Genomic DNA, 72,089 nt, shown 5'->3' with positions numbered 1-72,089 from the left:
GAAGAGGATGAAGGAGGAGGAGAGGGAAGAGGAAGAAGGAGGAGGAGAGGGAAGAGGAAGAAGGAGGAGGAGAGGGAAGAGGAAGAAGGAGGGAGGAGAGAGGGAAGAGGAAGAAGGAGGAGGAGAGGGAAGAGGATGAAGGAGGAGGAGAGGGAAGAGGAAGAAGGAGGAGGAGAGGGAAGAGGAAGAAGGAGGAGGAGAGGGAGAGGAAGAAGGAGGAGGAGAGGGGAAGAGGGAAGAAGGAGGAGGAGAGGGAAGAGGGAAGAAGGAGGAGGGAGAGGAAGAGAAGAAGGAGGAGGGAGGAAGAGGAAGGAGAGAGGGGAGAGGAAGAAGGAGGAGGAGAGGGAAGAGGAAGAAGGAGGAGGAGAGGAAGAGGATGAAGGAGGAGGAGAGGGAAGAGGAAGAAGTGTTAGGTTAAGTTATGTTAGGGTTAGATTACGTTATGTTAGGTTAGGTTATGTTAGGTTAGGTTAATTTTCACATCTCCAGCTGGTAAACATATCAGTTAATTATGAACCTTGACAGTTTTAACCATAATAATAATAATATATAATAATAATAAATAATAATAATAATAATAATAATAATAATAATAATAATAATAATAATAATAATAATAATAATAATAATAATTCTCGTCCAGTAATTCACAAACTTTTAACTACAAGAATTTCCAAAATAATTTTACCCTGGATTCATAAAAAATAAATAAATAAAATCGTAAGGCCTCGACCAGCTTCGTGTGTGGGATGTGTCTAATTTTTATTCGCCGACCTACACCTGGGGATTTGAAGCTTTAATGAACACTGTGACGACGAGCAGGAGGAAATAAAGACGAATGGAGAGGGTAAAATATGTGTGTGTGTGTGTGTGTGTGTGTGTGTGTGTGTGGATAGGAAAAAAATATGTGTATATGTGTGTACCCTTTTCTTCTCCTCCATCTCTAACTCCTCCCTCCTTTTCTTTTTCCCCACCTTCCTCCCTCAAGACCACCTGAGGGGAATACTTGCTCCCTCGGCCTCTCCTCGTTCCTCCCTCCAGGACTCCCTCCCGTCCTCTTCTCCAGCTGTCCTCCTTTCTCCCTTCTTCCTCTCCACCTTCCCTTCCTTCCTCTCCTTCACCCTCCCTCCCTACCTTCCTTCTCTCCCTTCGCCCATCCGTCCTTTCGTCCCTTCCTCCATCCTCCCTTCTCCTTCTTCTTCCCTCCCTCCTCCGTCCTTCTTCTCCCTCTGCCTCCTCCTCCTTCCTTCTCTCCCTAACCTCCCTCCCTCTCTCCCTACTTCCTTCCCTCCCTTCCTAGCCTTCTCCTCCTTCCCTTCCTCCTTCCTTCCTTCTCTCCCTCCATCTTGTTTACCAACTCGCATTTTGTTTAATATTTTTACTTGAGATAAACTTTAGGGAAGAGAATATCTTCGTCTTTGTTGATAAATAAGGAAATATTTCTTAGGAGTAAACTTGTGTGCGTGTGTTTAATGCTAAGTTATTAATATACCACTAACAATAACGCTACACTCGCCTAACACAGCACTTAATTATTCACAAGATATTAATAAGTAGTTTAAAAATCATATGCAAATTTTTATTTAGAAATAATTGAACAAGTATTTTATAGGTACAGGTGTAGGTACAGGTGTAGGTACAGGTACAGGTGTTGGTACAGGTACAGGTGTGGGTACAGGTATAGGTGGTACAGGTACAGGTACAGGTGTAGGTACAGGTGCAGATTAAGAGAGGGAAGGAGGAAGGAAGGGAAGAGGTTTAGAGAGGGAGGAGCGGGAGTGGGGCGGAGAAAAAAATGTGGAAAGAGGGAAAAAAGAGGAGTGAGAGGGAGAAAGGAGGGGTTTAGGGAGGGAGGGAGGGGCAAAGAAGGAGGGAAGAGTTGAGGGAAGGATAGAGGGAGAGAGAGGAAGGAGTGAGGAGTGAGGTACTTTTCCTGGACATTCTTAAAGAGGAGGACTTCCTTGTGTCAGTCGGAGGTAATGGTGGAGTTAACCTCGTCCTGGTGAGGGAGGGAGCGTAGGAGGAAGAGAGGGGCAAGGGAGGAATCGGGGGGCAAGAGGAATCGAGAGGCAAGGGAGGGAGGGAGGTAGAAAGGGAGGGATGGGGTGTGTGACAGTGAGGAAAGGAAGGAGAGAGGGGGGGAGGAAAGGAGAGGGGGGAGGGAAGGAGAGAGGGGTTAGGGGAGGCTAAGGAGAGAGGGGAGGGGGAGAGGTAAGGAGAGAGGGGTAGGGAAGGAGAGAGGGGAGGGAAGGAGAGGGGTTAGAGGGCTGGAGAGGGGGGGGGGGGGGGGGTGGGGGGGGAGGGGGGGGGTAGGAGAGAGGGGAGGGGGAGAAGGAGAGGGAGGGAAGGAGGACAAACAACAGTGGGTGGAACACTTGTAAACAAACTATCAACAATAACAAACATATAAACAAAATCTCACAAGGAAAACAACCCGTACTCCATCAATCTTGAGCTGAGAGTTGTAGGTGAATCACAGCGCCTCCCATAGCAGTTATTGTCTTGAGCTGAGAGTTGTAGGTGAATCACAGCGCCTCCCATGCAGTTATTGTCTTGAGCTGAGAGTTGTAGGTGAATCAGCGCCTCCCACAGCAGTTATTGTCTTGAGCTGAGAGGTGAATCCGCACAGTTTGTCTTGAGCTGAGAGTTGTAGGTGAATCATGCGCCTCCTACAGCAGTTATTGTCTTGAGCTGAGGAGTTGTAGGAATCACAGCGCCTCCCACAGCAGCGCTGTCTTGAGCTGAGAGTTAGCAACCCAGTAGCGCCTCCCACAGCAGTTATTGTCTAGAGCTGAGAGTTGTAGGTGAATCACAGCGCCTCCCACAGCAGCGATTGTCTAAGCTGAGAGTTGTAGGTGAATCACAGCGCCTCCACAGCAGTTATTGGTTCCTGAGCTGAGTGCCAGGTGAATCACAGCGCCTCCCACAGCAGTTATTGTCTTGAGCTGAGAGTTGTAGGTGAATCACAGCGCCTCCCACAGCAGTTATCGTCTTGAGCTGAGAGTTGTAGGTGAATCACAGCGCCTCCCACAGCAGTTATTGTCTTGAGCTGAGAGTTGTAGGTGAATCACAGCGCCTCCCACAGCAGTTATCGTCTTGAGCTGAGAGTTGTAGGTGAATCACAGCGCCTCTTACAGCCTCCCACAATGTAGTTGATCTTGTCTTCTGATAACATAATTACGACTGTGGGTAAAGTAATTATCCTGGCTGAGTGGTCCATAACGTCATATTATGCTCCAACCGGGCCCTTCTGCTCTGTTATCCACGTTCAGTGGCATGAAATGTTAGATTACGCGCCGGTCGGGGTCTACCCTTACAATTATCCAGACTGAGTGGCCCGTAATGGTGTATTATGCGCTGGGAGGGTCCTCGTGCCATGTTCTCCCGGTTGAATGGCCCAAAATGTCAGATAATGCGTCGGCAAGGGCCTTTTCCTCATTTATGCCAACTGAGTGTCCTATTGTTATATTATGCTCCAGTTGGGGGCCTTCTTGCCCTATCCGTGCGGATTGGCCGAAACTTGTAAAGCTTGTTCCAGTCAGGGTCATCTGCAAGATTATCCTAACTGAGTGGCTCAAAACAATCGCTTATGCTCTAGAAGGGGCCTCATGTATGATTATTCTAGCTGAGTGGCCCAAAAAGTTAGATTGTGTGCCGGCCGGGAGAACATGCATGGTTATCCCGACTGAGTGGCCCAAAAAGTTAGATTATGCACCTGTCGGGGGCTCCTGCATGATTATCTTAGCTGAGTTATCCAAAGCGATAAATTATACGCCGGTGGGATCTCCTGCACACATTTATCCAGGCTGAGTGGCCCAGAACAGATTATGCGCCGGATGGGGCCTCCTGCGCGATTATCATGCCTGAGTGGCCCATAATGTCATGTTATGCGCCGGCCGGGGCCTCGTGCATGGTGGTAACCTTCCCCAAAATTACTGCCGTGTCGGTGCTTGTCAGCCGCTGTCAGCACACATGGGAGGGGAGGGTGGTAAAAGGTGTAAGAGAAAGGGATAGGAGAGGTGAAGAGTGCAAGGGGAAGTGGAAGGATAAGGAAACAGAGAGAGAAGAGAGATCGTGTGAAAGGAGGATGAATGATAAAGAAGCAGAGAGAGAGAGAGAGAGAGAGAGTTGGTTTCCAATTTGTCAGAGTACGTGGGGTTGGCAGATTGCTTCTTAAATAAAAAAGTAATATAATGTATAAAATATATATATATATATATATATATATATATATATATATATATATATATATATATATATATATATATATATATATATATATATATATATATATATATATATATATATATATATATATATAATTTTAGAGATATTTTGTCTCATAATTTACATATTTAGTACATATTTTCGTCCGTAAGTTAAATAATAGTACATATGTTTTATGTTTTGGATTCATGTACTACTGTGTGTGTGTGTGTGTGTGTGTTGGTCGGTCTTGGGTAGTATTTGTATCCTATTGATATTCTGAATCATCTCTGTACCTGTATTTACACTGTACTTGGACCTGCATCAGTACCTTTAGTTTTACCTGTACCTGTAATAATACCTTAACCTGTACCTACACTTGTACCTGTATATTTAACTTTACATGTCCCAACACCTGTACTTGTAATAATACCTTTACCTGTACCTACACCTGTACCTGTATATTTACCTTTACATGCCGAATTAATAACTGAAAATAGCCGTCACACACCTCACTGCCTCTCGTTAGTGAGAAAAAAAAACTGATATTCCCGTAGAGTTTTAACCCACACCTCACACATTAATATCCGGCGTATAAACGAGTGCCAGTGGAGGCAGAAGGTAGAAAAAAAAACACATTCGCCTGGCGTAGAGTACACACACATATCAAAAACACAGTCACTTTTAAAGATATGTTTATTGATGTACTGTATATGATTTTGGACACACACACACACACACACACACACACACACACACACACACACACACACACACACACACACACACACACACACACACACACACACACACACACACACACACACACACACACACACACACACACACACAGCACACACGAGCCAACATTTGTTATTCATATAGTCCATTAATACATTGGTATTTAAGTGAATAATAAGAAAAGTATGCAATATCTCTATATTTAGTATAGTCTGACTGTATAGATAGATAGATAGATAGATAGATAGAGAGAGAGAGAGAGAGAGAGAGAGAGAGAGAGAGAGAGAGAGAGAGAGAGAGAGAGAGAGAGAGAGAGAGTATTCATATAAGAGACAGTGAAAAAGGGAGAAAGAGACCAAATGGCAGACGAAAAGAGAGTGAGAGAAAGATAATATCCAAGTATAGAGAGGTGGTAATTAGAGCATTTGTTACGTCTCTCTCTCTCTCTCTCTCTCTCTCTCTCGTTCATTATTTCTCACTATTTACACTCTATCTTCTCCCCCTTCTACTCTTATTCATTCTTTGTTCGTACTTCCTTATCCGTGTGAGGGAGGGGAAGAGGGTGGGAGGGAGGGCGATGATGTGAGGGAAACGAGAGGGAAGTAGACAATAATGCTGATGAGGAGGAAGAGAGGGAGAGGGGGGATAGGAATAGAGAGAGAGAGAGGGAGAGAGAGAATTAGGAAGTGTTGGAGGTAATATTGGAGGGAGTTTTGAAGGGAGTTTTGGAGGGAATGTTGGAGGTAGTGTTGGAGGTGTGTTGGAGGGAGTGTTGGAGGAAGTGTTGGAGGTATAGATGCAAGATTTAAAGGAGATGGAAGAGATAGAATAGGGCGTCGCCTCTGTAAATGTCATCTCTCTCTCTCTCTCTCTCTCTCTCTCTCTCTCTCTCTCTCTCTCTCTCTCTCTCTCTCTCTCTCTCTCTCTCGTGGATAGGTCGATGGAAACACACACAGGTCAAAAAGTCCCCAGCCTTATTAGGCGTCGACAAAACCTAACCTAACCTATCCTATCCTAACCTATCCTAACCTAACCTAACCCCATGCAACGTAAGGGTTTTTATTCATCAGGTCCAATAAACTTGAGGTTGATAAACATGACGTGATCCGGAAAATAATAAATTAACTTATAGTGTTTCAAAAATCCACTGAACTCTGGATTAATTTAATAAGGTCTGGGAATTTAAGTGTAGTGGTTAAGTGTCCTTTATTCACGCCAGCAGTTAAGTCATGTTTAAGTGGGATGGTTATGGGGACCTTGAAGTTAATAGAATAAAGACGACAGCGGTTAGTTAGTTGTGAGAGTGAGTGCCTGGAGGTATATGAGAGAACACGTGTATCCTCTCTCATGGCGTCTGTGATACTGAGGATGTAGTGGATAATGGCTGCCAATATAAGGGTAGAAGATATCGTACTGGACAATGAATTAAGTTTATACAGTAAGTTGATAACACGGATCTATATAACTCGATATTACGAAATTTATTCTTCGTTTTGTTATTGTTGATAGTTTATGTATCAAAATTGGGTATATCCTTCACGTTATGAAAATATTAAATAGAAATTACTGACAGCGAGGAATGAACAAGTCTCTGCTAAGGTTTAATATCAGGCGTGAACTAAGAGACAGATATCACATAACAGTAGAGAAGAACAGTTGGAATATGAAAGTGTGGAGAGGGAAGAAAGTGGTGTGGAGAGGGAAGAAAGTGGTGTGGAGAGGGAAGAAAGGCATGTGGAGAGGGAAGAAATTGTGTGTGTGTGTGTGTGTCAGTGTGTTTGTGTGTGTGTGTGTGTGTGTGTGTGTGTGTGTGTGTGTGTAGTCTCACCCCTCAAGCATACGATCACCAACCATACTTCTTAACACAATACACACCCATCAACATAACAACTCAATTAGGTCAAAATTACCCAAATGTGAATACTAATTACACAGCCATCACCGTGTACTAATAGCATAACAATGACATATAACTACCTAACTCACTCTAACTACACTATAATCTCAATCATTAAGGTCAACACACAGGTACACTTACGACACTGTTACTAATTAGTATACCTGTATATTATTCCCACACCTACAGCGATAGGTAACATAATTCCAATCATTTCTCAAAATAAACTAGAGATCCACCTCAAGTTCCAAACCATCCCAGGAGACAGAATTAGCCAATAGAAACGTCCTCCTGATCTTGTTGATGTTTATGAATGGCTGTTCAAGCGCTTGGGAGGACATTTTCCACGAACGCTCATGGTAAAAGCAATCATATTAATAGCAAGGTCTCTCTCTCTCTCTCTTGAACGCGACCTGATGATGCATGTGTTGTATGTGTCAAGGTACGTTCATGGTGCCTGAGGTGATGAGAGACAGGCACTACTACTATTTTGAGCTAACATACAGGGCCTGGTTCCATGAGCTGGTATGGATGGTAAGCAGCGAGGATAACCCCCCCCCCCCCTCCTTATCCCCCTTCCCCCATCAGTGCCACAACCCAGCACTGGTGAGTTAGTTGAGGCGTATAGCGGGCGACCCTCACTTATTGTATAAAACATAAATATTTGACCTCGTATGACGTCATCTTGCGTTCTGTTACGTGTAAAGAAATATTACATTGGGTTACTTTTAGTTTGTTATATTCCTTCTCATATTATTCCTGCCTCTGTGTGTGTGTGTAATAATAATAATAATAATAATAATAATAATAATAATAATAATAATAATAAACCGTTAATTATTATTATTATTACACACCTCTCTGTATATTCTTATTGTTTCCCCGTTTTGGGAAGCCTAAACTTACAGGAACAAAAAAAAATAATCCTTCAGTTCGTAAGTCAGTCAATTAATGAATCATTAACCACCAACCAATCATTAAAAACGATAGTTAAGACCCAACTCATTAATTACCAACATTTACACACAGAACAAAATTGCCAAAACACTTTTATTTTCAGTTTCCATAAAAAAAATAGCAACTCAATTATGGACCAGATCAGCTGTTCTTGACACCCTTCATAAATTGAGTGTGTAGTGGTTCTCTCTGGTAGCCTGACACTTGCGAATGATGCACGCCTCATTGCAGCGCGAGGAAAACTGTGAGAGAGAGAGAGGGAGAGAGAGAGAGAGAGAGAGAGAGAGAGAGAGAGAGAGAGAGAGAGGATATTAAATGTTACAGAAAGTGAAAGGAGAGAGATGGATAGATAGATAGATAGATAGAGACTGAATGTTAATGAGAGAATGTGTGCTTGTGTGTGTGTCTGTGTGTGTGTCTGTGTGTGTGGAGAGAGAAAATAAAGTAGAGGAATTAATTGAAGGGAATAAATTGCGCGCTAAAACTCTGAAAAAGTGTCAGGAATTTTTATTGGTTCTTAATCGTTTTCCTGAGTCATTTTAACCCATTAACCGGATGTCCGTAACTTAACTTAATTTGACCTAGATTAACATAACTGCAGCTAACCTAGCCTAACCTAACTTAACTCAACTTAAGTTAACTTAACTTATTTTAATCTAACTTAATCTAGCCTAACTGCATCTAACCTGACCTAAATTACTGGACTTAACCTAACTTACCGTAACCTAACCTCACGCAGGCAGTGGCCAAGTTCAGGTCTGTGTGTGTGTGTGTGTGTGACTTTCTGGTTGTGTACATTCGTGTGTGTGTGTGACTTTCTGGTTGTGTACATTCGTGTGTGTGTGTGTGAGAGACAACGCCTGTGTGGTTAACTTTGTGAATATAAATTACCTTTGTGTGTGTGTGTGTGTGTGTGTGTGTGTGTTTGTACTGTTGGCGGCGAGTTAAGATCTGGTTACCTGTTAAGTTAGATTAGGTTAGGTTCGGTTAGGACAGGTGTATCAGGACTGAGGCCCATCTGACTTGTCACCTTTCTCTGCCTGAGTGTCGTTACTGGTTAGAGATAAACGCCAGGCAATGTTGATAGTTCGTGCTGGCGGTGTTTTTAACGACCCCGACCCGAAAAAAAAACAGTATAGCGGTGATTTGTAGTACAATTGAGAAATATGAAACTGTATTTTTAAAACCATTTAGCGCCACAAAACATTTATTTTTCCTTAATTGTTCATCAACTTTTCAAAAACTGGTGTTCAAACGTGCGGAAATATCACTATAGTTTTAACGAAGTCGCTGCCAGCGTTAGGTGTCGGGAATGAGACGCGGCCTCAACCAGGAATTATGAATGTACGAAAATCATACTAACAGTGTGTCCGGAAACGTGTATTTTGGTCAGTGGCTTCCGATATGATTACCGATAAGGAGTCATCGTTTCGTTATTAATTATTATCATTGCTTACCGCTTTTGTATAAGATTATTTTAATAATATTTATTTTTTTTCAACTCGGTGTTAAGCGAAGTTGTGTTTGTTTATGGGGGAGTGGGAGAAGGTGAAGTCAGGGAGCAAAGATTGAGACGTGTTGAGCGCGTACTACTCCAAGTTGGGGAGAGAGTAACTCACAACAACAAGGGGAAGTACACAGTCACGCACTACACACATACACACGCATACTCTCTGTACACACACACACACACCACATACATCTACACACACATGCACATGCACATACGCTCTGTACACACACACGCACACTACATACATCGCTGATTATATAATTTATTACTGCGCTTCAACAACCAAGGTCATTAACTACGCTATACCACACGTATCACCCTTGTAGACACTAACCACACAACCACACACCAGTATACACAGCCACAACACAGACACACAGACATCAGTGTTAGTATCAGATGTTAAACTAATAACATCTACAGGTAAAGTACTTGAGACTCAAGACGAAGGAAGAAGGAGAATCGACACTGTCCAGCCCTGTCCACCTGTACTACCTGTGGGGGGAGAGAAGGGCTGAGTGTGGAAATGGGTGAGGGGTGGGGGTGTGGGGTGGGTGGGTAGGTGGTGGGGGAGAGGGTGGTGACAGGGGTGTAAACGAGAGTGGGCGGTGAGGAGTGAATGTAAGTGGAGAGGGAAGTCTTTGGGAAGAGAGGTGAAGGTAGGTGAGAGGGAAGGATGGGGAGATAAGGAGAAGGAAGGAAGAGAAGGAGATGAAGGAGGAGGAAGAGGAGGGTGTTGTATCAGTGTTGGGTGTAGTAAACAAAACAAATAAAACACAAACAAATAAGCAAACACACATTCCCTGACAAAGAAAATAAACAAAAACACGTGTCCCTTGAGGCTAAGTTGAGACTAGGAGATATTCCCCTTATGTGTGATGTAGAGAGAGAGAGGAGGTGGGGAGACAGAGAGAATGAGAAAGAGAGAGAGAAACAGAGAGGAGAGAGTAATAATAATAATAATAATAATAATAATAATAATAATAATAATTATAATAATAATAATAATAATAATAATAATAATAATAATAATAATAATAATAATAATAATAATAATAATAATAATAATAATAATAATAATAATAATAATAATCATATTAAAGGTACAAAACAAAAAAATCCCTAATTTACATTCAGCAATTTCCCCCCAAAGATACCCCCCCCCCTTTCAAAAAATAAAAATCACAAAATTTCCCTAGACTTGAGTCCATATTTTCCCCACCACTTTTCCCCACCACTCACTCAGGACGGGACATCCACTCTGGCCAAATAATGGAAGCGAAATGAAGTCAAGACTCTCATGGTTTTATATCAAGGCGGAATTAGGATAACACGAGGAAGGAGATGGAGATTCCTACCATATTCCTAGATATTCCAGTGTGTGTTCAGATTTCCACAGGTTAGGAATTTTATTGCTCAAGGAAGTGGGTGGTAGATTGTCTTGTTGATGACGTCAGCTGGGGATATGTAGTTTGGGGCTGATGCAGTGTGTCTGTCTGTCTGTCTGTCTGTCTCTTTGTTTCTCCCTCTATGTCTCTCTCTGTATCAGTCTCTATGTCTCTTACGTTGATGGTGACATGAGTTAGTTCCCTCCCTCTCTCCTTCCCCCCTCTCTCCCCTCCCTCCCCCCTTCTCTCCCCTCCCTCCCCCCTTCTCTCTCTCCCCCACGAAGATCTCATCACTCTGGAACACCTCTCCTGTTGGCCTTCCTTCACCTGAAGTACCCAATATTCTGCTCCCCGCGTCTTCCTGCCACTGTCTACATGAACCGCTTGTCGTGGCTACATGTCTAAATAGTCTACTCCTACAGTGTTGTGTCTGGATGTGTCTACTGTCTGGGAATGGTGTCTGGATCTGTCTACTGTCTGGGGAATGGTGTCTGGATGTGTCTACTGTCTGGAGAATGGTGTCTGGATGTGTCTACTGTCTGGAGAATGGTGTCTGGATGTGTCTACTGTCTGGAACAAAGTTATTTATAAACAAGATATAAACATACAATATTTCGAATTGATTTTAGGAACATTCTTTAATATGTAGTTGTTATTGTTGTTGTTGTTGTTGTTGTTGTTGTTGTTGTTGTTGTTGTTGTTGTTGTTGTTTTGATGACCCTGTATAAGAGTATGTATGTATATTTTAATTTTTCGTCTTTACTTGAAGAAATAATCAATAAATAAAACAAACAATATAGTAAACAAAGTCTTGACCTCACCTGGTTGGTTTCTTCAGGTGTGAGAAGCAATTAGGTCGACTTGGAGGTTTTACTCAGGTATTTTTATCCAGGTAAAAGTCCATTGAAAAGACATTAACGCCGTCAACAGGTGGTGCGGCCATCACTGTTGAGCTAAACACCTGGCCGTGACCTGACTATTTGGTGTGATCATTCCTGTCATCATTCCTGACCTGTTGTTATCATTCCTGGCATCATTCCTGACCTCTCGTTATCATTCCTGACATCATTCCATTCACTCTTTCCACCATCTTCCATTCTTCATATTCTATTTACCATTCTCCTCATCGTTCTCACTCATTCCAGCCTTCGTTCCAACATTCATTCCAGCCTTCATTCCAGTCGTAAATATTGTCATCATTCCTAATTTGGTTTAATAAATTTTCCCAGACAATTTTCTTGTCGTCATACTCCACGTAGTTCCCGGCCCCATCTTACCAATTACCATTCCGTTCCAGATTCCATCGTTCCAGTCTTTGTTCCTATTCCCAAGACTTATTTATTCCAGACGGTACCAATACCCACAGTCCTTTTTAGTCTTATATCCATCCTCGCTTCTACTACCACCAGGAGCCATATTGTTTCACCTTCCTCACCACTATCACAACCACCACCACTATCCATACATCTCCACACCCTACTTCCACCCCTACCATCACCACCCATATTCCTCTACATCCCACTCGACCCTCTCCACCACCACCACCACCCACACTCGACCCTCTCCACCACCACCACCCACACTCGACCCTCTCCACCACCACCACCCACACTCCTCCATCTCCACCACTTCCAAAACTAACCCCCCTCCACCACCACTACCACCCCACCTCTTCCTCCACCCCTAATCTACCTACCACCACCACCCACGCTCCCCCTCCCCACCCCTCCCCCCACCCACCCACTCTGCATGACAGCCAACACCACTACAAGTTATAACACAATTTGGGTCGCTCTCTGGGTTGGGTTACAAAAGTTACCAGCTCCATCTACAACCATCAACTTACCTAGCTGACAGATGTACCTTCCTGTTTTGTTTATCTTTTGTAACTCTTGTTTGTGTTTGGTCATGATGACAACATTGATAACGGTGATGATAATGATGGTAGCAATAATGATAGTACTGCTACTACTACTACTGCTACTACTACTACTATTATTATTACTGTTGCTACTACTACTACTACTATTACTGCTACTACTACTACTAAAAATAATAATATAAATAACAGAGAGAGAGATGAGTGGAAACAACAACTAAAAAGAAATACTCGTAAACAAGAGTGGGGCATCAGAGAGAGAGGGACCTGAGTGGTAACCAAATGAAAGACACTCCCACTCCAAAAAAAAGAGTGGGAACGAGTGGTTAAACATGAGGCACCAAGCTCACAGAGAGGCACTTGTAGCACTCTTTACTGGCACTCAAACAGGCACTACTACTTCCGCCATACAGCATACACTTAAGTCACAACACATTCGACTTTATTTCTTTCAAGTTGTGCGGAGAGTAACAAAGGGGCGAGAGTTGAGGAAGCGTAGGTGGTCCTCGAGGTGGTGTTGGAGGACGATCTACTGTGTTCTGAGGGCTGGAGGAGGAGGAGGGGGTGCTGTGGTCTGAGGGCTGGAGGAGGAGGAGGAGGAGGGGGGGAAAGAAGAAGAAGAAGCGTTGGTGGAAAAAAAGAAGAGGAAAAGAGAGAGGAGGAGGAGGAGGAGGAGGGACTAAGATGAAAAAAAGAGGTGGAGAAGGAAGAAATGGAGGATGAAGAAGAGGAGGAGAAAGAGGAAAGAAGTGGGCATGTTTTTTCTTTTATTATGGTAATGGTGCAAGTGAAAGAGAGGTGCTTAGGGTGTTTTGGGGTCAAGTACACTGTTAGAGTAAAAATGTATGCGTGTGAGCTGGGCCAGGTTGTTATCTCATGGGCTCTACCCTCGCTCTCTTTTATCCCCCTAACCTCCATCTTCTACACACACTAATCTCCCGCACTATACACACACACACACACACACACACACACACACACACACACACACACACTTCATCCTTGACAGGTGCAAAATCTGGTAATGGTCGCCAATCCTTTTGTGACGTCACGATCTACCTGGATATACACGAACGATCCCCAAACACAAACAGAGGATCCAAACTTCGTATTATTTGTAACGTCTCGTAAAGTTTTGTTTTTCTAACCTAATTGTGGTGCCAAAATGGTACCACAATGGCACTGAAACTATACCGGAACAGTGTGTGTGTGTGTGTGTGTGTGTGTGTGTGTGTGTGTGTGTGTGTGTGTGTGTGCTTACATGTTACTTATAAAATAATCATTAATATTCATAAATTTTCTCATAAAACAACAAAATTATAATAAAGTTTCAATAAAGTAAAATAGTAACAATATTTATTGAGTAAAAAAGTTATATATTTTATAAAGTTTATACAGTTTCAACAATTTAATAATACTGCATTTATATATCTGCAGTAAACAATATCATTATGTCGCTATTATCACTATAAACAATAATATTATATTTGTGTATGTTGTGTAAAATTTGTGTAATACTTGTCCACACAGGCGACATTTAATTACAAGACTGTAATTAAAATCGTCGTTCATATTAATTGGTAATGTAGTGGAGTTATTTATACCAGGTGTGTGTGTGTGTGTGTGTGTGTGTGTGTGTGTGTGTGTGTGTGTGTGTGTGTGTGTGTGTGTGTTAAAATAATGATAATAATAATAAAAACAGATAAAAGAATAAATTATAGACAACTATGAACTAAATATTACCTCCTTTATGTAACAAGGAAGGACTATTGAACAAAATCTCTGGGTTCAACTTCAAACATAAATGAAAAATACTGAAGTGAATATGCCAGACAACTACGAATTATTGATGATGTTTACAGTGGTAGAATGAGTGTGTGTGCGTGTGTGTGTGTGTGTGTGTGTGTGCGTGGGCAGAGGGGGTTTGATGCGGTTGCGGTGCCGGGGAATTCATAGGCAAGGTATCTCAGGTGGCAGATGATGGGGGTGATCAGGAGCTTTGTCGTTAATGGATGGATGAGGTTACGCCAGTGTGGTATAACATGGATGGGGAATAATCTCGTACGTCTTATCTTACACAATCACAATATACATTTACAAAGGAACACAAAACACACATTAATTCTCACGGGATATATGTATATGTATATGTGTGCTTCTTTCAAACAATATATACAATAAGACACGATATATTGTGTTGTGTTATGTTATATTGTGTTATGTTATGTTATGTTGCGTTGTGTTATGTTATGTTGTGTTATGTTATATTGTGTTATGTTATGTTATGTTGCGTTGTGTTATGTTATGTTGTGTTATGTTATATTGTGTTATGTTGTGTTATGTTATATTGTGTTATGTTGTGTTATGTTATATTGTGTTATGTTGTGTTATGTTATATTGTGTTATGTTGTGTTATGTTATATTGTGTTATGTTGTGTTATTTTATATTGTGTTATGTTATGTTATATTGTGTTGTGTTATGTTATGTATGTAGGTGTGTCATTACCCCCCTTTAAACACCGTAAAAAACATAACACAAAATAGCTCACGCCCCCACAATAAAGGAAATGGGACGAACATTACCTGTAATTAAGAGCAGTAAAGCCTAATTACCTCGTAGTGAGCTAATTAAATGCCCTACCGCACATCCGGGCTTATTAAGGCTGGTTCTAATTGGCTCTTGGCACCAGGTAGTTGAGACATGCGACTGTTGTGGTGTTGTGTTTTATATAACCTTTGCGGGGTGACTTACAACTGTGTGATGGTCAGGGTGGGGTTAATTTGCCTACCTCCTCTCTCTTACATGGTGAGTATTAGGTGATATTAATTAGTTCATCTTTTATCTTATCAAGTGATACTAATTACTTCATCTATTACACCTTGTATCTTGATAGGTAACAGTAAATTTCCCTTATTTTATACCAGGTAAGTTAAAAGGTGACGTTTATTACCTCATCTCCAGGTAAATAACTCTAACCTGCTAAAACTAATTACCCCAACTCCAGGTAATTAATTAACAAAGTCAAATAGTACCTGTACCTGGCGGCGGGTTCTCACGGTTCACAATAACAGAGACTATATCATTTTACCCTCACTAAGTTTCACGAATAGGGTCCAAACAACATATTTTTCTCGTTATAGGCCATAAAAAGTTTTTATTTATTCTCGTGTTATATAAATGGATGAATATTTTTTACCGGGGCATATCAAGAATAGCATTGCAGGATTGTTTTTTTTTTATATGTCAACGGAAATATATTTTCAGACTGTCAGATTTAAAAACAGAATTTGAACGTCATATTATTTTTTTTTATTGGTACTGCGTGTAGGAAGTTATATTGAATAATGTATTATAGATATATATTTTGAAAGGTTCTAAAAGTGGTCAAAATAACCCCCCCAAAAAAGTATGGAATATAAAAAAAGTAAAATAAGAACAGTTAAAAAAGTCAAAATTTATAAAAAAGTACAAAATAAATTAACTAAAAAATTCAAAAAAAGTAAAAAACAAAACAAAAATAGTCCACAAAACTAAAATGAAAATATCCCCAAAAAGTCCCCCAAAAGTCTCAAAAATCCCCCAAAGGTCCCCTAAGATCACCCCCCAAAAAGTACTCCCCTAGAAAAGGTTGAAAATATTACCCCAAAGGAAAAAATATATATATTTCCATCGTTTTTCTCCCTGGACGCTTGCAAGACCTGACTCAGCATTTGCATTCACTTTGCATTTCAGTCTCTTCTTTTTTTCTTTCTTTCTTTTCTTTTTTTTCTTTTTTCTTTCATTTTTTCTTTTTTTCATTCTTTGTTCTTTATTTTTTTCTTTATTTTTATATATTTTTTCTTCTTTTTCTTTCATTTTTCTTTCTTTGTTTTCTTTTTTGTGCTTATTTGTCTTAGTGTGTTTTCTTGTTTATCTATATTTTTTTCTTCTTTGTTTATTAGTTTTTTGTTCGTTTTGTTATTTTTGTTTCTTTTGTTTTATTATTTTATTTATTTTTTTCACTTTTTTTACCTTTTTGCTTTATATTACAACCTTTTATTTATTTATTTATATTCGTTGACATTCATTACTTTTTTTTATCCTTCTCGCATTTTTAAAGAATTTTTTATATTTCTTTTTTACATATATTTTTTCTTTTGTTTTCGACTTTTTTTTCAATATATTTCTTAACTAATCCTCGTAAGAAAATAAAGTTGTGAAATATATCTGTATGAAAAATATCGTAAACAAAATAATTATTGATAAAAGCACCGGAATTTCACCTAATCTCTCTCTCTCTCTCTCTCTCTCTCTCTCTCTCTCTCTCTCTCTCTCTCTCCACATGACACCCCATTGTGGTCCTTAAAGCCACAGGTATCAAAGCCAGATGTTTATGTTAGTCAGTTCCTGTGTGTTTTATTTGTTATTTGTTTGTTTTTTTTCGTTTCTTTTTTACTTTTCTGTGTTTTATTTATGGTTTATTTTTGTGTTTTATCTGTTTTTAAGTGTTTTTAATTTTATGTTTTATTTGAGTGTTTTATATCTGATTTTTGTGTTTTATTTCTGTTTTGTCTGTGTTTTATGTTTTATTTATGTTTTATGTGTGAATATGTTCTAAGGGATTCAGGTGTTTTATGTCATATTAATTAGTCAGGTGTGTAAGTTAATGACTGAGGGTTAATTAGTCAGGTATGTGAATTAATTAGTCAAGGTTAATTAGTCAGGTGTGTAAATTAATGAGTTAAATGACTCAACGTACTCACACAAACTGACAAAAGACTCAACGTACTCACAGAAACTGACAAATGACTCTACGTACTCACACAAACTGACAAGTAACCCTACGTACTCACACAAACTGTACTCACACAAACTGACAAGTAACTCTACGTTTGCACTTAAATGCATAAACTTACACGCTGAATCTGGCCACTAAATCTCTCTCTCTCTCTCTCTTTCTGCCTCTGAAATAACCTTTTTTACCTCTTAACTCTGAAAAACGTTTAGTAAAAGATAGTTAAAACGGAGTAAAACACGACCAAAAATAAACCAGACTCGGGTTAGGTGGTTTATATATTACCTCCGTGCAGCAAAAGTTCTCTCATTTTTTGTTGATATTTCACGTTATTTTGAGGCAGAAATGTAAAGTAAACTGTTTTATGAGTGTGCCAGTGTCAGTCGAGGTGAGGGGGTCAGGGGGGGTGCCTGCTGAGGGGGTAGGGGTGGAGGGGGTGCCAAGGAGGGGGTGAGGTGGCAGAGGTGAGGTAGGGAGGGGGGGGTGCCAGGTGAAGGAGGTGGTGGGGTGTTAGGTGAGGGGGTGTGATAGTGCCAGGTGAGAGGGGTAGGTGGAGGGGAGGTAGTGCCAGGTGAAGGAGGTGGTGGGGTGAAGGGGTGTGATAGTGCCCGTTGAGGGGGTAGGTGGAGGGGGGGTAGTGCCAGGTGAAGGAGGTGGTGGGGTGTTAGGTGAAGGGGTGTGATAGTGCCAGGTGAGAGAAGAAGAAGAGGAGGAGGAGAAGGAGGAGTTTGAAGGTAGAGAGTAAAAGAAGAAAGAGAAGTGTTTGGAGGAGAAGAGAGGGAGGAGCGAGGAGGGGATGTTAGGAATACCTCACATTGCCTCCAACACTGTACCTCCAACACTCCAACATTCTACCTCCAAAACTCCCTCACGCTACCTCCAACACACAACCCTCTGCCTTAACACTACCTCCAGCCCCCTCCACCCTAAAAGTACTTCCCCCTCACACTCCCTCCAACACATTATCTCCAACACTCCAACATTCTGCCTCCAAAAGCACAGTTTATAGTTGAGAGAGAAATTGACCAAAGATTTCATTTGTAGTAAATCTTAGGGGAAGAGGTGGAGGAAAATTGAACATAGGGGAAGGGTTTAGTTATTATCACCAGTTGCTTCTTCCCTCCTTCGTTCCTTCCTTGTTGTTATTATTATTATTATTATTCCTGTTCTTTGTTCTTTGTTATCATGCCTGCTGACCCATTTGTCTTTTTTTTTTTTTTTTTTTTTTTGTTTGTATGAGTGTTTGTCTGTTTGTCTGTCTGTTTGTCTCGATTTGTCTATTTATCCATCTTTTTCTTATTCTCGTCCCTTTTCTTTCTCTCATTTTCAATCACTTCTTCCTCCTCCTCCTCCTCCTCCTCCTCCTCTTCTTCTTCTTCCTCCTCCTCCCTAAGACAAATCGAACTCTTCTACCAAGTCATTGTGAGGTAAACACACACTCAAGTTCACCATCACTCTGGTCTTGGTGATCGGGGTGAGGTACTGGTGCTGGTGCTGCCTTGTGAGTCACCATACACCATCATCACTAGTGACCTGGTGATGCTGGTGAGCTTTATGTGTCACTATCCGAGCTGTTATGGTGCCTTGTGAGTCACCATCCGAGGTCAGGTGAACGTAAGACCGGCACCAGGGAGGTTCGGTGAGGCACGGTGCTGTAGGTTGGTAAATGTTTTGTTTCTGTTTTGCTCCGTCAGTAAACAAGTAAGAAAATTAGTAAAGAATGACAGATAAAGCTGGGAGATAAGCTTAAAAATATAAACTTACCAATGCATATAGACATAAGACGTCACAGCTTATAACACAAAGCCGACCACTTCATCAACGACTAATGACTTCCACCTATTAATTAAGTTTTCACTAATGACGTCTCGGCTCAGATGACCTCTAATTACTTCCTGTGAGACTCTGTTGTCTTGAACTACTCTTACCGGAGCAATTAATTCCCTGCCAGACACAACGAGAGTGAGAACTTGCTTTCAAGGTGATGATGTGCGGGGGGAGGGGGAGAGAGGAGAAGGGAAATGGAGGGGGAAAGGGGTGAAGGGGAGGGTGGAGAGAGAGGAGGGGTAAAGGGAGAGGAAGGGAGGGACAGACGTGAAGGCGAGGAGAGAGGAGGGGGTGAAGGGGAAGAAAGGGTAGGGAGGAGCGGTAAAGGGGAGGTGGGGGGGGGGACTGAAGGCTGCATGTGTTATAGAAAATGGGGGTCGGCTACTGGTGGTTAAGTTGCTATAGAAAATACTGATTATTGAACTTGTCTGAGATCTGGTCATGAACTATCAACACACAGAGTTTCGTTAAAATCCATTGTTATCTGTTCCAGTTATCACGTTGACAAACTTTCAGACAAATGGACGGCTGCATGAACATATAAACGGAAAATCAGACATCCCTATATTCAGTACCCCACCTCTCTCTCTCTCTCTCTCTCTCTCTCTCTCTCTCTCTCCTGACAGTCTGAATCTCATCTCCCATTATCATCCCCACTGCGACATAACATCCTCCTGCCAATCCATCATAACTACCTTGTCCATGAGATAACTTAACAAAGGCCTCACAGATCGAAGTGTAATTCGGTGAGCAGTTTCATATCATCAACATCCAGGAACAGTTCGGTAATCGAGGTCTTCCGTGTTTATTACCGGAGTTATGACCACATCTCGAGTAAGAGGCGGCCATCAACCCTCACTGATTGTATGATGAGTCAGTAGAGGAAGGTGGGTGTTTTTGGATCACCTAATCTAACCTGAGTTAACCTAACCTAACCTAACGCTCGTCTATCCTAACTCAATATAAACTCAACTAACTTAACCTAACCTAAACTAGCCACCCTACCCTATCCTAACCTCACCAGCACTACCCTACCCTACCCTACCCTACCCTACCCTACCCTACCCTATCCCAGGTAGAGATAAGTTCATTAATCACCAGGTAAATTAAGCTACTGTGTCTAATCAACAGGTGATCCGATTACATCATTATACACACACAGGTAATAAACCATAAGACAGGTATTAAAATTAATCTAAAATAAAATTAACTGATTTATTAACAATAGCCGTAATAAAGAGATGAATTTACCTGTAAGTTATGGGATAAATATAATTGTTTTATTTATCACCAAATAATAGTTTAGAAGATTAGAAAAGACTTGATGTTTATTTTAGTAGTTAAGGTTTTATTACCATCCATAAACAGTAATGTAGTGTGTTGAATTAAATGTTTGTCAGTAAAATCGATGTAGGAATATATTACCTTGTGATTTATTTCTTAGTGTGAATAAACTCCAACAGCTGGACATTACGTTGGTGAAATGAATTATCTTATAAATAAATGAAAATAAAATCGAATGTAATCTGTTTTAACGTTAAGAACACTAATAAGTTCAGGAATGGTGATTAATTATGATCAAAGGTTAATTATTAGTAACGTTCATAATTAAATAGAACCGTAGTTAATGACAGTACTTAATTACTTAGATTAATTACGATCAAAAGTTAAATAACAACATTACAGAGGAAATTATAGACGTGGGTTAGGTTAGGTTAAGGACCGTCTTGTAGTGCCTTGACCTCAACTCCTTGATGACCTGTGACCTGACCTTACACCTTCCCTTACTAAACCAATCAAAAATCTCTCCCACCCTGACGCCACTATTACCCCGAGACTCTACCGTGACTGAAGGCGTCTCGTTAATAGGCAATTACTGAGGAAAATGATCGTAGGAATGTTTGAGAATATCAGTTAAGGGTCGTTAACCTCTTATCTTACCGGAGAGTTTTATTTAACCGGGTCACTTTCAGCCAAACTGCCTTCTTAAGCTCGAGACTAATTCACACCACCTGATGCCCTTCAGTGTAGTGTGACCTTGAACTTTGACCTTTTGGATATTAAGTTTATATCAAGTCAAGTTCTTCTGGTAGATTATAATGAGTAACTGTGTGTTATACAAGGACAGAACACAAGAACAACTACACACAGCACTGACCACTCTACTCACACACTCACCAGCAACACGTGACGGTAATAGTGTACAACAGGAACTCAAATCACCATCACTCACATACATTAACACAAACAACGCAACAGGTGATAACAAACACACTTGGCACTCGCTGGCACTCTGGGTAGTTTGGTGTCAGTGTCAGTGGCTCTGTTACTGGCACTACTGCTGGCTGTATGTAAACACTCTTTATATAAACTGGTGGATGAGAGAGGGGGGAGGGGACGGTATTCATTCAACGTGTTTGTGACATGTTTGGTCTATTGTTTGTGTTGCTATGGACAACCTCTCTCTCTCTCTCTCTCTCTCTCTCTCTCTCTCTCTCTCTCTCTCTCTCTCTCTCTCTCTCTCTCTCTCTCTCTCTCTGTTTGGTCAGGTGTATACAAGAGTAAGTGTGTGTCAGATGTGGAGGACTGTAATGGGACAGGTAATATGTGACCAGGTAGAGCAGGTGTTATTTAAATTAAGACGGAGAGGCGAGGGGCGACGCCAATTCAGGTATGACGCCAACTCAGCTATGACGTCAACTCAGGTATGACGCCAACTCAGGTATGACGTCAACTCAGGTATGACGTCAACTCAGGTATGACGTCAACTCAGGTATGACGTCAACTCAGGTATGACGTCAACTCAGGTATGACGTCAACTCAGGTATGACGTCAACTCAGGTATGACGTCAACTCAGGTAAGACGCCAATTCAGAGAAATTAGTGAAAAATAAATAAATGGAGTAACTTAAAGATTTTAACTTGATTGAAACGTGGAAGAAATTTGTTGAACGTGGGAATTTGTGGCATTTAAATGGGGGTTTTATATACGTGATAAAGGGCACACACACACACACACACACACTACGAGGTGAACCAGACAAAATTAAACTTACGATCGACTGAAAATCTTGGACGTAGAACTGAATTTACGACTCTTTCCATTCGATAAATTTTTCACCTTAATTTTTTGACCCCAGAAATACGATTTTTTTTTACTTAATTTCTGCCCTTCACCTGCCCTGAAGGACGATGGTTGAGCCCTGAGGTGACGGGAATGGCGCTGAAGGTGTTAGTTACTATGCTAGTGATAAAGTCAATCTCGTCGTGATCATAAAGAGTTTGTGTCTGGGTAAATCAGCGCCTGGTGAGGTTGCGTTCACGTAATGATTAGAGAGAGAGAGAGAGGCAGGTAGCTGTGGTCACCCTCTTAATGACCGTGATAGCGTGTGATGGAGGGAGGAGGAACAGCAGGAAACCTTGTTACACACACACACACACACACACACACAAACCTAACCTAACCCTAACGTAAAGTAAACTAACCTACCTTACCCTAACCTACCCTAAACTCTAACTTAACCTAACCTAACCTAACCTAAACCTCCATAATTGTAATAGCTTTAAAAAAAAAACTCCATAATGTGTTTTAGCTGCGTGACCCTGTACCCTGTGTCTTATTTCGTGTGGCACTGAGGAAAGCTCCCTGGTATTTTTTTTGTTTACATTTCTCCCCGTGAGTAAACGTTCGCGTGGGTGAATCCGGATCCTCGAGAACTCTTACGTGGATTTTTTGTATTTTTTGTCTTAACAGGGGGATGCGACAAGGTGGAGGGAGAGAGGATGGAGGAAGGGGGGGAAGGGGTGGAGATGAAGAGGGATGGAGAAGAAAAGAGGAGATGAAGCTTAGATTGCATATAAATAGTTAATTCTCAAGAGGTGGATTGCTTGTTTATTCTTCGTTGGCCTTGGAGTCGTTTACAGAAGGAAGATATAAACAGAAGAACTTTGAGGATATTAAGTTAACAGCTCACATTGGCCTCCATTATCGTTCTTAAACTTAGAGGGAAATATTACCGTTTTGGGAGCGAGAAAGTTTGTGAATCCAGCTATCGATTTTTATATTACATACATACGTGGTCTCTCTCTCTCTCTCTCTCTCTGCTTTCCCCCTGCTCCTCCTCTTCTCTTTCCCTCTCCTTTCCTTCCCCTTTCCATCTCCTCCCCTCCCTATCTCTCCTGCCCCCCCCTCCCCCACCCTCATTGCCTGGAGGAGACAAGAATCCTTCAAGTTACACCACTTTACACCCCACACACCCACACTTTGCACTTGCCCCACACACCCACCCTTCACACCCCACCCACCACCCCACACCCTTCCCCCACCCCTTCACACCCACACACACCCCACTTCCCCACACATCCACCCTTCACACCCCCACACACCCACCCTTCACACTCCCACACACCCACATTTCACACCCCCACACACCCACCCTTCACACCCCCACACACTTTACAGGGTGTAACAGAGACTAGTGTGAGACAGTTTACAGTTGGGTGTAGAGTCTCAAGTCTTAACCCTGATTCTCAGACATTCTTACGTTAATTTTTCTCGTAACTAAGGACGTAAGATATCAATTGTACCCACGGGAGAGTCTAGGGGTAAAATCGACGCCATATTTGATGTCACAGGGGGGAGGGTGTCTTTGTCTTGGAGGAAGTACAGGCGTTTGACATTATCTCACGGTTAAAAAAAGTTCGTAAGTTTTCTCTATACATTACTGTTAGTGTGAGAATGTATGTAGCTTTATTACTTATGGTGCAGTGCTAGGAGGCAATATGGCGCCGTAATTATCCCAAGACTATCGTGACCAGATACATTCTCATTTTCTCCGTTTGTGGGGAGATTACAATGGACGGATCTTTAAGAAATCAAAAAGTTGTTATTTTCTAAGACAATGTAATTATTGTGTTATGACTCGTGGTGAGTGAATTATCCCGTCTGAGTGGTCTATAACGTGAGATTATGCGCCAGCCAGGGCCTCCTGCACTGTTATCCTGGTTGAATGGCCCATAATGTCAGGTTATGCTTCGACCGGGGCCTCCTGCACAGTTATCCCGACTGACTAGTTCGTGTTGTTAGGTTATGCTGTGGTAGGGGCCTCCTGTACACATATCCCTACTGACTGCCTCCATAGCATTATCCAGTTTGGGCCACCTGCTCTGTTATCCCAACTGAGTGGCCCAGAACCTCAGCCTATTCGCTCGTAATACCCCCCCACCCTCCCACATGGTTATCCTTCTGTAGTGGCCCGGCCCCCAGCCTCCTGCATAACTATCCCGTCAGGTTATCCACCGGCTGGGGACTCCTACGTGATTATCCCTACTGACTGGCCCATAACGTCAACCTATATCCTGACTAGGGCTTCCTGAATGGTTATTCCTTATGAGTGGCCCATAATGCCTGGCTATGGCCTGGCTGGGGCCTCCTTCATGGTTACCCCGACTGATTGGCCCTGAAACACCAGACTATGCACCTGCCCGGGCCTCGTCTCAGTTATCCCACCTGAGTGGCCCATAACGTCAGGTAATGCACCGGCCGGGGCCTTCTGCACGGTGCTAACCTTCGCGGGAATTACTGACGCGTCGGTGCTTGTCAGGTCAACGTCAGCCGCTGTCAGCACACATGGGAGGGGAGGCCGTGAGTTAGGCGGGGGAGAAAAGAGGGGAGAAAAAGAAGAGGGAAGAAGAAAGAAGAGAGAGGAAGGGAAGAAGAAAGAAGTGAGAAGAAGGGAAGAAGAAAGAAGAAAGAGGAAGGGAAAAAGAAAGAGGAGAGAGAGACAAGGGATAAAACAGAAGCATGAGGAGGTGTTGAAGGTCCCTTACGTGCGAGGTCAAATCAAGGAGCATACATCTTGACAGATAAACAAAACTTACCTTCAAGTTCCATCCACACACACACACACACACACACACACACACACACCACTTCTCCCTCTCCTCCCTCACTTTCCAACATTACACATTACTCAACCCTTTCCCTCTCACACCCACACCTCTCATCCCTCTCACTATTCACCTAGCCATTATGTAATGTTAATCTTTAAAGCCACACCACTCGCCACCCCACACAACCATTCCTCATTCTCTCTCTCTCTCTCTCTCTCTCTCTCTCTCTCTCTCTCTCTCTCACCTGGCCACAGGAGGCTGGCCATTATCCCAAGTTAATCTTTGAAGCCACACCATCACCAAAGCTCACACCTGGTTATCAACTCTGCCACACCTCTTGTTATTTTGCCAAAGCTCACCTGCCTAAAACACTCCTCTACCTGGGTCTTTGATACTGTGCCTGCTGCATGTTTTACCTGCCACTCAATTAAACACCTGAGTTACTTAGGAGTGACTGAGTGACTTTGAAGCGTACTGGGTGATTCTATCTTGTCAGTGTGGTGGTTAGGTGAGGTGAGGTTAGGTTAGGTTAGGGGTTTGTGTGTGTTAGAAGTGTATTGTGTGGAGTTTAAACGAGTTGTTTCATAAGTGAAGGCATTAAAGATACAAACACACACACACACACACACACACACACACACACACACACACACACACACACACTCGCACACTCACTCACACACAATCGATCAAGAGTGTCACCTGCCGCTAAAGTCCTTCACCTCCCTTGATGGTATTCACAGGTACGCTGGCGGGAGGAACGTGACGTGTTTACACAATCAATCAAAGTTCTCGAGTGCTTGAAACCTTTGCCTCTAAGAACATGCACACACACACACACACACACACACTCACACACACACACACACACACACACAGTCAAGGCAGCCTCGTACCGTCTCTACATGCTACGACGACTTAAGTCACTTGGGACACCCACGCCAGGCGGGACGAGACGCTGATCTACAACGCCTTTATTCTCCCCAAACTTATGTATGCGTCACCAGCCTGGTCGTCTTCTCTCAACTCACCCAACAACGTCAGCTAGAGAAGGTACAGAAAAGGGCCTGCAGAATCATGCTCGGCGCAGAATACTCAGGCTACACCAACGCTCTCTCCACCCTGGAAATGCCATCCCTCAGTGACCTCCACCACCAAGCACTGGAAAGATTTGGCAGTGGACTACTGCACCACCCTCGTCATTGCCACCTCCTGCCACCTGCAGCCCCCCACCCACCTCGCACAGTCCGCCACTACAACAAAATTCAGCCCATAAGAGCTCGCACCTATAGATATAAGAACAGCACCATCCCATATTTTTTTTAAATAATAAACAACTCCTGATTTATGTACTGTACAGCCCTGTATATGTATTCACTGCATATTATATCATTATGTCTAAATCAAATGTAAGTCTGTATATTTTCAGCCACCGGCTGCAACTCTATTAATAAACCGTTTATTATTATTATTATTATTATTATTATTATTATTATTATTATTATTATTATTATTGCACACACACACACTCTTCCTTTCCTGGAACGTGTATGTTTGTAAGAGTTCTGTGATATATCTTTGTTATGGGTGGGTGGGTGGGTGGGTGGGTGGTTTGGAGAAGGGGTGATTGGGTGGGGAGGGTGGTTGGGATAGGTGGTTAGGAGGGGGTGGTTGAGGAAGGATAGAGGAGTCAATCATTAAATATATCAGGTACAGGGACTAATTAACTACCTGGAACACGTTTTCACTTTGACTTGTGGAATTGGTGACCAGTTAAAGGAAGGCTTAAGGATTGAATTATTTACGGGGAATAATTCGGATTACCTCGTGTCTGCTTCCCGGGTGTGTGTGTGGGAGACTGTTATTCACCGGTTACTGGGAAATACTGCTCTGGGCTTATTGAAACGGTAACGATTAAAGGACATCTATATTCACCAGTTACCGGGAAAGACTCGGTATACCCTGTTTGTGTATAGGAGCTTCCAGGTATGATGATGTTGGGAAATGGTTGATGGTTTACATGTTAACTGGCTGCACCCGTTGTTCAGCTCCTGGGATGTGACAGACAGGGATCGGTCAGGTCAGGTCAGGTCAGGTTAAGTTAGGTTAGGTCAGGTTAGGTTAGGTTAGGATCCAGGTGTGTGAGAGTTAACGAGGCACCACAAAAACAAGAACCCACCTGTCAGTAATTTCCACACCTTTATAACACCTGAGACGAGGAAAAAATTTGAGCAATAAAGTGTTTTACTGTGTTGGTGGTAGACCTGAAGTAGTCTCTCTCTCTCTCTCTCTCTGTCTCTCTCTCTCTCTCTCTCTGCAGGTAATTCCAGGTGTTATTATAGTCAGGTAGCAAGAAGTGACAGCTATTAATTCTAGTAATGGACTTGTGGAGGTTATTAATTGTGCCCAGTCTATTGGATTTTATCAGTGTATGTATGTATGTATGTATGTATGTATGTATGTATGTATGTATGTATGTATGGTATGTATGTATGTATGTATGTATGTATGTATGTCATTATATCACCTAACCTAACTTGTGGTCGAACATGAAAACTTCCTATAGGTTCGTGTTTACATTACTCCCAGCCAATGACTATCTCTCTTATACCTATTCAGTATTATGATTGGTTGTTTATATATCTCATTTATCTTCCAGAAATATTAACACTCAGAGCTCGGGAGGTAAGGTGTCAGGCGCCAGGGGTCAGGTGTCAGATGTTAGGAGTCAGGGTTCAGGTGTTAGGTTAGGTCAGGGGTCAGGGGTCAGGTCATATTTTTAATGGTATTTTTCTTCACACCAATCAAGCGTTGCATTACGTGCTAAAAGGTCGTAAGTCACGGAGTAATTTGGTCATAAGCTTTTGGATTTACTGAGGCTAAATGATATTAGTCCCTCTGTATCCCTGAAGTTTTAATAGGAAATTGTTCGGTTAGGTTAGCTTAGCTTAGGTTGGTTAGGTTAGGTTAGGTTAGGTCAGAGTCTCACGATATCACAGTTATACCGTCAAGTAGTATGGCCAGGTGTGGTGTGGCCATACCTTAGTGATGTGGCCATATCTTAGAGATATGGCCATACCTTCGTGGTCAGGTCAAAGGTCACAGAATTATTGGATCATAAGCTTTCAGTGTTGACAAAGTAAATGAAACAAGTTACAACATTTCTCTATAGGCATCACCACTGTGGCTTACTGGCGCCCTAGAGGTCAAGGGGGTCACAGTGGTAAGGGGGGGGGGCGTGGGTGATCTCTCTCTCTCTCTCTCTCTCTCTCTCTCTCTCTCTCTCCAGTAACCGTATAGTATACACCTGATAATAATTTAAGTAAAATACAATAGACAACAAAAGAAAACAATACAATACAATCCAGTTAGATACAACATGATACAGCGGGAACACACTTGACTACAATAAAATACAGCAAACAGTCTACCGAGCCTCATTTGCATACCTAAAAGGTCATTGTAATTTGATTTCACCGTCGCTGCCTAATTACCTGTGACAGCGTGAACACCTGGCGCTTGTTAACTGTTAAAACACAGGTGTGGGTCTCTCTCTCTCTCTCTCTCTCTCTCTCTCTCTCTCTCTCTCTCTCTCTCTCTCTCTCTCTCTCTCTCTCCACCATAAGACAACGCCAGTGCGGACCAAGTGTTCTCTTTCAGCCTACAATAATATGCTCATTTTGCCAACGCCAGACGAACAATCGCCTACCTCATGCCTGCGGTGGCGCTCATAAATGTTAAGAGTAGAAGATCCAGAGAGAGTCAGTGGAGAGTGAGGATGAGTGGAGAGTGTGAGGTGAGGAGGAAGGTGATGGAGGAGGGTAGGAGATGGAGGTGGGGGAAGGAGAGAAAGAGGCGGTGGAAGAGGAAGGGGAAGAGGGGGAGGAGGGGCAACCTGGTAATTTGATAAAACTTGATCAATTTGGGAAAAGATTTGTTGTGTTCGGCGCCGAGCTGAACCAAGACCCACCCTCCCCTCTCCCCCTCCCCCCTCCCTCCCTTCACCCCCTCACCCTCACCCCCCCTCACCCCTCTCCTCCCCTCACCCCTCACCCCCCTCACCCCTCTCCCTCCCCTCACCCCCCCTCACCCCTCTCTCACCCCCTCACCCCCCTCCTTACTATTACCCCTCCATTACCCCGACCCCTTCATTCCCCCTGACCCCTACCATTACCCTAACCCCCATCCCCTTAGCCCCCCCCTCCTACGACCCCTCATCGACTGTCATTCCTGATCTAAATTCCTAAAAATTCCAAGTGATTCCTGATTCCAGAAGATCCTAGTTACGGTAGAGTCTCACAGCAAACATGACGCCATTTTGGATTTTTCCCTTATTTGGTGTGTGTGTGTGTGTGTGTGTGTGTGTGTGTGTGTGTGTGTGTGTGTGTGTGTGTGTAATGGATTGCCACACACACACACACACTACCAGATAAGTTCATTAGCCACTTTGATACAACGAGCACCACTGTTCCAGATGTTGCTAACCTTATGGTCAGCCAGAGGGGTGCTGAGGGGGTGAATGGGGTGCTGAGTGGGTGAGTGGGGTGCTGAAGGGAGTGCTGAGGTGATGAGAGGGCTTGGGAAGGTGAGGAGGAATGAGTGGGATAAGGGTCGATGGTGTTTAGTGAGAGGTAAGAGGTAATGATTGTAATGAGAGGGAGAGTCAAGTGAGAGGTGGTAGTGAGAGGGGCGAGTGGGATATAAAGACAGATAAGAATCAATCAGGAAATACAACCATAGAGCTATCCAACGCATCTATGATTGAGGTCACATTACAAGACGGAGAGAAAGAGTTAAGTATCTCTCTCTCTCTCTCTCTCTCTCTCTCTCTCTCTCTCTCTCTCTCTCTCTCTCTCTCTCTCTCTTATATCAACAAGGTCAAGGGTAGATTTATCTTATCTACTCCTTATGGGGGAAATACACTTGAAGGATTTGTGTGTGTGTGTTAAGAGTTTCGTGACCAAAGACTCGAGGAGCTGAAGAGGTTGAGAGTCGAGTATTAAGGTCGAGTTGGACGTTGTGAGGGGGACGCTGATGACGCACGTTCACCTCAAGTATTAACACATCGAGACACAGATTTACACGTTCTTTCTTTTTTTCGTTCTTTCTTTTCTTTCTTTCTTTTCTTTCTTGTTTTTCTTTTCTTTCTTTCTTCTTTCTTAGTGATGTTTACGTTCACACATTCACACGTTCAATTATTCCCTCTTAAATCCTTACCTCTTAAACCCCCCTCTCCTTCTCTCTCTCCTTTCCCTCACCTTCTCCTTCCTTTCCCTCACCTTCTCTCCTCCCTCATACTCTCACCCCTCTCTCACTTCATCCCTTACCTCTCCCTCCCCTCTCTCCCTCTCTCTCCCCTCCTCTCTCTCTCTCTCTCTCTCTCCTCCCCTCTCTCTCTCTCTCTCTCCTTCCCCTCACCACATGACCTCAAAGTACGTACATAATATAATAAAAGAGGGGAGAGAAAGGTTAAGTAATGTTTATGAGAACACGTAAATGATGAGACAGGTTGAGGGAAGGAGGAGGGAGAAACAAGGAAAGGGGAGGAGGGAGGAGGTAGGAAGAAGGAGGGAGGGAGGAGGAGTAGGAAGGGGGAGGGAGGAGGGTTGGAAGAAGGGAGGGAGGGAGGAGGGTTGGAAGAAGGGAGGGAGGGAGGAGGGTTGGAAGAAGGGAGGGAGGGAGGAGGGTTGGAAGAAGGGAGGGAGGGAGGAGGATTGGAGGGAGGGAGATAGGGAGTTTAAAGAAGAAGGGAAGGAAGGAGGGAGTTAGGAGAGAGAGAAAGCCTCGGTGACATCTCTCGCTCTTTCCACGTCTTTTACAATTCACTTTCCCTCTCCCTCCCTTTCCTTGCCATCTTCCTTTAACTTTCCTTTCTCTCTAAAACTCCCTCTCCCCATCATTTCTCTTTCTCCCCCCTCTCCTTCCCTTTCCACTTTCCCTCCCCCTCTTTCCTCACTTTGCATCTCCCTTTCTTCTCTCTCTCTCTCTCCCAATTTTCACTCTCCCTCTCTCATCCACTTTCACTCTTCCTTTCCCCTCCTCTTTCACATTCACTTTCCCCCTCCCACCCCACTTTCCCTTCTCCCATTAAGAGGAAGAGGGGAGGTCAGGTCAGGTCAGGTCAGGTCAGGTGAGTGGCCGTAATGTGTCCATCCATTGCCACAAATACATACCTGGATAATCCAATTAGCCGACCAGCCGGATTCAACCTCACCTGTTTGGCGTTACTGTTGGGGAGGTATTGTTGGTGGTGTGGTGTTGTTGGTGGTGTGGTGGTGTTGGTGGTGTGGTGTTGTTGGTGGTGTGGTGGTGTTGGTGGTGTGGTGTTGTTGGTGGTGTGGTGGTGTTGTGGTGGTGTTGGTATGGTGTGGTGGTGTGGTGGTGTTGGTGGTGGCTGGTGGTGTTGGTGGTGTGGTGGTGTTGTTGGTGGTGTGGTGGTGTTGGTGGTGTGGTGGTGTTGGTGGTGTGGTGGTGTTGGTGGTGTGGTGTTGTTGGTGGTGTGGTGGTGTTGGTGGTGTGGTGGTGTTGGTGGTGTGGTGGTGTGGTGGTGTGGTGGTGTGGTGGTGTGGTGGTGTGGTGGTGTTGGTGGTGTGGTGGTGTTGGTGGTGTGGTGGTGTTGTGGTGGTGTGGTGGTGTTGGTGGTGTGGTGGTGTTGGTGGTGTGGTGGTGTTGGTGGTGTGGTGGTGTTGGTGGTGTGGTGGTGTTGGTGGATGTGAGGTGGTGTTGGTGGTGTGGTGGTGTTGGTGGTGTATGGTGGTGTTGGTGGTGTGGCCAATTGGTGTGGTGGTGTGGTGTTGGTGTGGTGTGGTGTGGTGGTGGTGCTAATTTTGTTGGGGAATATTGTTGGTGATGTTGGTGGTGGTGTTGGGGGGATATTTTTGGTGGGTGTTGGTGCTACTGTTCCTACTACTACTACTACTACTACTACTACTATTGCAGCTATCTGCTACTACTGCTACTGCCCAGATATATCACGCTTAATGCAAGGGGGCAAGGAATTAGGAATTAGAGGGGAGGGGAGGGGAGGGGGTGAAGGGAGGGCAGGGGAGGGGGAAGGGGAGGGTGGGTTTGTAATCTGGATAAATTGGTTTGGCTTCATTAATACACGGAAGCCAATTTACACAAATTGATGGCTCTCTCTCTCTCTCTCTCTCTCTCTCTCTCTCTCTCTCTCTCTCTCTCTCTCTCTCTCTCTCTCTCTCTCTCTCTCTTCTCTCTCATGTGTGTCTGTAATCAACAATAACAGTAGCATAACAGTAGAACACATGTACACCTTAACAGCGGTGCACTTACATAAACGAACACTTCCATAGTCACGCTTATGTACACACAAATATGTTGAGTTTGGCTTGTACTGTACATAGAACTACAGACATATATGCACACTGTTACTTAAGTATACTTACATGTATACACTTACATATACATTCCCAGGTACATTCATACATACAGTACATGTACACTTAATTCAATTGTGGCTGTAGTGTGAAGTAGAGTGTGTGTGTGTGTGTGTGTGTGTGTGTGTGTGTGTGTGTGTGTGTGTGTGTGTACAGTGCAGCCTCAACAGTGTATGTTGATTAAAGTACAACTGATATTATTATGTGTGTAGTGTTACCGCTCATGTTATGGTGCCTTCCAGTATTGGCTCCTGCCGCGCCCTTGTGTGTGTGTGTGTGTGTGTGTGTGTGTGTGTGTGTGTGTGTGTGTGTGTGTGTGTGTGTGCGTGTCCTCATTTTAATCTATATGTATGTACTGTATGTATGTATGTATGTATGTATGTATGTATGTATGTATGTATGTATGTAGGCAATTCAGGAGTATGTGATAATTACAGTTCCCATTATTACCCTCAATCAAAGCGACCATCACACTGAATAATTACAATATAAACATGAAAGTGTAATTAATAAGCCTATGTTATGTGACAATTTAATTAGAACATTATTAATAGGAGCGTGTGTGTGTGTGTGTGTGTGTGTGTGTGTGTGTGTGTGTGTGTGTGTGTGTGTGTGTGTGTGTGTGTGTGTGTGTGTGTGTGTGTTTGTCTGTCTGTGTCTGTGTAAGGTTTGGGTGTCATTAGTGGTTCCATTGTGTGTAATAATGGAGGGTGTGTGTGTGTGTGTGTGTGTGTGTGTGTGTGTGTGTGTGTGTGTGTGTGTGTGTGTGTGTGTGTGTGTGTGTGTGTGTGTGTGTGTGTGTGTGTGTGTGTGTGTGTGTGTGTGTGTGTGTGTGTGTGTGTGTGTGTGTTGCTATAATAAATTTTGTTGTGGTTATTATTATTATTATTATTACCTGTGTTTAGTACCTCTATACCTGTATCCGTATACCTGTACCTATACCTGTATTTATACCTGCAATTATTATCTACCTTTACCTGTGCTGATTAAAACCAATGTGTAAAATGATTAATATTAAATAGATTGGGACCTCTTTTCCATCCATCCATCCATCCGTTCATCCATCCGTTCATCCGTTCATCCGTCCGTTCATCCGTCCGTCCGTCCGTCCGTCCGTCCGTTGAATCTCTGAGAGCGGGAGAGTCATCTTGGCAAAACTAATCAGTTGAAGGAACGGGCAGCTGATCCTAACTTCTGGACGGCGGAGGATAGGAGGATAGGAGGGTAGGGAAGGAGGGAAGGATGAAAGGATGGATGGAGTGAGGGAGGTATACGGAGTGAGGGAAGAGAAGAGATAAAATTAAAAAACAGACAGACAGACAGACAGACAGACACATCACACCCACACTGACTACATACAAAGAGACAGTATGTGTGTGTGTGTGTGTGTGTGTGTGTGTGTGTGTGTGTGTGTGTGTGTGTGTCCTTTCCCTAACTATTTTATTTTTCAAAGATGGCGCCTAAACTTTACAAAGACTTTACTGTAACTTAATATCACTGAATATTAACGTACGAGTTTCTGAGAGTTTTTGTTGGTGTTTTTGTTTTGTATTTTATTTTTTGTTTGTTCTTTTTATTTTCTCGTAAAGGGTCAGACTCGCTTCTCGTTAAGGTAGAGTCTCTGGGTAAGTTTGTCGCCATTTTCTTTTTACAGTTAACTTTGTGTCGTGGTTTAATTTATTTTTATTTCTTCCATCTTCTTCTTATTTTTTTTCTTTCTGTCTTATCTTCTTCCTATTTCTCTTCTCTTTCCCTACCTACCTCCTCCTTTTACCTCCATTCTCCTTCTCCCTACCTACCTACCTACCTTCCCTTCTCTCCCTACTGCCCCTTTCTCTTCCTCCTCCTCTGCCCCTCCTTCTCTCCCTCCCTCCTCCCTCCCCCCTCTCTCTCTCCCTCCCTCCCTCCCCGCGTTTCCTTCATATTTTTCTAAGGTCTTTTTAGCCGCACCAAAACACACACGAAATGCAAAATAAATGCAAACCTTGATTCATATCCCAAGAATTCTGGCTGAGCAAAATTATTTAGGAAATACATTTACTTCCTTGTCAAAATAGTACGTTCTTCCTTCTTCCTACTCTCTCTCTCTCTCTCTCTCTCTCTCTCTCTCTCTCTCTCTCTCTCTCTCTCCTACATATCAATCGTTCACCCTTTCCCTAATTAATTCTCACTATTCCTACTTTCCCCTTTCGTATTCCTACTACCTTCCCCTTCCCTTTCCCCTCCCTTTCCCCCTCCCTTTCTCGCCCTCTCTTCCCCTTCTCTCCTCACACCTTCTCACCCACCTCCTCTCCCCTTTCTTCTTCTCATTCTTCTCCCCTTCTTCCTTATTCCCCTTTCCTTCCCCCCTCCCCTTCCTCCTACTATGAGCTAAACAAACGTAAAGCGTAACTAATGTGTAACGAAACCTATGAGTGTGTTGGTAGTTGGCGTCATTATTGTTGTGAGACTCAAAACTAGACATTCCTTATATTATACAGTGTGTGTGTCGGCCCTCCCTCGCTAGGCTCAGGTAAAACACGGCTAAAAAACACCAATACAAACACAGTCATCTCACTGGCAACTCGTCCGTCAATATTGTGTGTACCGGCCATGTGCGTTTTTTTGTGTGCACATTGCTGGGGGACACAATATTGTGTGTACCAATATTGTATGTAATGGCCATGTACGTTTTTTGTGTGTACATTGCTAGCGGACCTACTACTGTATATTCCACCCATGTGCGTTCATACGCGTTTCTGTGTACACTTTGCTTGCAAACTTAATATCTTGTGCACCAATAACATGTGTACCGGCCATACACGTGTTTGGTGTCGACACAGCTGGGACTAACAGCCGTGTACGTTTTATATGGACACAATCATATGGAACTCAGGATTGTGTGTGCCAAGCATGTGCGTTTTTATGTGTACATTATCGGAAAGCCAGTTTCGTGTATACCAGCCATGTACATCTTTTCCCAACACATTGATTGGAAAGTCGTTATATTTACCGGACATGTACGTTTTTTTGTGTGTGTTTGTGTGTGTGTTCATGTACATTATTTTGTGTTTACATATATCTGCCAAAGTCAGTTACGTGTATGTATATATGACTCATGTACGTATACGGGACTTTTATGTACGTTTGGATGTAGAGTTCCTGTGATCTCCATTGTCAGTCCGGGCCATGTGCATTTTTGTGTGTACCTGGGACTGTGTGTGTGTGTGTGTGTGTGTGTGTGTGTGCATATATCTTCCGGTGCAGAGATATGAGTTTTGAGAGAGGCTTTGTTCAACCATTGCCTGGAACATGTATGAACACGTACAATAAATCTGAACAAAAACGTAAGATTTATGAACAAAACACCTGAACAAAGACAATAAATATGAACAAAAAGCAATTATGAACAAGACACCAGTGAACAAACTCCTTAACATCTTATCTCTTTCAATAAATTATCTAAATATGTGTATCTTCGTATAACACATCATACACACATTCATACATACATACATACATACATACATTCATACATACATACATACATACATATACCACAGGACCACCAATTACCATCAACTTATAACAGACAAACAAACTAAAGAAAACTCTATAATAAAATCCATCTTTTTTAGTCAAATTCGAAGATATGAAATACGTAGATGTGTGTGTGTGTGTGTGTGTGTGTGTGTGTGTGTGTGTGTGTGTGTGGACAATGGCAGATATCAATATTGTGTGTCCAGGTGTGGTCTCTCACTGACACCTGCCGACTGTATTTGTATATTGTCTTGTGTGTGTGTGTGTGTAGGTGGGCGGGTGGGTGTCTGTCTGTCTGTCTGTCTGTCTGTCTGTCTGTCTGTCTGTCTGTATATGTATGAAAGAACGAAAAAAATCCCTCATTCCAAAATCACATTATCACTCAAGTCAGAAAACATATTATATTTTGCCTCAATAAACACAGGTAAAGGTAGAAATATATTGGACAGGTGAGGGAATATATCACACAGGTAGAGGTATATCTGGCTAGGTATATCTGACTAGGTATATCTGACGAGGTATATCTGACTAGGTATATCTGACTAGGTATATCTGACGAGGTATATCTGCCCCACAGTATAAAATAAATGTTTGTTTGTCGGTACAGTATAAGTGAATTAGCATCATAATATTTACCTCGTTAACTCTGTGTCATTTTTTGTGTACACGTATTACATAGAATTAATTTTTGTACAGATGTTATATATAATTACCTTGTTTGTGTGCAGGTGATATAATTAATTGCCGTGTTTGTGTGCAGGTGTTATATATAATTACCTTCGTTTATGTACAGGTGTTACAATTAATTATATTGTTTGTGTATAGAACTTATATTTAATTAGCTCGTTTATGTACAGGTGATATAATTAATTGCCTTGTTTGTGTACAGGTGTTATATATAATTACCTTGTTTATATACAGGTGTTACATATAATTACCTTGTTTATTTACAGGTGATATAATTAATTACCTTGTTTATGTACAGGTATGAAAGTAATAAATCAACTCAACTAACCTTAAAACTTTCGATTTCTAAAAAATTTCTTTATCAAACTATTAATTAAAAAAAACTGAGGAACATAGATTAATGAAAGTCAATAGGAAGAGAGAGTTACTTTCTAATTAACTAAACTTTAAAACTTTCTTCATACTTTCCCCCAGAAAGCGTTCATATATCACAAAAAATTATATATAAAGTGAATAGAATAAATGATAATAACTGCGTGAGTGACTTTGACCATCGTGTGTGTGTGTGTGTGAGTTAGTGAGGCAGGTGAGGTGAGGTGAGGAAGGTGGTGTGTACATACAGGGTAGTTGGCAACAGCTTGTGGGTTTTAATTACCAGCACAGATAAGCTTCAGCATATTAAACCTAGAGTCACTTAAAAATACCTACAACTCCTTCCTCGTGTGTACGTGTGAGGGGGACCTGTGTGTGTGTGTGTGTAGTCAAGCTATCCGAAACAGGTATATTACACACACATCTACACACATACTCTCCTAAGTGTAGCTTGTGCAAACAGACACAAAGTTTCGCAGATATGTACACACTAAAACACACACACCCAGGTCCCCCTCACACACACACACACACACACACACACACACACACACACACACACACACACACACACACAGGAAATACAACACTTGCAAAATTCGTGGACAAAATAAGAGAGAAAAGTGGATAACAGAGCAATAACAATAAAGCAGAGAGTGAGTGAGTGTCCGGGGAGTAAAGGAGGTGATAAACGAGGAATTGGGGATAATGGAGTAAAGGTGTAAAGGACAGACACAGGGGAAAACATGATAATAACAATGATAATAATAACAACAACAATAATAATAAAAACAATAACAACAACAATAATAATAACAACAATAACAACATCAATAACAACAACAATAACACAATAAACAATAACAATTAACACTGCAACAAATACAACATCAATAACAGTAAGATTGGTACTCAGTCTCCTGTCAGCCACCGTCAGTCACCGTCAGCTACTGTCAGTCAGGATGGCAGGCAGATAGTAACAGCCAGGTCCTGACATATCGGAAATCGGCCCCAGTATTGCCCATCGTCTCCCCATCACCGATTTCCGATGACGACCGATTTACCATTAGGTGTGAAGAGGTGTTTTGAGAGTGAGGAGGAGGGTAGGTTACTGGTGGCTAATATACAGAGGAGAGGAGGAAGGGGGAGGGAGGGAGGAGGAAACATAGAGAAGAATGAGAAGAGGAGGGTGAGAGAGGAGGAGGGACAGGGCGAGAGGAAGAGAGGGTTTGTGTGAAAGAGAGTGTGTGTGTGTGTGTGTGTGTGAAAGAGAAGGCAAAATGGGCATGTCTATAGCACTAAGAGAGAGAGAGAGAGAGAGAGAGAGAGAGAGAGAGAGAGAGAGAGAGACGGTATGTGGGGGGACTTACAACTCCTAGTATTAATTGGAGAGACAGACAGACAGACAGACAGATACACAGACAGAGAGACAGACAGACAGACAGAGAGTAAGAGAGAGCCAATATCACCATATGTTCAGTATATCCAGAGTGTATTAAGTTAAATTAGGTTAATATTAAGTTAAGCTAAATTAATTTAAGTCACAAGTTTAAGGCCAGAATTTATTAAGTGTTTTTAAAGCAATAACTTGTCTTTTTAACTGATGGCAGAAATATTGCCTCGATAATTTAGGTAACTTACTCTGCATCATTAGTCTCCACAGGCAATATTACCCAGGACCGCCAAGCTCGCTTACTCCTGATCACATGAAAATTAGACACCCTAGCTTATTTTACCTGATTATTATTAGACACCATAGCTTATTTTACCAGATTATTAGACATCCTAGCTTATTTTACCTGATTATTAAAACAATAGCTTATTTTACCTGATGATTGAACACCCTAATGCTAACCTAACCTTACCAAAACAAAACAGAAATACAAATAAATAAATAATACCAAAAAATAACAGATATATTTACTGAAACAAGAACAAGAGAGATAGAGTGAGAGAAGATTATTTGAGAGACATTATTTCCTCACTGAAGACCTAGATGGGGTGGAGAAGAGGGGTAGAGAAGGCGAATGGGTGGAGGAAAGGAGAGGAGAGGGTCGGAGAAGGTGGAGGAGAGGAAGAATAGAAGATGATAGGGATGGAGGGGAGGAGAAGGAGGAGGCAGAGGGGAATTAGATGAAAGAGGCAATAAGAGAAGAAATAATACGAGTAAATGGAGGAAGGGGGAAGAGGAATTGAAGAAGAAGAAGAAGAAGAGGAGAGGGTTAAGAGGGTGAGGGGAAAGGGTAGAAAGGGGTGGGAGGGGGAGAGGATGAATGAAAAGAGATAGAAAAAGGAGAGAGAAAGAAAGAGAAAGAGACAAGCCGATAAATCTAGCGTCTTAAAGATTACATTAAAATTACAAAAGTCTGTGAGAGAGAGAGAGACAGAGAGAGAGAGAGAGAGAGAGAGAGAGTAAAAACAACAAAACAGAAAAGAGAAATTTAAAGAGACTGAGAGAAGGAGATAAAGAAGGAGAAAGAAAGGCTGCACACACACACACACACACACACACACACACACACACACACACACACACACACACACACACACACACACACACACACACACACACACACACACACACACACACACACACACACACACACACACACACACACACACACACACACACACACACACACACACACCGCCAATACACCTCCTGCGTCTTTTCTGTATTGAGATCATTAATTCCCCCACCTGTCAAACACCTTTAATATACACCTTTAATTAACAGCTCCTTTATAAATTCTCTTACCTGTGGATACCTGGCACACCAACCCACCTGACCTGACGGAAGGATGAAAGTTGTGATTGAGGGAGATTTTTTTTTCGTGATTATCAAAATTTTGTAAGTTTTTTTTTTAGATGGTTGTGGTGTTTTTGATGCCATCTTGGACCTGACCTAACCTAACCTTCCTTCCTCTCTCCTTCCCTCCCTCTCTCAAGCCTCCATTAACTCTCCTTCCTCTTCTTTATCTCCTTCTATCCTTTCATTCTCTCTCCCTTTCTCTTTCTCCCAACCCTCTCCCTCTACCCTCCCTCTCCCTATATCCTCCCTCTCTCCCCATAATCCCTCCTCTACCTCTTCCTCTACCTCCTCTCTCCCTCTACCCTCCCTCTCTCCCTCTACCCTCCCTCTCTCCCTCTACCCTCCCTCTCTCCCTCTACCCTCCTTCTCTCCCTCTACCCTCCCTCTCTCCCAGGCTCCTCCACTGATTTTACCTCTTGGCTAGACTGAAGGAAAAGTTTTAATGACTACGGTCTATATGTGGAGGTGTGGGTGACAGACAGACACAGACAGACAGACACAGACAGACAGACAGGCAGACAGACAGACAGACAGACAGACAGACAGACAGGCAAAGACAAACACAGGTAAACAAACACACACATAAAACCCAAAGAAACAGACAAACACACTGACAAAGACACACGAACGATAAGTCACACGAAGAAGAAGTCACAGCCAGACGTTCGGGTCGGGATACAGCGGTAGTATGACTGAGGCAATTTCATAATTCAAGACAGACAGCGCGTGCGATTCCCTGCTCACGACCTGGTAATCTACCTGGGGGTCGGCCTCTGTGTCTACGACTTTACCTAACTCTTTCGTTAAGTAGGATTCGGACACGCTATTCTGTAGTTGGCCATTGGTGGGTTGTGTTTTGGTGCTTGTTAATAGCTTCTGTAGGTGTTGTGAGGTGTTTTGAATTTTTCCTTTAGGGTTGTGATTTTTTTAGGTGTTGTAAAATTGTGTTGTAGTTGTCTTTATATAATGTTCTTGGTGATTGCAATTAATGAATTTTATTGTTATTTGAGGTTGTTATTGTAAGTAGTTGTGATTATTGTTGTTATTAGGTTGTAACTATTTACTGTAGTTGTTGTGAATGGTGTCTAGAGTGAGCTGAGACTGTACTATGTTAAGGAGGAATAATGAACTGTGTGTATTGAATAACTCTCTCTCTCTCTCTCTCTCACTAGCGTAGAGATAATAGCCTGGTGTTAATAGCAAAACCTGTTCACCTAGAAAATTGCCGCCTATTAATTTTTCACAAAAGGTAGTCAACGTTTACATGCAAAGTGGGTTCCCCGCTCAAACTTTCTCCCTGCAATACTTTTAGCTCTACTTATATTTTGGGGGGAGGGTTTAATACCTTGGGTTTATAGGGGGTTTAGCGTGTGGTTAGGTTAGTGTGTGTGTGTGGTTAGTTTAGGTTAGTGTGTGGTTAGTTTAGGTTAGTGTGTGGTTAGTTTAGTGTGTGTGTGTGGTTAGTTTAGGTTAGTGTGTGGTTAGTTTAGGTTAGTGTGTGGTTAGTTTAGGTTAGTGTGGGTTAGTTTAGGTTAGGTATGTGTTAGTTTAGGTTAGTGTGTGTGGTTAGTTTTGTGTTGGGGTGTGTGTGTTAGTTTAGGTTAGTGTGGTTAGTTTAGGTTAGTGTGTGGTTAGTTTAGGTTAGTGTGTGGTTAGTTTAGGTTAGTGTGTGGTTAGTTTAGGTTAGTGTGTGGTTAGTTTAGGTTAGTGTGTGGTTAGTTTAGGTTAGTGTGTGGTTAGTTTAGGTTAGTGTGTGGTTAGTTTAGGTTAGTGTGTGGTTAGTTTAGGTTAGTGTGTGGTTAGTTTAGGTTAGTGTGTGGTTAGTTTAGGTTAGTGTGTGGTTAGTTTAGGTTAATGTGTGGTTAGTTTAGGTTAATGTGTGGTTAGTTTAGGTTAGTGTGTGGTTAGGTTAGTGTGTGTGTGTGGTTAGTTTAGGTTAGGTATGTGGGGTTTGGGGATGTTTTTTTTATTTATTTGTTTTTATTTGTTTTGTTAATTTGTCTGTTTTTGTGTTTTGTGGTTAAAGACTTTTATTGTGTTTGTCTGTCTATCTGTCTCTATCTATCTATCTATTCATCCATTAATCTATTTATCTATTACAGATAAAGGAACCCAAACGAAAAGGAAATAAGAGAAAAAACACGATAAATAAACACAAAGGAAACACAAGACAAGACACTCAACAGTACTCGTCTCCACAAGTCCATCCAGACACTCACACTCACTCAGGTAAGATTAGAACAGGTATTTAATTAAGTGTTTCTGTCTGATTTTCTGTGTCTGTCTATCTGTCTTTCTGTCTGTGTGTGTGTGTGTCTGTCTTTCTGTGTGTGTGTGTATGTGTGTGTCTGTCTGTCTTTCTGTGTGTGTGTGTGTGTCTGTCTGTCTTTCTGTGTGTGTGTGTGTGTGTGTGTCTATCTGTCTGTCTGTCTGTCTGTCTATCTGTCTCTGTCTGTCTATCTGCCTGTCTGTCTGTCTATCTACACGTACCTCCAACACCACCAATTATCTCTCTCCTCTTCACAGTAACACCTGCAATTTACCTCCAATTTGGGTAGGTAAGGCCAGGTAAAGTCTCAGAATAGGATTACTCTCGTGTGTATTTAATCCGGCGCTGGGATTCTTCTTGGTAAGGGTGTGAGGGAGGTTAGGGTAGGTTAGGTTAGGTTAGGTTAGGTTAGATTTGGTTAGGTGAGGGAAGAGGGTGGTTTTTTTTTTTGTTTTTTTTTAGGGGGGTGTATTGGGCTGTGATTGGTTGATTTGGGTGGTGTATTGGGCTGTGATTGGTTAATATCTGGGTGTATTGGGCTGTGATTGGTCGATATGGGTGTTTGGCTGGGCTATATATTCTCTATAGTTTCTGCTGGTGTGTATTGTGTATAGTAAAGCAGGTGTGTAGTACAGGTGTTTAATCATCTATCTCTCAGCAGGCGTGTAGTACAGTTGTATAATCATGTATAATACCAGCAGGTGTGTAGTACAGGTATATAATCATCTATAACACCAGCCGACTTACACCAGCGCACACACGCGGCTGAGGACCCACATCGACCCAATTAGTCTAAGATCACAAAAATGGCCCAACCAATTATCTTTCCGTGACGTGACGCCGACCACCCACCCAGCTCTCCCTGTCTTTCTCCCTCCCTCCCTCCCTCCCTACCTCCCTCTCTCCATTTCCCTCTCTCTCACCCTCTGTCTCCCTTCTGTCTCCTGTCCCCGCTCTCCCACCGAGTTCTCCCTGTCTCTCCGTCTCTCTGTCTCCTGCCCCTTTGTCTCTTTATCCCTCCTATCTCTACCCCTGTCTCCCTCCCACCCACCGAGCTCTTTCTGTTTTTCCTCCCTTCCTTTCCTCTGTCTTCCCCCCTCCCTCCTTTCCCTGTCTTCCTCCCTCCCTCCTTCCAAGCACATTCTCCCAGTCTCTCCCGTTCTCTCATTTTATCCTACCTGAGAAATAAGAGTTAATGATCAGATGACACAGGTAGATTCTCAAAGGCTCACTCAGAGGCTTTTTTCTTGTCCTTCCCTAATTGGAGAGTTAGTTCACTTAATTAAGGACTCAAAGGTAGATTCTCAAAGGTTAGTAAGTCGATTAATTTCCTCGTAATTGGAGATCTAACCGAGTAACTTATTTTAGGATTTCAAAGGTGAATTCTAAATGTAAAAAAAAATCGTAAATTAAATCCTTGCTGGTAACTAAAAGGATTAAATATGTAAGAATTAATCACCGGCACAAAGATGAATTCTCAAAGGTTCCTAAGTTAATTTCTTCCCTTAAGAGAATATGTAAACTATCTACCTCACTTAAGTTACGACAAAAAGATAGATTCTCAAAGGTTCTTACATTATATCAATTATCTCCGTAAGCTTTCATGGTCATTTTAAAATCAATTTCCTTTGAGAATTCACATTTTTTGTCGTAACTTAAGTGAGGCAGATAGATCCGTTCAGACATTTCCCTTTACGATAAAAATTTTCAACTTACGATCCTTTGAGAAATTAGTTCCTTGTCTTTACTTGTTCTAATTAATTTTGGATTTACGTAGAATGTAGAGGGCTAATTGTCTTCTCCTTTCGTTCTGATTGGTGACTGTCTGTTTCCTGATTGGTTTTGATTCGCTTTCCGATTGGTGTAGAAGAAAAAAGAATAACAGCAGCAACAAAAACAACAATAACAACAACAACTAACAACAACAATGCTAGACCAATAAGCAGAGGAGGAAAGTGATACCATTGGCTCATTAACCCCAAAGTGGACCAATCAGAATGCAGATAACTATGATGGTAATGTTCTCTTTTTACGACTCAAGGATCACACTTTAACCCCGATTTAATGAACCCTCCTAGAATCTCAGAAATACTTACGTTAATTTGGTAGTTTGAGTTAAATTAGGTACTTTTATATCTACTTTTACGATAAAATACTTACGTTAGTTTGGTTGTTTGAGTCAAGGTATTTTTATGCCGATATTTACGAGAAAGTTGTGGAATCTTACGAAATCTTGAGAATATGGAAGGTAATTATGACTTAGTGACAGGTGTGTACAGGTGAGGAACTAACTTTCAAGGACAACTCGATAAGTGTGTGTGTGTGTGTGTGTGTGTGAAGGAGCTACTTGAAACTTGTGTGTGTGTGGAAGGAGCTACTTGAAACTTGTGTTGAATATACGTGTAACTCAATAGACAGACGTGGGGGGTAAACAAGAGACGTAGGAGGGGGAGAGGTGTGAGGGGAGAGAGAGAAGTGCAGAGGGGGAGAGGTGGGGTGGGCAGGTAAGGGGGGAGATAGACGTGGGGGGGGGGGAAGGAAGGGGGAGTTAAGTCTTTCAGTAGTCTTAAAAGTCCTAAGTTCTGTGTGTTTTGTTTCCTCCCTTAAATAAGTCTAAATTATACACCTCTGGTTATTATCCTCGAGTTACAGCGATATTAAGACGTCATTTTGTAAGTTACGGTAAAATATTATCTTAAGAATCTTTGATAATTTTTTTCTCAGTCGGATGTTTTTTCTAACTAATCAGTTAAGGGGAAAATAATCGTAAGACTCAGTAAGAATTTGGATGTCTGTGCGATAAGGATCTAAATGTTTCTGTCGTAATAAATGTCTAAAAAAATCTTAAATTAAGGTCCCAAAGTTTCTCGTAAGTTAAGGTCCCAAAGTTTCTCGTAAGCTGTATTGTGTCCTGCAGCTGCTCAATAAACCTTAAGCCTTGTAGTACACACTCCGCCGTGTTGACTTATAACACAGTACACTGCTACACTGTACACCTGGCCCAGTAGACCAAGTACACCTGGCCTAGTAAACCAAATACACCTGGCCTAGTAAACCAAACACACCTGGCCTAGTAAACCAAGTACACCTGGCCCAGTAGACCAAGTACACCTGGCCTAGTAAACCAAATACACCTGGCCTAGTAAACCAAATACACCTGGCCGAGTAAACCATATACACCTGGCCTAGTAGACCAAATACACCTGGCCTAGAGTCAACCCACAATGTAGCATTTTTTCGGTGGCTGGAAAGACTGAACTCGTGTCTTGTTGAGAGGGTGACCAAGGACCTCATTATAACGTAACTGGGGGCGAGAAGCAGGCAGCAGTCGTTCACTACCACCAGGAGTGTACACGCCCTCTCACGACCTCCTTCGGTACGACTTTGTGGGGGGGGGGTGATTGAGAGTCGTTTGATGTCTTTAGTACTATATACGACCCCCCCCTTTCTTTTCTTCTCCTTCCCTCCTCTCCCTCCTTCCCTTCCTTCTTGTTTTTTCTTCTTCTTCCTCTGCCTCCTCTTTCTTTCCCCCTCCTCCCCTACGACTTACTGTAGAAGGAGGAAAGATAAGGGAAGGGAAGGAGGGAAGGGAAGGGAAGGGAAGGGAAGGGAAGGGAAGGGAAGGGAAGGGAAGGGAAGGGAAGGGAAGGATGAGTGTATTCTAGTGAGACAGAAATAATTGAAGAAAATAAAATGGTGGTAGTAAGGGTCGTGCTAGTGGTGGTAGTGAGATAGTACTAATGGTGATAGTGGTTGTGTTGGTGGTAGTAGTGGTAGTGGTGGTCGTGGTCTTTTATCTAAGTCAATATAAAACAAATTATTACCTCGGGTCTTTAGTTTTTTCTTCTAAATATAAAACAAAAAATATTCCTCGATTTTATATTTCTTCTCAACTATTAAAAAATGATTTTTTCCTAAACTAATAAAAAAATACCAGTTTTTTTTATTATTTATTCTTAACTAATAAAAAAAACAAAATACCATCGGGTTTTTTTCCTCCAAAGTCAAAATCTCTCGTTTGGGATTTTGGTCGGGAAGCAGAAACAGCGAGGGCCCCCGTGATGCAACTGAGGCGGTGTTTTTATTGGCTCTCATTGGCCCTAATGACCAATCAGGAGAGACATTACAGTCGATGCAATCTTTGGCGAGGCGGCTTCTTCCTCTTGGTCTACAGTATCTTGCTTTTATCTTTCTTTTTTAAGCTATGTATGTATGTATGTATGTATGTATGTATGTATGTATGTATGTATGTATGTATGTATGTATTCGGGGTAAGTATATTCTCGTGGCTGTATGTTATATGTAATCTTGTATATTTATGTATATTGATATTTATGTATTCTGAAGTATGTATATTATGTATTTTGGGCTATGTGGATATTTATGTATTCTCGTGATGTATATTATATGTATTCTTGTAGGTTTATGTATTCCTGTATATTTTTATTTTTATTATTCTTGTTTATGTATATATACAGTATATATGTATTCTCGTCATGTATGTTCTTATATGTATACCGACGGCTTCGTTCTGATGAGTGGGCGTGAAAATTAGGTGATGTCTGTCTGTTCGGAGGTGAGTTTCTCCGTCTGTCTGTCTGTCTGTGTCTGTCTGTCTGTCTTTGTGTGTCTGTCTGGGGTAACGGAATATTTTAGCTGTCGATATCGGAGACAGGTGATGTGGTGGACAGTCCTGTCGTTCTGTCATACCAACAAGCTGACATCCAATCTGACATCCTGCTGACATTCTCCTGAAAATCTCCTGACATTCTCATGACAATTTTCTGACATTCTCCTGACAGTCTGCTGACACGACCGCTGTAATAAAAAGTAATTCGTGATAGATAACATAAATTAAGTATCTTGATTAAATACCCCATTTAATCGCCTCACTTAATCGTCATAAATAATCATCATAATAATTATAATCGCCGCAGTTATCAGTCATACCTCACGAGTTATTGTTAAAATTATGAGCAGGAATAATAATAATAATAATAATAATAATAATAATAATAATAATAATAATAATAATAATAATAATAATAATAATAATAATAATAATAATAATAATAATAATAATAATAATAATAATAATAATAATAATAATAAGAACACGAAGAACGTCAATGATAACAACGATAACAATAACAATAACAACTACACACACAGCTCAACATCACACCAGAGAGGACAAAGATATTGTTTTTCACACACACACACACACACACACACACACACACGACTTACAGCCACCAATACACTGACCTCCCCTCCTCCCCCTTCATGACCCCCCCCCCTCTTGTCATGTACCTGTCAGATGAAATTACTTTTTGACTACTCCGACCCAAGCAAAAAAGGTGAGAGAACTCATTAGGTCAGGAGTTTTTGTATTTTTTTTATACAATGGTTCAGGTGGAGTAGATGGAGGGAGGGTGGAGGGGAGAAGAAGAGTGGGGGGTGTGGTAGGTGGAGGGGTGGAGGGTGTGGTAGGTGGAGGGGTGGAGGGTGTGGTAGGTGGAGGGGTGGAGGGTGTGGTAGGTGGGAGGGGTGGGAGGGTGTGGTAGGTGGTGGGAGGGAGGGGGGTAGGTGGAGGGGTGGAGGGTGTAGGTGGTGGGAGGGAGGGAGGGTGAAGGCGAAAGTGGAGGAAGGGAAGGGAGAGGAAGGTGGGGGTGGTGGTGGAGGGTGGAGGTGGTAGGTGGAGGGTGGAGGGTGTGGTAGGTGGAGGGGTGGAGGGTGTGGTAGTTGGAGGGGTGAGGGGTGAGGTAGGTGGAGGGAGGGAGGGAGGGAGGTGAAGGCGAAAGTGGAGGGAAGGAGGGAGAGGAAGGTGGGGGTGTGGTAGGTGGAGGGGTGGGGAGGAGGTGGAGGGGTGGAGGGTGTGGTAGGTGGGGGAGGAGGGTGGGGTGGAGGGGTGGGGGTGTGGTAGGTGGAGGGGTGGAGGGTGGCGGTGGAGGGTGGAGGGTGTGGTAGTTGAGGGTGGAGGGTGAGGTGGTGAGGGAGGGAGGGAGGGAGGGTGAAGGAGTGGAGGGAAGGAGGGAGAGGAAGGTGGGGGTGTGGTAGGTGAGGGGTGGGGGGGGGAGGTGGTGCTAACATACATTATGCTGGACAAACCAACACGCTTGTGTCTGAAGTTACCGAGAAAAAGTTAGCGGTGTGTGTGTGTGTGTGTGTGTGTGTGTGTGTGTGTGTGTGTGTGTGTGTGTGTGTGTGTGTGTGTGTGTCCTCCCACACCTGAGCATTTTCAGAATAAGCCTATTTGCATATTTTTGGAGTTTATTTTTAATTTGTTTTAGAGGGGACAGACAGAGAGGAAGGGGGTGAGGGGAAGGGATGGAGGGGAGGAGGGAAGGAGAGAGGGGGGAGGGAGGGAGGGAAGGAAGGGAGAGAAGGAAGGAGAGAGAGGGGAGGTGGGGCGTACACACTGGTAAGTCTATATGTGCAGGTTTGCCCACATGTGTCAGGCTTGTGTTTACATATGTGTTTGTATAGTGACCTTGTGACTTCTTCCTCCCATATTCCCTCCTCCTCCTCCTCCCTCCTCCTCCTCCTCCTCTTCCTCTTCCTCCTCCTCCTCACCACGTTTTTCCCCAGTGGCCATTCAGAGGCCACGATAGATAGATAGATATAGATAGATAGATAGAAGATAGATAGATAGACAGCGAGAGAGAGAGTCAACATACATGTACCTGTATTATCAGTTTTAACTTAATCTATTATGGTTATACATAGGTTAAGGTTTATTAGGATTTCAGTGGAGATTATTATGTGAAGGACGGTATTAATAAGGCTTGTTGAAGGCTTATTAAGTAAAGGAAGTTTTATTAAGTTAGGGATAGTCTGATCATTTAACCCCTTGAGTCTGATGATTTAACCCCTTGAGTCTGATGATTTAACCCCTTGAGTCTGATGATTTAACCCCTTGAGTCTGATGATTTAACCCCTTGAGTATGATGATTTAACCCCTTGAGTCTGATGATTTAACCCCTTGAGTCTGATGATTTAACCCCTTGAGTCTGATGATTTAACCCCTTGAGTCTGATGATTTAAATCCCCTTGAGTCTGGATCATTTAACCCCTTTGAGTATAGACTTCATTTAACCCCTTGAGTATAGATCATTTAACCCCTTGAGTCTGATGATTTAACCCTTTGATTATAGTGGATTAACCCCCTGAGTATGATGACCTGTACTTATACCTGTACCTGTAATTTGACCTATACCTGTTGTTAAATCTGCACAGGTAATATTGTTTCTGAATCAATGAAATGATTTAATAACACCTTATCTTCCTGGCCGTCAGCAGAGCCACGTCCACTCCCCTCTGAGACCCTGTGCTGACACTACCATCACGCTGACAACCACTGCTGACACTATCATCACGCTGACTACCACTGCTGACACTACCATCACGCTGACAGCCATTGCTGACACTATCATCACGCTGAATACCACTGCTGACACTACCATTAAATTGTATTAGCGAATTGTGGTAGTTTATTGTATGGTTATTTGTAGTGGCAAATTGTGGTGGTCAATTGTGGTGGTTATATGTGTTGGTAAATTGTGGTGGCAAATAGTGGTGGCAAATTGTCGGGGGTTAATAGTTGCAATGGATAGTTGTGGCCATTAATTGTGGTGATGACTAATGGTATAAAATAGTGGTAGCAAACTGTAGTAGTAAATTATTGTGCTCGTAAATTGTGGTAAATTGTGGTCCTGGGACTAATACTGGACTTAAAGATCTCTCTCTCTCTCTCTCTCTCTCTCTCTCTCTCTCTCTCTAATAATAATAATAATAATAATAATAATAATAATAATAATAATAATAATAATAATAATAATAATAATAATAATAATAATAATAATAATAATAATAATAATAATAATAATAATAATAAATTTAAGCTCGTACCCTCACAAGAAATAATTTACGACTTTCAAAAATGTATTGCTTTTCTTCACTATTTATCAATAAACTCTAATAAAACTTCCCCTTCCCAAAATTATTACTGATCATACAAATCATTTTTTTTATCTGTTTATTTTGTTTTTAAATTTGAACGACGTAGAGAAAGAGAGATAGAGAAAATAAATAATAATAGCAATCGTAAGCTGTACCGCCACCAGGTGTACGCCATTATATTACAGGTGTCTGCGTTCACCTCTCGTAAAAAAACATTGTGAATATCCGTCTAATAACTTTTACTGTGACTCTTAACTGTGATAACTTGTAAGATAAAATACTATAGAACATATTGAAACATACATATAACATTGGAGAAGGTTAGAAAAGTATTTGTGAGTGATATTTAAATGTTCAGCGGCTGTTGACCTCAGATTTAAAGGTAACTCAGATATTTTCGTATTCTTGAAGGATAAATAAGTGCTTGGTAGTGTAGATACTGATGCCTGACCTACTAAATAATACTTAAAAGATGATAAGTAGTGATGTTTTTCCATCTATAACGATCATACAGTATAAATGTAACGTAAAATGAACTAGAGAGTGTGTGTGTGTGTGGGTGTGAAGGCTATGACGTCACCGGCGATGTCAACAGAGAGCCGCTATGCGTGGGTAAATCATCTATATATATATATCCTCGTCTACACGCCAACTACCCCGATTTAGATGAGATTTAACCATTTAAATTACTTTGACGATGATTCCTACACCGCTAATTGTATATTCCGATTTACCGCGAATTAGATTGAATGAATAAATGAATAAAATGTACCATGGCAGTTTGTCTGATGTAAGGTTAGGTTAGCTTTGGTTAGGTTAGGTTAGCTTTGGTAAGGTTAGGTTAGCTTTGGTAAGGTTAGGTTAGGTTTAGCTGAGGGACCTGGGATATGTGTTAAAGATTTATTTGTGTTAATTTATATTTTATTTATTTATTTTTTATTGTAATAGTAATTATGATAATGATGGTCATTATAATAACAATAATATTAACCTTGATTATTATGTGATGAATAACTATACGAGTAATTACAGGGAGAGAAACAGACAGGGAGACAGACAGAGAAACAGACAGGGAGACAGACAGACAGAGGTTGGGGATATGTAAAACCAGTCAACCTTTTCTTCTTTTTTTTGTCACGATCAAAAAACTCAGGTGTGGGTGAGGCCTCAAAAGGCTTAATTAGTCCAACTCTGATGGTCCGAGTGAGAGTGTGTGAGTGAGCGTGATTTAGCGTGTGAGAGTGAGTGAGAGAATGTGAGAGTGAGAGAAAGTGTGTATGTGTGTGTGTGTGAGTGTAAGTGAGAGAGATGAATGAGAGAGAGAGAGAGAGAGAGAGAGAGAGAGAGAGAGGAAACTGTAGGTATGGTAAATAGAGAGAATTATTAAATTAACATAACTTTGGTTCAATTTTATCTCCCGTTCCCCATCACCATCTGCTGAGAGAGAGAGAGAGAGAGAGAGAGATAGAGAGAGAGAGAGAGAGAGACGCCACCCTGCCTTTAGACTTAAACGATTTTCTTCTGATACAAATTGACAGGTAGACCAACGATTTATGGAACAAATTGACAGATACACCAACGATTTATGGAACAAATTGAGAGGTAGACCAACGATTTATGGAACAGATTGACAAGTAGACCAACGTATTATGGACCGAATTGACAGGTAGACCCACGATTTATGAAACAAATTGACAGGTAGAGCAACGTATTATGGACCGAATTGACAGGTAGACCAACGATTTATGAAACAAATTGACAGGTAGACCAACGTATTATGGACCGAATTGACAGGTAGACCAACGTTTTAAGGAAGAAATTGACAGGTAAACCAATTTTTAGTTTCCTGGGCGGGGAAGTTGTGAGGAAGAATTTTGGCAGTTCACTCCTGCAGTAAATTGAGTTGATTATTATTATATTGGTGTAGTGATGACTAGGAGGAAGACGGAGTAAGGAAGGGAGAAGAGGAAGGAAGGATTAGGAAGAGGAGGAGAGTGAAGAAAGGGAGGAAGAGGAAGGAAGGGAGAGGATACAAAATTATTATATTGCTGTATTGACAACTACCCCCCCTCTAGCATCTTACCCGTCCTCCTGCCCTCCCTCCTACCCTCCTAACCCTCCTCGCCTCCTACCCCTTGGCCTCCTACCTGTCCTCCTAACCGTTCTCCTATCCCCGTTCTACTACTCCTCCTTTTAACCCCCTTAGCCTCCTACCCCTCCCCTTCCCCCCATTCTCCTATCCGTCCTCCTACCCCTAGCCTCTTACTTATCCTACCCTCGGCCTCCTATCTCCTGGCCTCCTACCCGACCTCCTTCCTACCCTCTTACCCCCGGCCTCCTACATCTTCTCCTACCTCTTGGCCTCCAACCTCTGTCCTCCTACCTACCCTCTTACCCCCGGCCTCCTACCTCTTCTCCTACCTCTTGGCCTCCTACCTCTGTCCTCCTACCTCTGTCCTCCTAGCTACCCTTTTGCCCCTCATCCTCCTACCCCTCCTGGCCTCCTACCCCTCCTGGCCTCCTACCCCTCCTGGCCTCCTACCCGTCCTCCTAAACATGAACATCTTCCGTCTAATATCCAGCCTCGACGCAGTACCCCCAGGCGCATAAATTAGCATAGATTAATTTCCACGAAGATAAATTCTTTCACCACCAAAGTTTTTTCTTACCTGATTATATAGCGTAACTATTTCCATTGTGCTAGGGTAATTATTATGGTCCTGGGGTAATTATTATGGCCCTGGGGTAATTATTATGGTCCTGGGGTAATTATTATGGTGCTGGGGTAATTATTATGGTGCTGGGGTAATTATTATGATTGCTGGGGTAATTATTATGATTGCTGGGGTAATTATTATGATTGCTGGGGTAATTATTATGGTGCTGGGGTAATTATTATGGTGCTGGGGTAATTATTATGATTGCTGGGGTAATTATTATGATTGCTGGGGTAATTATTATGGTGCTAGGGTAATTATTATGGTGCTGGGGTAATTATTATGATTGCTGGGGTAATTATTATGGTTGCTGGGGTTATTGTTATTTTGCTGGGGTAATTATTATGGTGGCTGAGGTAATTAGTATGTTGCTGGGTAATTATTATGGTGCTGGGGTAATTATTATTATTGTTATGGTGCTGATGGTGCTGGGGTAATTATTATGATTGCTTGCTGGGGTTATTGTTATTTTGCTGGGGTAATTATTATGGTGGCTGAGGTAATTAGTATGTTGCTGAGGTAATTATTATGGTGCTGGGGTAATTATTATGGTGGAGGTCGGCAATATAATGCAGGTCGGTAATATGGTGCAGGTCGGCAATATAATGCAGGTCGGTAATATGGTGCAGGTCGGCAATATAATGCAGGTCGGTAATAAGGTGCAGGTCGGTAATATGGTGCAGGTCGGCAATATAATGCAGGTCGGTAATATGGTGCAGGTCGGCAATATAATGCAGGTCGGTAATATGGTGCAGGTCGGCAATATAATGCAGGTCGGTAATGTGGTAGAGGTCGAGAGGTAATTGGGTCCTCCACCTTCCCACTCACCTCACAATTCCTTATAAATTTTCTTACCCTCTCAGAATACATAATACATATATGAAAAAATACTCCAGTCAAAAATTGCAATTATTATTTTTCTTGCAATGGAAGTAAGATTGCAATGATGTTTCGTGCAATGGTGAAATTAACGTTGCTGGGATGTATGTTTTTTTATGCAATGGTGAGTTAAGGTTGCATTGGTATTTAAATTGTGATGATATTTCTTGCAATGGTGGAGCTAATGTTGCAGTTATATATATATATATATATATATATATATATATATATATATATATATATATATATATATATATATATATATATATATATATATATATATATATATATATATATATATATATATATATATATACGTTGCAATGGTAGAGTTGAAATGTGTATAATAGTTCCTGCAATAGTGTTGGGAAGTTGCAATAAAATCATGCAATGGTGGATTTATGGTTGCATAAGTGGACGTATGGTTGCATTGGTGGATTTATGGTTGCAATGATGATGTTATGGTTTGCAATGGTGACGTTATGGTTGCAATGGTGAAGTCATGGTTGCAACAGTATCATAAATGGTGGACTTATGCTTGCAACAGTGACATTATAGTTGCAATGATATAATCCGTGCAACAATGAAATCAGTTTAATAAAGATTTCTCCAGTCGGTATTATTTTCTTTATTATTCTTCTCGTTCATTTATCATATAACATTTTTAACTTACTGTATGGCCGTAGGCTTGGTGGCTCGTGAAAAAAAAAATATTGCTCACTCCCTCAAAAATCGTGAAATGCTGGACCACTTTTTTTTTTAGAATTCATTGAAAAATATAAACGATTCTGGTAAAAATGGTCCGGTGTTCCGAGATATAGCTGATGACGTGTCCCGAGGCATTTGGGTGAACGTAACACACTAGATTAGGGGTAGGTTAGGTTTGGTTAGGTTAGGTTAGGTTTGGTTAGGTTTGGTTAGGTTTGGTTAGGTTTGGTTAGGTTTGGTTAGGTTTGGTTTGGTTTGGTTTGGTTTGGTTTGGTTTGGTTTGTTTTGGTTTGGTTTGGTTTTGTTTTGTTTTGTTTTGTTTGGTTTGGTTTGGTTGGGTTGGGTTTGTTTTGGTTTGGTTTGGTTTTGTTTTTGGTTTGGTTTGGTTGGGTTTTGTTTTTGTTTTTGTTTGGTTTTGGTTTGGTTTGGTTGGGTTGGGTTGGGTTGGGTTGGGTTGGGTTTGGTTTGGTTTGGTTAGTTTAGGTTTGGTTTGGTTTGGTTAGGTTGGTTTAGGTTAGGTATTCCGAGGTATAGCTAATGACGTGTCCCTGGGCGTTATATTAGGGTTATATAATGTTGTTTTGTTGCTTTTTTGTAGAGTGAATTTGGCTTGAATTGTTTTATTTCATTGTTTTTTTTAGTATAAACTTGGTTCTAACTTGATTATACATGCTTGCTTCTGATTGGTAGACACACATGGAAGTTTCAACCAATCGTGACTCAATATTAACTTGGCTTTAATCTGGTTATACAATGCTTGCTTCTGACTGGTAGATAGACATAGAGGTTTTGACCAATTAACATGCCCGAAAAGATAAACGAACATTAAAAAAATAAATTAACAAAAAAAAAAGATAAAATTAATAAAAAAATGCATAAATAATGTTAATATATAATAAAGTGCGGATAATATTAACATAAATAACACACACTGATACATAAATGTTATTAATATTTTGTCCCATCGCAATATCTGTCAACTATTATCTAAAAAAATATATATTGTACTTTATTTATTTACCTGCTGATGTATTGAGGCATAAAATAATTTGTTTCACTATACAATACAATACAGTACAATACAATACAATACAGTACAATACAATACAGTACAATACAATACAATACAATACAATACAGTACTTCTATCACTTGTTTGTTGTTTGTCTGTCTGTCCGTTCGGTTTTTTTTAGACCAATTAGAACTGGTGGTCTGTTAGAACTGGTACCTACTAGGACTAGGGGGTGGTCTATTAAAGCTGGGGTCTACAGGTTCTAGGACTAGTTTGGGTCTATTAGGACTGGTGGGGTCTATTAGGATAGGGCCCATTTAACCTGGCGTGAAGTGGTCCAGGGCAGAGATTAAGTAGCAGGGGATGCGATGTTATTGTTTTAGTTTGGTGAGGTTAATCCCGGCCCACGTTTGTTGGCCCACTTGGCTTACTGGATAATGGATTATAAGGGAACCCCGAGCTGTACAGAGGTATTCATGTACACCAGACCATCCCCAGCTTGGTGTACATGGGTGGTGGTGTACACTAGACCACCCCCAGCTTGGTGTATAGGGGTGGTGGTGTACACTAGGCCACCCCCAGCTTAGTGTACAGGGGTGATGGGGGTGGTGTGTACATTGGTCTATCCCAGCTTGGTGTACAGGGGTGGTGGTGTACACTAGACCATCCCCAGCTTGGTGTACAGGGGTGGTGGTGTACACTAGACCACCCCCAGCTTAGTGTACAGGGGTGATGGGGGTGGTGTGTACATTGGTCTATCCCAGCTTGGTGTACAGGGGTGGTGTACATTGATGTGTCCTAGCTTGTTGTATAGGCTAGGTTAGGTTAGCGTTAGCGTTAGGTTAGGTAAACGTTAGGGTGCTTATTGATCAGGTGACATAATCTAGGGTGCCTATTCTTCACGTGATTTAACCCTTCCCTTTAATTAGAGATATAACGTATTTAAATGTTTCTCTCAAGTCACAATGATGGATTCTCAAAGGTTCGTAAGGTTAAAAAAATCCTCTTAACTTGTGATGAGAAAAATATATATAATTAGTCTTCCTTAAATTACGATGCACAAGTAAGTTATCACAAGTTCCTAAGTTAAGTCGTTTTCTCTTAATTAATCTAAGTAAAAATGTATCGAAATGCCTCACTTAACACACGAAATTAAGATATATTCTCAAATATTCGTAAAGGTTAAATACATCCAAATATTCCCTTTAACTCGATATTTTTCCTTAACTGTGAAATAGGATAGGAATTTTAACTTAAGGATTAATGTTATTTCCCCTTAACATCTTAGAATGAAAAATTTAACTTACGACTTTCTGTGAATCTCCATTAACTCCCAGGGTAAGAAAGTTAATATGTATCTGTCAATCATCCTTAACTCTCACTTAAGGTAAATCTGTCTTAACTCACTTACGACAGAAAATTAACTTAACGATCTCTCTGAATCCATAGCCAAACCTGCCTCGGGGTTCTCAGCCGAGTGTGGCGAAAGTTGGGATGGAATACTCTCTCTCTCTCTCTCTCTCTCTCTCTCTCTCTCTCTCTCTCTCTTCATTTTGTTACGTATTTGTTTTCTCGTGTGGTGTCTGTTGGGTTTTCACACACACACACACACACACACACACACACACACACACACACAAAACATAAGCACAAGACTTAACAAACACAGTCAAAACACACAGACAAACGATCAGACAGTCGCCACCACAATAAACGCACTCAAACACACTCTTAAGAAACCACCTATTTAAATTTCAAATATAAGTAGAAAAAAAAAATTTAAGTCACCCCCTCACGTACCCGCACCTCGTTTTCTATTGAATATAAACAAATGAAAAATATATATATAAATAGATGTAAATGTATATAAATAGACACATGGAGTAAACAAACATTACGTGTCAGCTTCAGGTGTGTGCAGGTGAGGGCATATTGGACAGGTAAGTCGCCCGTGTAATGTATTATTGGTTTGTGTTACCTGGTTGGGATGTCTGTACCTGTATTTGTACCTGTATTTGTACCTGTATTTGTACCTGTATTTGTACCTGTATTTGTACCTGTATTTGTACCTGTATTTGTACCTGTATTATAGCTGTATTTTTAATTGCATTAGAGCATTATTCATACCTTTACCTGTACCTGTAAATTACCTGCACCTGTTCTTGTATATCTTTACCTCCATTTGTATTTCCCTTTATATCTCACTGAACGACTGATGGTTTGAGATATTTTCCCCTAGTACCAAAGAGACAGAGAGAACATGAGAGAGACAGGGAGACAGACAGGCCTTAGAGAGAGACAGACAGACAAAGAGGCATTAAAGAGAGATAAACAGGCCATAGAGAGAGACAGACAGGCTTTAGAGAGAGACAGAGACAGACAGGCCTTTGAGAGACAGACAGACAGACATACCTTAGAGAGAGAGAGAGAGAGAGAGAGAGAGAGAGAGAGAGAGAGAGAGAGAGAGAGAGAGAGAAACCACCTAGAGACGCTGAGATAGTTTACCCTCAAGCTAGAGAGACAGAGAGAGACATCATGAAAGATAAGACGAGACGTTTTTACTCTGGAGCGGAGGCAGAATTCGACACTTGGGTGCCATTACCTGCAGTGTGATCGACCAGGGGTTAACCCGACCTAGCCGTTTTTGATGACGTTACTACTACTCAGGTGACGAGGAAGGAGGGAGAGGGAGAAGATGAAAGGAGAGGAGGAAAGAGAGTAAAGGAGAAGAAGAGAGGGAAAGAGGTAGAAGAGGAAGAGGAACAGGAGGAGGAGGATAGGGAGGAGAAGGAAGAGGAGAAGAAAAAGAGAGGCATGGGGAGGAGGAAGAGGTAGAATAGGATTAAGAAGAGGAACAGGAGGAAGAGGAAAAAGATATGAGGGGAGAGAAAAGGCAAAGAAGAAGAAGAAGAAGAAGAAGGCTTAACCCTTCACCTACAGGTAACTAAGGACCACATTGTCGGTTCACCTGATTTGTAAATATTGATGACCTTACTCCGACTGAGGTGAGGAGGAGGAAGAGGAGTGTGTGTAGGAGGCAGAGGAGGAAGAGTAAGGAATGTGTGTAGGAGAGAGAGAGAGAGAGAGAGAGAGAGACAGGCAGAGAATAAGAATTAGAGAGAGAGAGAGAGCGCCAGAGAGAGAGAGAGAGCCAGGCTGCCCATCATGGTGTCAATTTGTCGCAAAGTTATACAAGTTTGATGCGTCCGCTGCAGCCTGGACCCTGGACCGTTGGCCGGCACAGTAGATGACAGAATGTGACAGTCCGGGACAGTTTATGGCAGGCTGGGACAGTTTGGGTACAGTGTATGACAGGCTGGGACAGTATGTGACAGAATATGACAGGCTGGGACAGTTTGGGACATATGACAGGCTGGGACAGTATGTGACAGAATATGACAGGCTGGGACAGTTTGGGTACATTGTATGACAGGCTGGGACAGTTTGGGTACATGTGAGTATGACAGGCTGGGACAGTATATGACAGAATAGACACAGCCCTGACAGTTTGGAACAGTTTATGACAGTCTGGACATGAACCCCCACCCCCCAAAAAAATGAAAAATGAAATAAAATGTGAAAAACCCACACGTTTACGGGCATGACATCCTCTGATTGGTCCATTCCAGGTATTGGTAGCCATTCCCTCACTTCTCTCCCTATGTAGACACTCTCCTTCTTTCTCCCACTTGTCCGGCTGTCTGTATATTCCATCAAGCCTTCCTACATCAGCCTGTGTCAGCCTGTTAACACGCAGTTCCGGCTTTGGGTGAGGAGGGGGAGAGGGGAGGAGGGAGTTAGTGGTGAGAAGAGGAGGGAGAGAGAGAGAGAGAAGGAGGAGGAGGAAGCAGGAGGAGGAAGAGGGGGGAGGGACCTGCCATTGCATATGTATGTGTATCAACGTGTATACAAGCATATAGTCGTGGATTCTACGCTTGTATACACGTCACCTGGCTCTTCCTGTATATTGGCCACCCTGCTGTATGAAGTCGGGGTGTATATATGTTTGGGTGTATGTGTGTCCGTGTGGGTGTATGTTATGAACGTATGTATGTGTGTTTGGGTGTATGTTGTGAATGTGTGTGTATATATATTGTGAACGTGTGTGTGTGTGTATGTTGTGAACGTGTGTGTGTGTGTCTGGGGTGTATGTTGTGAACGTGTGCGTGTCTTTATGCCTGGTGTGTATGTTGTGAAGGTATGTATGTGTATGTCTGGGTGTATGTGTGTGTATATACGTATATCTTATTGACGCAGTGAGTGACAGAAACTGGTCTTATTGGGGCAGTGAGTGACAGAAACTGGTCTTATTAGCAGTGAGTGACAGAAACTGACTGCAGGACAGAAACTGGTCTTTATTGTGGCAGTGAGGACAGAAACTGGTCTTATTGACGCAGTGACTGACAGAAACTGATCTTATTGGGGCAGTGAGTGACAGAAACTGGTCTTATTGTGGCAGTGAGTGACAGAAACTGGTCTTATTGACGCAGTGAGGACAGAAACTGATCTTATTGTGGCAGAGTGACAGAAACTGTCTTACAGTGAGTGACAGAACTGGTCTTATTGGGGCAGTGACTGACAGAAACTGGTCTTATTGGGGCAGTGAGTGACAGAAACTGGTCTTATTGTGGCAGTGAGTGACAGAAACTGATCTTATTGGGGCAGTGAGTGACAGAAACTAGTATTAATGGCACAGTGAGTGACAGAAATTGATGTTATTGGCGCCGTTGAGGGACTTAATGGCACTGGCAGGTATTTAGTGGAGCTTAGGTGGGTCAGGTTATTAGATTTTATTATTAAGAGAAACCCCGATTGATTACAGGTGTGTGTGTGTGTGATTCAGTAAGGCGTTAAGCAGTGAAAATCAATTACCCGGACATACAGACACACATAGACGTACAGACACACAGACACAGACGTACATACACACACACACATACATACACACAGACGTACAGACATACAGACAGACAGAGGTACAGACACAGCCCCTCCTTCACTACACAAATGCAATAAAAGAGTGGGACTTGCCTTTACCGGACGGACAGACAGACGGACACAGGTGAGGAAGGAGAAGTCCTCCCTCCTCCTCCTCCCTCCCCTCCCTCCCCCCCTTCCCGAGGCGTGGAGACACATACACATATCCCAGGTGTCGTACTTACACTCATACACTGTACTCGAAAAGGTAAATGTACTCTAGGAACACGAGTACAGGTGCAAATACAGGTACAGGTATAGATAAATTACAGGTTCTTATATAAATACAGGTACAGGTATGGATAAATTACAGGTACTTTTATAAATACAGGTACAGGTATGGATAAATTACAGGTACTTATATAAATACAGGTACAGGTATGGATGAATTACAGGTACTTATATAGATACAGGTACAGGTATGGATGAATTACAGGTAGTTAGACAAGTTCAGGTACAAGTACAGGTGTAGTAATTCATATGTACACTAATTGCCTGTACCTGACTAGCATAATTGATTAAGGGACAGACAAACAGACAGACAGATTAAATAAAAAGGAAAGATAAAATGAGAGAGGGTAAAAGGTAAATAAAGAATAAGATAAAGTAAGAGAGAGAGAGAGACTGAAAGAGAGAAAGCCAGAGAGAGAGAAAGGGGTGGCGGATAAATTGAATGAGAAACAGATCGGGATAAAGTGTGTGTGTGTGTGTGTGTGTGTGTGTGTGTGTGTGTGTGTGTGTGTGTCAGAGAGAGTAAATTGTTACAAAATGCTACACTCATCAGAACCGCTTTAACCAGCAGACGGAGACAGACAGATAGACAGACAGACAGATAGACAGACAGACAGACAGAGGCAGGGGTCGTGTCATAATACATCAACACTGCACAGATTTTGACATCACGTGGGTCAGCTAAGTGTACTGTAGTGTACAATGTTACATAGTGACCTCTTCCAAATACCTCTGTCTGTACCTGTAATTGTGAATGTACCTGTACCTGTATTTGTAACTGCACCTGTACCTGTAATGAACCTCCCCTCTACCCGCACCTGTAATAAACCTGTACCTGTAATGAACCTTCACCTGTACCTGTTGTTTGTAATAGTATTAGTATAAAAGAGAGGTGTGTTGACCCAGGTGTAACCCACGAAGTGAAAATGTTGCCACAATTACTGATACAGGCGGCTGGTTCCTTCTTCACAATGGACACGAAAATTGAGGTGGTTCTCTGTGGCGCATGAGAGAGGGAGGGAATGAGTGATGAGGTGGGTGGGAAGGAGGGAGAGAAGGAGGGAATGAGTGGAGGAGGGGGGGAAGGAGGGAGAGAAGGAGGGAATGAGGATGAGGTGGGGTGGGAAGAGGGAGAGAAGGAGGAAATGGAGGATGAGGTGGGTGGGGAAGGAGGGGAGAGAAGGAGGGAAGGAGGATGAGGTGGGTGGGGAAGGAGGGAGAGAAGGGGGGAATGAGTGATGAGGTGGGTGGGAAGGAGGGAGAGAGGGAGGGAATGAGTGATGAGGTGGGTGGGAAGGAGGGAGAGAAGGAGGGAATGAGTGATGAGGTGGGAGGGAAGGAGGGAGAGAGGGAGGGAATGAGTGATGAGGTGGGAGGGAAGGAAGGAGAGAGGGAGGGAATGAGTGATGAGGTGGGAGGGAGGGAGAGAGAGGGACTTTGTGACAGGAAAAGGTAGAAGGAATTTGTAAGGCAAGAAATAACATTGGAGGGAGAATGAGAGGGAGGTGAGCCTTTCTCTCTCCCTTTCTCTTCCTTTCTCTCCCTCTCTCTCCCTCTCTCTTAGTAGGAGAGACAAGAGAGAGATATGAAATGGTAGAAGCAGGAGGGAGAAAGACACACTTGATGATTATGGGCGAATGAAAGTGAACAGGATAACAGGGGGAGGAATAACAAAAACTGATAATAAACAGAGGAGAGAGAGAGAGAGAGAGAGATGGGAGTGGGGTGAGGAAATAATTGATAAACAAAGACTATTTTTTACACTACAACTATTTTTTACACTTTATTTACTATTGTTTACACTACAACTACTATTTTTTTACACTTTATTTACTATTTTTTTATTAAACTTATGGACCAAAAAAAGCTCTCCCAAGGCTTTTTTTTCATATATAATGAAATTTTCACAACAATAACCCGGAAAAAAATAGTATCTGGTATTGACGTTTGGGTCTGTTTTATAGTAAGCATTTCTCTTTCCGGGTCGTGTTGATGTCCTTTGGGACAGTCCCTTCCCTTCCCTTCCCTTCCCTTCCCTTCCCTTCCCTTCCCTTCCCTTCCCTTCCCTTCCCTTCCCTCCCTCCCCTTCCCTCCCTTCCCTTCCTTCCTTCCTTCCTTCCTTCCTCCTCCTTCCCTCCTTCCTCTCCTTCCCTCCCTTCCTCCTCCTCTCCTTGCTCCTTCCTCCTTCCCTCCTTCCTCCTTCCTTCCCTCCCTTGCTCCTTCCCTTCCCATCTTTCCCTCCCTCATTTCTTACCCTTCACCTCCCTTCTCTCTTTCCTTTCATCATTTTCCCTTCATCTCCCTCAATAATCCCTCCTTTATCTTTCTCTCATCTCCTTTTCCCCTCCCATTTCCCCTTCATCTTCCCTCCTCATTTCACTTCTTCTACCTTCATTTTCCCTCTCCACCCCTCTACTACCTACCACCTCCCCCTCCCCCCTCTCCTCCCTCTCTCCTGTCACCTTTCTCATCATTTTCACCTCATTCCGCCACCACAACCTTACTACCACATTGCCCAGAGCCTCTACACTTTCCTCCTCCTCTCTCACCACTTGTTTTATCATCTATCTCTCTATCTCTCTTTTTCTCTTTATTTATCACTACTTTCATTATTCCTCGTTCCTGAGTTTTAGTCAGTAATTTCTTCACTATTTTGGCTTCTCTCTCTCTCTCTCTCTCTCTCTCTCTCTCTCTCTCTCTCTCTCTCTCTCTCTCTCTCTCTCTCTCTCTCTTCTTTTCCTTCCTTTGCTTCGTAATTTCATTTCTTCCTTCCTTCATTCCTTCCTTCTTGATCTTATATTCCCTATATCCTTCCTTCTTTCCTTCCTTCCTTCCTTCCTTCTTGATCTTTTATTCCCTATATCCTTCCTTCCTTCCTTCCTGCCTTCCTTCCTTCCTTCCTTCCTTCTTGATCTTTTATTCCCTATATCCTTCCTTCCTTCCTTCCTTCCTCCCCTTCTTCCTTCTTGATCTTTTTATTCCCTATATCCTTCCTTCCTTCTTTCCCTCCTTCCTTCCTTCCTTCCTTCTTGATCTTTTATTCCCTATCCTTCCTTCCTTCCTTCTTCCTTCCTTCCTTCCTTCCTTCCTTCTTGATCTTTTATTCTCTATATCCTTCCTTCCTTCATTCCTTCCCTTCCATCCAGTACAACATCATCACCCGGCAGGCCACTCATACCTCGCCGCTGGGTACTATATCAATAACCGTCCACAGTACACACACACACACACACACACACACACACACACACCTGTTCTCCGATATTACTCGTCTCCATCATTTCTCTCTATTCCTCCTCTTTCTTCCTTTATTCATCTTCATCTTTATTCTTAGTACGTCGTGTGTGTGGTTTTGTTGTCGCAATTTTCCCTTTTTTGTTTGTTTGTTTTGTTTCGCTTTAATCTGTCGTAATGTGATTTAATCTAACCTAACTTTACCTAATTAATCCAGTCTAGCCTAACTAAATTTACCCTAACGTAACCTAACCCAACTGGACCTAACCTGACCTAACCAAACCTAGTTACGTCTTTCCTACTTCCGCCATCGTAACAACTCAAGCAAGTCACACACACACACACACACACACACACACACACACACACACAGTACCGTTTAGCCTTAATCTGGCCAGGTGTGATAACTTGCAGCTCACACACCTGCCACTTTTCTTACCTGGACGTGTTAATCCAGGTGAGGCTGCACGGTGTACCTGCCGCTCAACCCAATAAGAGACTCAGCCTTCTCTACACCTGTCCTCGTTCACTGTGTTCTCACCTCTCACCTCGCTACACCTGTCGTCGTTCACTGTGTTCCTACCTCTCTCTCGCTACACCTGTCCTCGTTCACTGTGTTCCTACCTCTCTCTCGCTACACCTGTCGTCGTTCACTGTGTTCCTACCTCTCTCTCGCTACACCTGCCCTCGTTCACTGTGTTCCTACCTCTCTCTCGCTACACCTGTCGTCGTTCACTGTGTTCCTACCTCTCTCTCGCTACACCTGTCGTCGTTCACTGTGTTCCTACCTCTCTCTCGCTACACCTGTCCTCGTTCACTGTGTTCCTACCTCTCTCTCTACACCTGTCCTCATTCACTGTGTCCTACCTCTCTCACTTCCACCCTCATTCACTGTGTTCCTACCTCTCTCTCCCTTCACCTGTCCTCATTCACTGTCTACCTCTCTCTCCTACACCTGTCCTCATTCACTGTGTTTCCTCTCTCTCACTACACCTGTCATCATTCCACTGTATTTCCTACCTCTCTCTCCCTTTACACCTGTCGTCGTTCACTGTGTTCCTACCTCTCACCTCGCTACACCTGTCCTCGTTCACTGTGTTCCTACCTCTCTCTCGCTACACCTGTCGTCGTTCACTGTGTTCCTACCTCTCTCTCGCTACACCTGTCCTCGTTCACTGTGTTCCTACCTCTCTCTCGCTACACCTGTCCTCGTTCACTGTGTTCTTACGTGTGGGTGTAATTGTAGTTTCTTGACCTGAATATTGTATTTATTTCCTCCTCGTCTTTCTTTCTTTCTTTCTTTCTTTCTTTCTTTCTTTCTTTCTTTCTTTCTTCTTTCTTGTATGTTTTGTTTATGTTTTGTGTTTCTCTGTTTCGTTTCTCACAGTACACCTGGGTTAATTAGTGTTCTTACCTGTGGGTTTTTTTTTACGTTCTTCTTGTGTTTATTCCCTAGTGTTTGTGTTTTTCTTCTTTCTTCCTTTTGTTTGTTTATTTGTTTTATTTACGATACACCTGAGCTCAATTAATGTTCTCACCTGAGCTCAATTACTTTTCTCACCTGAGGTATAAATGAGTTTTTGTCACTTTTATCACTTCTCGTCTTTCTTTCATTCTCTCTTTTATTATCCCTATCTTATTCCTCTTCTTAGATCATTTATTGTAATTTCCTTTCTCATTTTGTCTCTTACTTTGATTTATTCTAGTTTATTTGTTTCTTTATTTGCACTTTTTTCCATTGAGATAAATTAAAGGTATTACACAGGCAGAAATACAGACACAGGTACTAATACAGACACAGGTACAGGTACTAATACAGACACAGGTACAGGTACTAATACAGACGCAGGTACAGGTACTAATACAGACACAGGTACAGGTACTAATACAGACACATGTACAGGTACTAATACAGACACAGGTACTAATACAGACACATGTACAGGTACTAATACAGACACAGGTACAGGTACTAATACAGACACAGGTACTAATACAGACACAAGTACAGGTACACAGGTACAGGTAGAGTGACTTTAGAATTATTAACATAACACATATAGAATGTTAGGATTAGTCTACAACATCATGCTACCTTCTACAACATATTAAAAGGTGATTTTTTTATTACCTTTTACTAATTATCTTATTTATTTTTTATCTTCTCTCTATTCTAAGTCATTCTGTCTGTCTGTCTGTCTGTCTGTCTGTCTGTCTGTCTGTCTGTCTGTCATATTATTGAAGGTATTAAAATTCATCTGTGTTTGTTAGTTATATGTGGAAAGTGTTTTGTGTAGAGTTGACAAATATATGACCTCCTCCTCCTCCTCCTACCTCCTTCCGATCTCTCCTCCCCATCCTACCTCCCCCCCTCCTACACCCCCCTCCCCCACGTAAGTTGGTGATGGTGTGTTGGTGTTTCCGTGTTTGTTTGTTTTTATTTTTCGTTTATTAAGAAAAAAACACAAGCAAAAAAAACAATAATCGTCACTTTATCAATTTATTCGTATCATTCATTGTCAACTTTTATTTACACAAAGTTAATTAAATAAAAGCAAAAAGTAAAAAAAAGTTACATTACGCTAACAAAACCCCGTTAAAAAAAACCCGCTAAATAATCGCTAGAAAACCCGCCAAAAACCGCTAAATTCCGTATCTTTTTTTCGGTAAACTTTTCAACACAAAAATTAACGAGTGATGAAAATAGGATGGTACGTCTGGCTGGCTGGTTCTGACTCTGTAATGTTTAAACTTCATCTCTCTCATTCACAGAGCAGTGTATCGATATAGTCGTGGGTATAACAGGTAGATCACAGGTAGACCACAGGTAGATCACAGGTAGATCGCAGGTAGACCACAGGTAGATCACAGGTAGACCACAGGTAGACCACAGGTAGACCACAGGTACAGGTAGATCGCAGGTAGACCACAGGTAGATCGCAGGTAAACCACAGGTAGACCACAAGTAGACCACAGGTAGATCACAGGTAAATCGCAGGTAGACCACAGGTAGACCACCATATAGACACAGTAAGGTATTGATGTCACCATTATACATTCATAAGTCTCGTCGTGTTTGGTGAATTGTGTATATCTTGACATTTCTCGTTATGGCCAACTTCATACATAGTAGTTAAGATATTCATACATGTATCTTTATTTATGTATGATCTAGCTCACTTTGGCCCTGGGTGCTGACTGGCCTACCTAACGTGTGTGTGTGTGTGTGTGTGTGTGTGTGTGTGTGTGTGTGTGTGTTCTGTGTGTGTGTGTCTGTGTGTGTGTGTGTGCCTTCCTTCCTCCTCCATTCCTTTACTTTTCTTCATTGCCTCCCATGATTTATCCTTTACATACATACATACATACATACATACATACATTTACATATTCAGACAGGTATACACACACACTCTGTATATCTTGTCGACTGTCCCTCTTATCTCCGTCATACACCTGAGTATTTGACCCAATTGAAGACGTCTCAGGTGAAGCAGGAGCCTTAATTAACCTTTATATATCCTTCAGGTAACAGTTACTTGGGAAACAGAGAGTGTTACTGTGTTACTTGGTGTGGCATGTGATGTGTTACTCTTTTACATAATTACATACACATTTACGCATATATACTCGCATACGTATATACACTCACATACACGCATACACAGACTCTTTTTCATTACTTTATCAATGTCCGTGGCTAGCCGTTGTTTATGGGTAGTTAATGGCTGAAGGAAGGTAGCGTCCGTGGGTGGGTAGCGTCCGTGGGTAGGTAGTGTCCGTGGGTGGGTAGTGTCCGTGGGTAGGTAGTGCCGTGGGAGGTAGTGTCCGTGGGGAGGTAGTGTCGTGGGGAGGTAGCGTCCGTGGGTAGGTAGTGTCCGTGGGTAGCTAGTATTCATTGCTAACTACTGTCCGTGTTTAACCAGTATAGGTGTGCCTTATCTTGGCTGTCCGTAGCTGGCCGGTGTCCGTGGTATTGGACGTCCATGGTGACCAAGTACAATAATATTCCGTCCACTTGTCTCGTCAGAGGTTGAGCTTCACGCTATGAATATTGAATGATCTATCTGCCGCAGCACACACACACACACACACGCACACACACACACACACACACACACACACACACACACACACACACACACACACACACACACACACACACACACACACACACACACACGTACGTGCATATGGAACACCTGTTATCTGGAACACTCGCTACCTGGAACACTCTGTTACCTAGAGCACTAGCTACCTGGAACACCCCTTACCTGAACACCCTACCTGAACACCCCTAACCTAGAACATTCGTTACCTGAACACTCTGCTACCTGGAAGCTCGCTACCTGAACACTTATCTGGAACACCCTTTACCTGAACACCCCCTTCCGAACACCCCTTACCTGGAACATCCCCTTACCTGGAACTACCTGGCTCACCCACTACCTGGAATTACCTAGACCATGGGACTGGAACATTCACCACCTGAAATTGCCTGGATCACCGACTGGAACGATGAGTCCTGGAATTCTTATCGGGAATGATGGCAAGAAAACGGTCAGAAGCGATGGATGGAAAGAAAGTTGGAATGATGGAAAAGTTTGTGGCTGGAATGAAGATTGGAACATCGACTGGAATGATGGAACGTGATGATTGGAAAATGAGGGAGAGCAATTATGGTGATTGGAAAGATGCCGAGAATGTTAAGTACAGTAGGGATAGAATGATGCCAGGAATGCTAACAGGAATGGTTACAACAAGAGGGAAGGCTTTGGCCAGGTCATAGCCAGGTCACGGCCAGGTGTTTAGCTCAACAGTGATGGCCGCACCACCTGTTGACGGCGTTAATGTCTTTTCAATGGACTTTTACCTGGATAAAAATACCTGAGTAAAACCTCCAAGTCGACCTAATTGCTTCTCACACCTGAAGAAACCAGCCAGGTGAGGTCAAGACTTTGTTTACTATATTGTTTGTTTTATTCATTGATTATTACTAAGTAAAGACGAAAAATTAAAATATACATACATACATACATACATACATACATACATACATACAGGGTCATCAAAAAAGAATACATAAATTTTAATATAGAAACATTAAAAATTTGACTATTTTTTTCGATGATCTCACACACACACAAAACAAAACACAACACAACACACCAACACCACAACACACCAACACCACAACACAACACAACACAACACACCCACACCACAACACAGCACAGCACAACACAACACACATCCATAAAACGAAAAATATCCAATTACAATAAACCTGCATGATAGTCCACTATAAAACCCAACTGTAGTCAAGATAACAACACACCCACAACACACCCACAACACACCCACAACAGTCCCACAACACACCCACAACACACCCACAACACACCCACAACAGTCCCACAACACACCCACAACACACCCACACACCCACAACAGTCCCCAACACACCCACAACAGTCCCACACACACCCACAACACACCCACAACACTCACAACACACCCACAACACACCCACAACCTATGATGAACTATATCGCTTTCACCACCCTGTATATTTCACCAGTTAAACGGTATTAGGATATATATAACGGCGTGTGTAATAGGAGTGTCCCGTTTACTGTGGCTGCGTTTTAATGGCACAAGATAATATGATAAGGGGGGGGGGTGGCGTGGTACAGTGGCATGTGGTTAATGTGTGTGTTGTGGCAGAGGGAGATAGATAGATAGATAGATAGATAGATAGATAGATAGATAGATAGATAGAAATTACATCACAGATATAATTCCAAATAATTATTATAACCGTCACATTTCCTCACCTGTCTAACCTCACCTGTCACACACCTGTCTCAGCCTAACCTAGACACGCTACACTAACCTAACTTAACTTAATTCATCCTAATCTAATCTAAGCTTACCAATCCTAATCTAGTTTAACTAACTCTAATTAAAGTTTATCTCAAACCTAACTAAACCAACCCAACCAAGCCAACCAACCCAACCAAGCCAACCAAGCTCCATCAACCTCAACCTAACCAAACTTAACCAAAACTAAACATCTCTTAGCAAAATTAAAACATCCAAACAATTACAACAGTTATAGTAATTAGGTGTGTGTGTGTGTGTCGTGATGTATACGACTAGACAAGGTCCTGCGTGCCTTAACGACCCTTACTGTCGGGATGACGCTCGTTTGAGATATCCAAAGGTGCCATTGTGGATTATTGTCTTAGTTTACTGTGTCTTGTTTAACACGTAAAGTCAGATTAGGTTAGGTTAGGTTAGGTTAGGTTAGGTTAGGTTAGGTTAACTTTGTTAGGTTATGTAATGTATAGGAGGATTTTACGTTATTGATTTTAAATTTATAAATACAGGTAATGATTCATAGGTACTAGTACAGGTAGAGAGAGAGAGAGAGAAAGAAAGAGGGAGGGAGAGAGAGTAAAGTGGGCTAGAAGTAGAACAGACAGACAGACAGACAGACACCCCAATACTCAAGATTATTGAGATTAGGTAAACGACCCCTATCCACCCCAGAACGACCCCTATACACCCAGAAACGACCCTATCCACCCCAGAACGACCCCTATACACCCAGAAACGGCCCTATGCACCCAGAACGACCCCTACACCCAGAACGACCCTATACACCCAGAACGACACCTATTCACCCAGAACGACCCCATGCACCTAGAACGACCCTATGCACCTAGAACGACCCCTATACACCCAGAACGACCTCTATACACCCAGAACGACCCCTATGCACCTAGAACGACCCTTTATGCACCTAGAACGACCCCTATACACCCCGGAACGACTCCTGGAGCTGTTAACTGCAGCCATGTTGTCCATTAGTGGTTGTTAATGTGTTTTAAATGAACTTTTTACCTGCTTAACGAAACCCTGACACACCTGTCCTTAATGACTCGTTAACCTGCCGTATAAGATCTGAAGGTGTAGTAATGAGCAGGTGTTATGCAGGTGTCTGTTAACTCATGACATTGTGCTCATATTTTATTTTATTTTGTTTTATATTAGTTTAGTTTTATCTTATTAAATATTTTATTGCATTTTATTTTAGTATTATAGTGAGGTTATTCGTTATGGGTCTGAATCGTGTTTATATGATTCATCTCTCTCTCTCTCTCAACTGTCTTTCGTCTCGATTTTACTCACCACCACCACCACCCCACCACCATGTCATCGCCACCATCACCACCACCACGTCACCACCATCTCTCCACCACCCGTCACCACCACGCCACCACCACCGCCAGATTATTACTACAAACAGGTCATTATCACAGACAGGTCATTACCACAAACAGGTCATTACCACAAACAGGTTATTACCGTAGACAGATCATTACCACAGATAGGTCATTACCGTAGACAGGTCATTACCACAGACAGGTATAACTAGGTGTTGGCTGTCAACCGAAGCCAACATTCCGGCCACAGCTTTTAAAGTTTTAATTGATGTCCGCTCAATAGTGAGGCGTGAGGTCTTTTTATGTGGCGAGAGAGAGAGAGAGAGAGAGAGAGGTTTAATTAACACAACTTTGAATTTTATCTCCTGTTCCTGAGCACCAGAGAGAGAGAGAGAGAGGGTGTGTGTGTGTGTGTGTGTGTGTGTGTGTGTGTGTGTGTTATCACCAATATGCCTCACAGTTTGCCCCTAATCAACTTATGTCTCTTTGTCAACCAATCAACCAATCTTCCCCTGCCCCTCCCCACCCGTCAACCATTATCTTCCTTTAACCAATCCTCTGAGTCTCTTCTGTCAACCATCTCTCTCTCAACCTTTCCACCATGACTACCACCACCATCATTAATACCAGCAACAACAACACCACCACCGCTAACACCACCCCACCACTACCACCACCACCACCACTACCACTACCACCACCACTATCACCACCACTATCACCACCACTAGCACCACCAACACCACTCCACCACTACCACCACCACTACCACTACCACCACCACTATCACCACCACACCATCACCACCACTAGCACCACTAACACCAATCCTACCACCACTAACACCACTACCACCCACCATACCACTATCACCACCACTACACTACCCCACTCACCACACCACCACACACCCCCACCACCACACCACTAACACCACCCCACCACCACTACACCACTACCACCACCATCACCACCACCTATCACCACTACCATCACCAACACCACCCCT

This window comes from Homarus americanus, unplaced genomic scaffold, assembly GCF_018991925.1.
Source record: "Homarus americanus isolate GMGI-L3 unplaced genomic scaffold, GMGI_Hamer_2.0 scaffold25013, whole genome shotgun sequence".
Taxonomy (NCBI): domain Eukaryota; kingdom Metazoa; phylum Arthropoda; class Malacostraca; order Decapoda; family Nephropidae; genus Homarus; species Homarus americanus.
Note: the sequence above shows the minus strand (reverse complement) of the source record.